This window comes from Cannabis sativa, chromosome 1, assembly GCF_029168945.1.
Source record: "Cannabis sativa cultivar Pink pepper isolate KNU-18-1 chromosome 1, ASM2916894v1, whole genome shotgun sequence".
In the NCBI taxonomy this organism is placed as follows: Eukaryota; Viridiplantae; Streptophyta; class Magnoliopsida; order Rosales; family Cannabaceae; genus Cannabis; species Cannabis sativa.
The window spans coordinates 64,786,252-64,858,340 of record NC_083601.1 but is presented as its reverse complement, the minus strand read 5'-3'; the positions used below and the strand labels follow the sequence as shown (position 1 = coordinate 64,858,340).

The 72,089-nt window shown below is 34.4% G+C and overlaps 3 protein-coding genes across 6 annotated transcripts; all 3 read left to right on the top strand.

Annotated features, from left to right (window-relative positions):
* Positions 1 to 25,838: 25,838 nt before the first annotated feature.
* LOC115702157 (transcription factor bHLH68) lies at positions 25,839 to 30,086 on the top strand. Of its 2 annotated transcripts, XM_030629613.2 has the most exons (9): positions 25,839 to 26,498; positions 26,580 to 27,063; positions 27,614 to 27,691; positions 28,073 to 28,138; positions 28,547 to 28,612; positions 28,786 to 28,842; positions 29,011 to 29,055; positions 29,342 to 29,389; positions 29,546 to 30,086. In XM_030629613.2, the coding sequence occupies exons 1-9, from the start codon at positions 26,146 to 26,148 to the stop codon at positions 29,690 to 29,692; spliced, it is 1,344 nt and encodes a 447-aa protein (XP_030485473.2). In that variant the 5' UTR covers positions 25,839 to 26,145; the 3' UTR covers positions 29,693 to 30,086. The 2 variants fall into 2 exon arrangements, with proteins under 2 accessions (XP_030485473.2, XP_030485474.2); XM_030629614.2 differs by lacking the exon at positions 29,342 to 29,389 and having other exon boundaries at positions 25,840 to 26,498.
* Positions 30,087 to 38,015: 7,929 nt separating this feature from the next.
* Positions 38,016 to 45,980, top strand: LOC115702144 (putative E3 ubiquitin-protein ligase LIN-1). 3 transcript variants are annotated; one of them, XM_061108659.1, is made up of 15 exons: positions 38,016 to 39,187; positions 40,495 to 40,737; positions 40,869 to 40,954; positions 41,069 to 42,211; positions 42,308 to 42,449; positions 42,540 to 42,797; positions 42,894 to 43,203; positions 43,414 to 43,538; positions 43,629 to 43,745; positions 43,846 to 43,977; positions 44,065 to 44,187; positions 44,323 to 44,433; positions 44,541 to 44,687; positions 45,220 to 45,465; positions 45,692 to 45,980. In XM_061108659.1, exons 1-15 carry the CDS (start codon positions 38,306 to 38,308, stop codon positions 45,707 to 45,709), a joined length of 4,083 nt encoding a protein of 1,360 aa, XP_060964642.1. In that variant the 5' UTR covers positions 38,016 to 38,305; the 3' UTR covers positions 45,710 to 45,980. The 3 variants fall into 3 exon arrangements, with proteins under 3 accessions (XP_060964642.1, XP_030485462.2, XP_030485461.2); XM_030629602.2 differs by having other exon boundaries at positions 38,017 to 39,187; positions 40,495 to 40,734; positions 42,305 to 42,449; XM_030629601.2 differs by having other exon boundaries at positions 38,017 to 39,187; positions 42,305 to 42,449.
* A 1,008-nt stretch (positions 45,981 to 46,988) lies between these two features.
* Positions 46,989 to 51,985, top strand: LOC115702147 (protein NRT1/ PTR FAMILY 1.1-like). The gene is made up of 5 exons (XM_061111441.1): positions 46,989 to 47,070; positions 47,153 to 47,239; positions 49,675 to 49,892; positions 49,976 to 50,532; positions 50,642 to 51,985. The coding sequence occupies exons 1-5, from the start codon at positions 46,989 to 46,991 to the stop codon at positions 51,654 to 51,656; spliced, it is 1,959 nt and encodes a 652-aa protein (XP_060967424.1). The 3' UTR covers positions 51,657 to 51,985.
* Positions 51,986 to 72,089: the final 20,104 nt, after the last annotated feature.

Here is a 72,089-nt window from a genome sequence, read left to right as displayed (position 1 = left end):
GTTGCCAAAGATATAGAATCCAGTATCCCAAGAGAGTAGACATATAGAGAGGAATTTCACATTATCAATGATTTTGTGATTAAAGGAAGAGTAATGGTGGAGAAAAGGTTGTGGTTAATTCAACCTTTCAGATCCTATTACGAGGAGTTTACTACTACTACACTTGATTTGTATATCAAGGTGTTGAGATTATTTGAAACGCACTTTTTGTTTTATATTAGTGCAAGTTGGAGTTTGTTGGGTTTTATGCCCTAAATAAAACTCTTTTCAATATAATCAGATTTACTTATTAATATAGATCAGAAATAACATTTAATGTTGCATGGTTCACATAATTTATTTCATGAATGATTATATGTACATAATGTATAAATTCATCTGAAACCCTTTTCACATACTTGATCCTGTTTATTGTGCTGTCAACACATTGGAAAGTAAACATGACTATGTGAATAAAGTTTCCTAGATTTATCAGACATAGGGTTTTACTGATATGATAATCTACAACAGAGTTTACTTGCATTTGGAGAAATGCTATATTCTTTCCAGAGCATTGGTTAAAGTAAAGCTCAGGTTGGATGCATGGAGTATGCATCGGAAGGGACCGATATTGAACTTTGACTTAGATTTATTAAACTTACCGTAATATCTATTCAAGTCAATATCGCCTAGTTGATCCTAGATCAAATGATCTTAATCCTGATATGATTAGGCTCAATCTCGAGAGGCTATTCGTGTTCTTTGATTTGTTAGTTAAGCCTACTTTTAGGTCAGGGTGATACGTACATTTTGGGAACACGGTAGTGCAATTGAGTGGGAGCGCTAGCATAAACATGGAATCTATAGCTTCTATCTGGCGAATAGTAAGCAAAGGATGATCTCCTTCGAGCTTGACCAAACGAACATAAATGGTGGAGTACTCATTTCACATAAGCTGAAATATCATTTATACGGGATCAAGTGTTTTAAGGAATAAATACATTGTAGGGTGTTACGGTAATTTAATCCCTTTACTGTGTAGATCATTCATATAGAGGATCATTGATCAAATTAGGATTATAACAATGGATAACTAATGATGTGTCTATATGGGGGAACATATAGAGCATTCTACATACTGAGAGTGCAATTCTAAGTTCTATGCGTGGATTCAACGAAGAATTAATAAGTTAGTGAATTTTAGTGCTAAATTCTTGATCTACTTATTGGAAGCTCGGTTATAAAGACCCATGGTCCCCCCACTAGTTGAGATAATATTGCTTGTAAGACTCATGTAATTTGTTTTGATTAATCAATTATAATTCTCAAATTAGACTATGTCTATTTGTGAATTTTTCACTAAGTAAGGGCGAAATTGTAAAGAAAAAGTTTATAAGGGCATATTTGTTAATTATGATACTTTGTATGGTTCAATTAATAAATATGATAAATGACAATATTATTTAATAATTATTTATAGTTATTAAATAGTTAGAATTGGCATTTAAATGGTTGAATTAGGAAATTGGCATTTTTGAGAAAATCAGATACAAAAGGTGTTAAAATTGCAAAATTGCAAAACTCAAGGCCCAATCCACTAAGGCATGGCCGGCCACCTATTGTGTGTATTTTAAGTTGATTTTTTCATTATTTTAATGCCATATAATTCAAATCTAACCCTAGTGGAATGCTATAAATAGATAGTGAAGGCTTCAGAAAAATAAGACTTTTTCTTCTGACACTTTCTGAATCAGAAAAACTGAGCCTTCTCTCTCCCTATCTTTAGCTACCACTTTTTCTTTCTTCTTCAATATTTTGAAATCCTTAGTGATTAGAGTAGTGCCCACACACATCAAGTGATACCTCAATCATAGTGAGGAAGATTGTGAAGAAAGATCATCAGCAAAGGAGTTTCAGCATCAAAGATTCAGAGAAAGAGATCTAGGTTCAGATATTGATAATGCTCTGCTACAGAAAGGAATCAAGGGCTAGATATCTGAACGGAAAGAGTCATATTATTCCGCTGCACCCAATGTAAGGTTTCCTAAACTTTATATGTGTTTATTTCATCGTTTTAGAAAGTTCTTATTTAGGATGTTAATAAACATACTTGTGAGTAGATCTAAGATCCTGGTAAAATAATTTCCAACAGACCTCACCGCCCGCATCTAACTAGGTCCCCATCCTCGTTGTATCCCCCAAAATTTAGAGGTGCAGCCTCGTCCTCTTCCTCCACCTCAGAAGGGCTGCCAGGATGCACATCGTACTGTTCCTCAATCTCCTAGACTTCGACGTCCCCCTTATGATTCCCCTCCTCTTGGACAGGTGGATCCTATTCGGAGCTAGGTGAGGTGGAGCGCTGGGCCACGTGGGGATCAGATGCATTAACCTTACGCATCGTCTGCTTTGTTCGAGCCATCATCCTGTGGCTGGACAGAAAGCTTGAATTGGAAAATCCGTCACTTGAAGAGGAAGGACTGGCACAAAGACGAGGGCGATCCTCGTACAAAAGTTGAAGCAAGTCCTGGTCAATTCGGTGTTCGCTTCCCCAAAACTCTCCAGGGTTCATCTACAAAAGACAACACACGAGATGAGTGTTTGGTTAGGATATCAAACAATAAATAAGTAAATATGCCGACCAGGAGTACTCAACAGATTAAAGAATGAAAGCATTCAAAAAATAACTCAAAACCAAGATGTTTGAAATTTTTGGGTTTAGGGCAAAGTTTCATGAAGCTTTGAATAAGCAAGGTGAAAGACAGACAATGTACGATCAAAGACCAACACCATGAACCGTGAAGTTTCACAGATTATTACAAAGGAAATCGTGAAGTTTTAAGCCTAGACTTTCTACCTATCTTCTACAGCAAGGTCAAGAACGCATCCAGAAATTAAACATGCAAAGTAAAAGAGGAAGGATTTGAGAACTTACTCACTGATCGACGTCTGAGTCCAGTCCAAACGAAGCTGCTCAGATGCTTATAGTAGAAATTTTACGACAGACTTGAGGCAAGAACCTCCTTTTTGCTCTGAGTTTACTCAATGGAGAAATTGGTAAAAGTTAATTTGTGAATGATGCTCAGCCCTATTTATAGGCAAAAGAATGAAAAAGGGTAATCATTTTGAATGCCTTAGACGCATCAGTTTCCCCCAAAAGCAAATATTGGGAATCAAATATAATCAAGTGTAACCGTCAAACGTGGTGAGAGAAAATTGGGTTTGAAGCATTAATTGTGTCAGAGCATTAATTAGTTGAAAATTGAAGAGACGCCTGGTCAGCCTCACATCGAATCGCAAACAGACGCGCCTAACACGTGTCACCCATCCAAACGCAAGGACAGCTCGGGTGAAGTCTACATGCAACTTCGAAAGTCCCGTACAGACTCGGGGGGCAAATGTCATCCCAATTTTTGCACTCTGATGTGGCATCACACGATGGTGACATGTGGAATCAACTCGATGTACCTGCTCGCAAGAAATATGCCGAACAGGGCACCACATATATTCGCTCGAACGAAGCCCTATTAGCCGGGCAGTGACCAATCCGCGCAGCACGCTAACACTTTGCATATTCAGCTTTTGCATCGTGAGTCACCGAAGAAATCCCTATAACTTTGAGATCAGATCACAGAGATATGGCAAGCTGTCCGAATCCCTTGATTAGTGTATTCTATATTTAATGTGCAATCTTTCCACTTATATCAATTGTAATCAGAAGGGAAATTCTTCCCTCCTAAGCTTATAGCCCTATAAATAGTGATTCATACTCACTGGGCAAAGGGTCGAAAAACTTATCTAAGAATTCATATTCAGAGATACTATTGTAAGAGCTCTAAGAAAAGGAACCATTTTCGTTATTCTTAAGTCAATACAAACTAAGAGGATTAGGCTATTACCAAACTTCTCGGGGCTGAACCTCTATAAAATTCCCGTGTCTTTATTTGATTTATTATATTATATACTCATTGTACTACTTGTCGCTTACAATTTAGACTCACTGTCGTCGGCTAAAAGCGAGGTCAACAAGGCTCATTAGAATTTTTTCCCCCGAACTTTGACATGTGCCAAATTATGTCCTCTGAACTTTTTTGGCCGTTAAAAATTCCCTTTGAACTATTGAGATTGTTAAATTTAGGGACTTTTGTCTAATTTCATTCAATTTTACTGTTTCACTGATTGTTTATGTACTAAACCATGCTTCCAAGACTTTGATATCTACCAAATCATGCCCCTTGACCTTTGATATGTACTAAATCATGCCTCGTGAACTTTCATCCATGTTAGAATTTTTTTACTAAAATTAGATAAAAGTCTTTAAATTCAACAATCTCAATTCAGGGGGCATTTTTAGCGACCTTAAAAGTTCAGGAGGTATGATTTGGTACATGTCAAAATTTAGGAGAAAAATCCTAATTAGGCTTATTTGTATAGTAACATATGTTTAAAACTCTAACTGATTATTTAAAGTACATCTCAAGCACTAAGTGCAAAATATCTTTGAAAAATAGGTCATTTGCTGAAAAATCATTCAGAATTAAAATTTTATTCTTAAAAGCTAATTTGAGAGAGACATTTCGATGCCAATCCAACTTATTTGTGACAAAAATTATGGGATTTTATCTCGAATGTTCAGAAGAGATATAATTCTGATATACTATAATAAAATTATAAAATTTAATCTTAAAACCAATTAATAATAGGAGAATTTACAATTTTATATACATTATAGTACTTAATTATATTATATGTGCAAAAAAAATTATTTACAATTTATCATTAATTTTATTAACTATGAGAAACATATTCTTAATTTTTATATACAAACTATATATGGTAAACATAAATAATAAACATACATATTTTATTTAAAAATTTGTGTTTGAATTTTAATAAACACATTATATTAACATATCTAAAAAATATATCATCACAAACATTATCATAATAAATATATTCTATTAATAATTAATAAACATTATCAATAATAATATAAACATAGTGTTTATACATAAGGTCACATTTAATTATAATTTCGTTTATTTTTTAAAACATATTTTTAATAACTAAAAAATAGAAGTGTTATTTAAAGCATTCATTTAAATGAATAAATAAATAAACTTAATTGTTCCATTTTTGAAATTATTATGATATTTTAATAAACAAATTATATTAATTGTGGGAGTTGCTGTCCTTTCTGAGGCTGGCCGTACTTTTAGTAGAGACTCTTTACCTTTTGTTTTTGCATCCTTGGTTTTGGATGATTTAGTTTAATGAAATTTAACCATTACTCAAAAAAAAAAAAAAATTGTGGGAGTGGCTGCTATCCTTTGATTAATTCCATAGCTTCTCCACAAAATCAGTTTTTCTCATTCTCACGTTAACGTCTTCTTCTATGAGGGGTTCAAGAGTGGTCATCTGAGAGTGGTTCGGTTCGGCTCAACGACGTCCTCCGTTTCAGATTTTTGTTTTCATTTATTAATTTACTATTATTAGTTTAACTCCAATTAATGTTTTTGTGGGGTTAGAATTATAAGGAGTTCATTTTTTAATTAATTTTAATGTTGTGATCGTGTTTATGTGTTGAAACTAATTTAGTTTTTCCCATTAGTCTTAATTTTGACATGGTTCTTTACTCTTTTATTTTTCGTTTTTTCCATTAGTCTTGTCTTTTGCCATGGTTTTTTAGTCTTTCTTTTTAGTTTTTTCTGGTTCGAGTCTTGTCTTTTGGCATGGGTTGTGTAGCACAGAATCATCATGGTGCTATGGTAGAAGCATTCAAGAAGGAGAAGATTAGATGTGTTCAACCCGAAATTGCTGAGATAATAGGCATTAAAGAAGCATTGAGTTGGATTACAACTCATTCGTGGGATAGAGTCATGTTAAAAACAGATAGCTTGGTGTGTGTCCAAGCGATTCAAAGCGGTATTTTTATGCCTTCACAGTTTAGTCTTATTGTTCAGGATGTTCGAAATTTACTTTTGGCTTTTTGTTGATTTGTGTTTTGTAAAACGATCTGCAAATAAGTTGGCTCATTGCTTGGCAAGAGACTCTTGTTTCTCTACAGGTCGTGTGCTTCAGTTGGAAGATTGTTCCTCTGAAGTGCATTCTATTATTTTGAACGAATTTATTAATTAATAGATCTTATGATTTTTATTCAAATGTTAATAAAACATTATAAACATTAATAATACTAATCAATTGTTTAATAAACATATGTATATGCATTGTTTATAAAATATAAATAAAATTTATAAATGTGTTTGTATATTTTTTTTTTAGTTTTATATTGAATTTTTGTAAACATATTATTTTAGTAATATATTAAAATATAAATATTAACTTTTATATTTACATATTTAGTTTTATGCATTTTTTTAAAAAAAAAATTAATTGAAAGTAATCAACAAGTTAAAATTGTAAACATATATGTTTATTTGTATATATTTATAAAATTGTATAGAATTTTATAATTATATATTTTGCATATTTTTGTAATATTGTACATTTACTTGTATATAAATATAAATTGTCCTCAGTAATAAGTAAATTAGTTTACGTTCTTATTCAACAATTTTATCTTTAATTCATTGGGAACAATGTCCCTCAATAATTTGTTAGATTTAGCAACAAAGTGTATACACGTACACAAATACATTCTTTTTTGACAACTTAGTTAACAACAAAAAGAAATCATTATTTGTGCATGATATAACAATGATATTGAGTTGCTTTTTTTTAAAAAAAAAAAAATAAATTAATATTGAGTCACAAATATTATTGTTAATATATTTTTAGTCCCCATTTTTAGATCCTATAATTGAATTTATTATCAGTTTAAATTCCATATTTTTTTTAAAAGTTTATTTCTTTATTAAGTAAGATCGAAACTTGTAAATGATTAAAATATACATGATTCAAAATAATATTAATTATGTTTCTAAAATAATATTAATATGTATTATATAATTTAAACTTTTATATAATTAATATATTTAGCTACGAAAATTGAGTGATAGATGACATAAGTGATAAAAATTTCATTTGAATGATCTCGAATTTGGTTGTGACTAAAACTACTTCATTTTTGGTAATTAATTAATTAATTAATTGGAGAAATTCTTTTATTTATTTATTTATTTATTTATAATCATCAAGAGATAATAGTTATGTGCACGTAAGTGTGAATGATAATGAAAGGACTACGTAAAATTGATGTTTACTTAAATATACTTAGGTCTATTAATATTCAAGAATTTAAAATTAAGAAAAATGGGGAAACCTAGAGCTACTTAATTACTAGTTAGTCAATATGTATTGAGGAGTTCCACATTTTTGTAAAGCAAAATTAATTACATACATAAAAAAATAAAGTGAGTGTGAATTTCATCTTAGAACCATTTTCTAACTATATCCTTATGATATTTTTTAAGCTATTGTATTAATTTGTTCGGATAGATGCATCTATATCTAGCTGGGGTTATACGCTACATTATATAATTTTGTTTATTATACTTAATTTTAATTAATAATATTGTATATATATATGTTGTAAAATAATTAATAGAAAGAAAAATTTTGTATAAAAAAGCTTACATTTAGTCACAGCAAAATTTGTGACTAAAAGTAAAATTATTGTAACTAATTATGAATTATTATTTTTATGTGTTAAGCCGATTGGCCATTGAAGAACCAGAGAAACGAAAGAGAAGGAAAGAAGAAGGAGAAAAAAGAGTCTCAGTATATTATTACAATAGAACAGTATTTATACATTGAGCCAAAACTAGAAAAGAGAGAAGAGCTAACTAACACTTATGACAGCTAACAATTATAACAAAATTAGTTACAACTAACTCAACTAACTATCTGTTCTAACACCTTCCTTCAAACTCAGAATTGAATGGTCTTCAATTTTGAGTTTGGTTCTAAAATCAATGAATCTCTAGCTGGATAATGCTTTAGTTAGCTCATCTGCAAGTTGATCATAGGCAGCGACATGTTTGATCCGAATGGTCTTGTTTAACACCTTTTCAAGCACAAAATACAAATCAAGCTCAATGTGTTTCATCCTAGCATGTAACACAGGATTTTGAGTGAGCATAATGGTGCTTAGGTTGTCACACCAAACTGTAGGAGGCTGAGGTAAGTGAATATTTAATTCTGAGAACAAATGGTACAGCCATGTTAATTCAGTTGTTACATTTGCAACACTTCTGTACTCAGCCTCCGTGCTAGAACGGGAAATTGTCTGTTGCTTCTTACTCTTCTAGGAAACTAAATTTGGTCCAAAAAAGATGGCAAACCCCGAAGTGGACTTCCTGTCATCTGGATCCGATGCCCAATCGGCATCACAGTAGGCTGTCAGCTCATAGGACATAGGTTTGGTGAGATGAAGCCCGAATTCAGTTATACCACTTATATACCTGAGAATTTTCTTTATAACTTGCAGTGAGTTTGCAAAGGATTTTGCATAAACTGGCACACTTTATTTACACTGAAGGACAGTTCGGGTCGAGTGATAGTAAGGTACTGAAGAGCACCAACAATAGACTCTAAAGTTAAACATCAAGCATAGGATCCCCTTGGTGAGCTGACAATCTAAGACCACTGGTCATTGGTGTAGGAAGAGATTTAGCACATGTCATTTGAGCCTTGGCAAGAAGGTCTTTAGCATACTTAGCTTGGCACAATGGAAGTATATTTTACTTCAATTCCAAGAAAATAGCTTAATGTGCCTACATTTTTTAGGGAGAACCGATCACCCAAGGCAGTAATGAGAGAATTATCAGCAAGAGGGTCACTCCCTGTCACAAGAATAGGCACAAGAAAATAGCTTAATGTGCCTAGATTTGTGTGTTTGTGTGATGAATAAAGAGTGAGTGGTCAGATTTAGGATTCAAATGGTATGAAATATAGTTGTTACAATAAAAAATAGGTACTTTCATATTGATAATCAACACATGAGTTACAAGTGATAACAAATTATAACTCCTCTCCAAGTTACAACATGCAGGTTACAAAAGTGTAGGTTAAAATCATAGGTTACACATTTATTTACCGTACTCTTAATATATATTATTCACATAATAATATATTTATCACATTCTAATCTATACTTATTATATTATAAAATAATACAACACTTTAGTCACACAAGATTGTGTTATGACTAAAAAATTATCACTAAAAGTACCTATTTGTTGTAGTAATTGTTTTCTTAGAACAAAATAGAAATATTTATTTATATATAAATTAGACAAGGTCCATTAAAAGACGATATCACTCAAATATCATACTCAACATTAATTGGTCAACCAAGTCATTTACATTAATTAGAAAAGAAAGTTCTAACAACACCTTTAATTAACCTATAAGTCGTCAGCTGTGAAGCATCAATAAAAGTTTAGAGAGAACTAGATTTCCTATACCTAATGTATAAGTTCCCATTAAAACTAATCAATGATTATCAGCTAAAGATTTTTCTATAAAAATTGAATAATTATAACCTGATTATTCAATAGTAGGATTTATTTTGTTTATGATAAGGTCTTTTAACTATGTCTCCCATTGGGTTGCTTGTGTGCTCGATCTCGAATGACTCAACTTTTGTGTAGGTGATATGGGTATACTTTCTATATTTAGATATAGAGAATTATTATATTAGTATTGACCACATGTCTTGTGGATCAATCCTTCATAAGGATGGTCATAGGCATTTTTTTTGTATTCTAGTTTCAATATCAACAGTATAATGGTATTGCAATACCATTATTGAAAATAAAATAACACATGGAGCATAAACAAACGATAGCATAACTTGAAAACAGAGCAAAAGAGCCATAGCCATCCCGATGCTACCATTGCTCCCAAATTGTCATCACCACCTTAAAACTAGAATGTTTTGCCCCATCACTGTATCCAACAAACCCTTGAACCCCAGGTCTGCCTCCATATCCAAAAGACAAGCAAATTCTTGTGATGTCTTTTTAAAAAAAAACGTAAAATTCAACTGGGAGGATCAGATCAGCAATGGACCCCTTTGCGGTGCTAAGCTACGCAGAAGGGGGAGAACAATATAATTAACTAATAAATTAAGGCAAACATATGTCATCATAGAAAAGGAAATCACCAATTTTATTTTATTATTTAATTTCCATTAGTCTCTTTGCGCTCTCAAGTTATGTAATTTTTTATTTTCTTGTAATATTATTAAATCAATGTACTAAAATTTAGGTCTTTAGTGCCCCACTTTACTGTAGAATGAGAGAGAGAAAGACAGAAAGAGAGAAAGAACATAAATCATTTTGTTTTTGTAAAAATGAGAATAGCAAAAACTTATTCTTCACTTGATCTAATATTTATTTATAAGCCATTGATTACAAAGAAAACAAGAAGATGAAGTTGTTAAGCTAACTAATTCATAATTGCCAACAAAATTAACTAACTCTCTTAAATGACTTTTAAAACTAATACCAAACCTTGATTTAACAATACTAACATCTCCCTTAAACGAAAAAGGGGTTGAGGCCATTTGAAGTTTGGACTTGAGATAGTTGAACCGATCAGTGGAGAAGGACATCCGTAACTTGATCAAGGGATGGAACATATCGAACAGAGAAAGCTTCTCAGCTATTTGATCTCTGACTGTTGGGACAAATCCCCTTATATACCCTAAGCTTCAGAGTACTATTCATTGGGTCCCAAAAATTACAACTTTACCCATTACAACGAAAACAAGATCAAAATCAAGACTAAAGATAAAACAGTTACAAAAAAATACAGTTACTCACTAGGGCTCTGTCCTAGATCAGTAGTCATAGATCTAGTTTATAAAAAGGATATTTTTTCTCTCATTTAAAAAAAAAACACTAGAGAGCCATTTTGAGAGAGTGCTTTAGTTTGAGAGAGTTCCTCTAAGAGAGCTTTGCATAGCTCATTTGTGTGTTCATGTAAAGAAAAATAAAACAGAGAGATTTGCTAGTTTCAAAAAGAAAAAAAAAGAGAGAAATCAAAGTTGTAAAATGAAAAAGATCAAACTTTTGTAACCTGTTGTTGATGAATGGATTCAAGCTCTAAGGTAGCTTGACGGAGAAGTAGCCGATAATATTGGGTGAACTCTGAGATCAAAGTTTCGGTGTTTTCTTTTCACTTTCATCACTCTTTGTATTCTCTCATCTCACTCTATATTTCTGATATTTGTATGTGTGTGTATTTTGTGTTCTTGTTATTTTCAGTTTGGTGTGGAGAGTTTCTTGGCCGAGATTAAAAGGAAAGTTTTTTGGGTTCAGTTCTAAGGTTTTAAATGTGATTATTTTTGGGCTTATTATTTCGGGTAGAAGAAGATAAGAGCAAGAAAATTTTATTTTGGGCTGTTCTTGTTTCGGGTAGAACAAGAGTGAAGAAGCTATAAAAATAATTTAAGAAAACCCTAACCATTTTTATTACTGCCATTAGAAGAAGCTTTAAAAGATTAGAACCATAAGAATCCTAATCCTACCGTGACTGTAAGAAGAAGAAGAGAAAGAAAAACCTTAACCCTAGTTTTTATTTATGCGGCTATTTTTGTGAAGAAGAAGAAATATTTTTGAAAAGATTTAAATTTTTAGAGAGGGAAATAGAAGAGGTTGTCGAAGTAGTAGTGCTTTAGGGTTTGAGATCAATTACCTGATAATGAACCTTTTATATTAGGGTTTCTTGGATCTTTAGGGTTTCATTTAATTGGGCTGCTTTTTCTCTTGTGTAGGCCAAACCACTATTGTGACAAGATGAGTCGTGTTTGACTCATTCTTCTACTTGACCGAACATATATTAAAGGAAAATGAGAGACTTGAGTGGAGAGAGAGTAAGAGTCTTTGACTCTTGTGAGATTTACATTGATACTTGATTTGTTGTTGGGCTCTTTATTTTTGGGCCTGAAATAAATATTGAAAATTGCGAGTTAATATAATATTATCTTTCTAGTATGGACGCATGTTAGAAAGCAAATTTAAAAAAAAATACCAATTTTCAATTCTTGTATTAATTTGTGTCTTTGAAGTTGTGTTGGGATAAAAAGCTGTAGATTTTTGTAAAAATCCAACACTGACAAAGTGCATGTCTATTTTACCATGCTTTCATCTAGCATGGAAGACAGGGTTTGTTGCAAGAGTTATTGCACTCTGATTATCCACTCAAGTGACAGGGCAATGAGACATTTCGACATGGAGTTCATTAAGTAGTGAGGAGATTGATGAGAGAAGATTGCCCTGGTTGTATTAGTTTGAGTCTGTTCCAAATTGTTAGTAACAGGATGAGGATTAATATTGGATGTAGAAAGAAGAGGATGGTGTAATGTTGGAGTTAAATTTGAGTGAGGTAGAGGTACATTTAGGTAGGCTATTTTTGGGTCAATAGGGTTAGTATTTGGGTGTAGTGTTTGGTTTGGGAGCTGATTGATGTTTGGATTAGGAATATCAGGAGGATTTATGGATAAGCAACATCAATTTGTATGGATATATAATGAGTGTGGAGGAGCTGGAACATTTTGAGAAATAACACGATCAGTAGTAACATTGATATACACAGGAGAAGCAATAGTGTTAGAACCTGAACAAGTTAAAAAACTTGCAGTAGGAAAATAACTAGTGGAAGAAACAAATTGTACCTGAGGTGTTGATGATTGAGGACAGACATCTGGGTAATTATATTCATTGAACACTACATTCCTGGCAATGTAAACTCTCCCTTCAGCATTCTCACATAGGTATCCTTTGTGAAATGGAGAATACCCTAGAAATAGACATTGTTGTGATTTGAAATCAATTTAATGAGAATTATAGGGTCTCAAGTGTGAAAAACAAGCACAGTCAAAGGGCTTTAAGATTGGGTAATCAGGTTTTGTACCAAATAAACATTCACATGGGCTCATATTATTCAAAACAGGTGTAGGCAACCGATTTGTAGTGAAAGTAGCATAGTGAAAAGAACGCCACACGTACTTAAGATCTAACCCTACTTTAGCCAAAAGAGTTAGATCGGTTTTAGTTACATGTCTATGTTTCCTTTCAGACCTTCCATTTTGCTCATGTGTATGAGGACAATGATGAATGCCTTGATTAGTTTAAAACCTAGCAAAAGGTTTGTACTCACCTCTACCATCAACTTGTACACATTTAATGGGTAAGATAAACTGATATTCAACCGTGCTTTTAAAATGGACAAACATTTCAAATTCTTGAGACTTCACATATAAAGGGTAAATCCATGTAAACCTACTATAATCATCCATGAATAAAATGTAATACTTATAGCCATCTCTCGATTGAACATGTGAAGGACCCCATAGGGATGTATGAATGAGTACAAGAGGTTGGTTAGCTCTATAAATAAATACTAAAAAAGGTACTCTATGACTTTTATCTTATTGACAAGTATTGAAAAATAATAGTATTTTCAGAGAACCTGAGTGTGGTAGAGTGGGAAGAAATTTTCTAAGTGTAGAGTGAGAATGATGACCAAGTTTGCAATGCCAAGTATTAACATCATAAGACTTTTTTGTATAGTAAACGTAAGGGAAACAATAAGTTTATTGATTGATGAATCAAAATAAGAATCATTATGATCTTCACTTTTATGTTCAGATGTAAATGAAGAATTACAAGAATATTGATTTTAACATTTATAGCAGTAGCAAGGTGACACTGAAGAGACAACTTGGGGCTGACCAAGTTCATCACCACGTAGGTAAAGACTATCCTTAAGCTTCTCCTTGACCAAAAAAACTCATGTTTCCTTGTCCTTAATAAAACACCAGTGTTTATGAAATTCCAAGAAAATATTATTATCATTGGTTTGTTAAGATTTTTAGTGACTGATGGAACTGGTAAAACTGATTCAATATGCAAGGGACAAGAATTTAAAGAAGATGATATAGTAGCAGAACCTATGTGAGAGATTAAGAGCTTCTTACCATCCCCAACAACAAAGGTTTCTTGACCTAGGTAAGGAGAAAAAGTGTCAAGATTGGAATTGTCAATGTGATGTGATTTGTAGCACTAGTATCAACATACCAAGAATGATCATCACCAAATATTGAACCAGAGTAGAGGAGTAGCCATGTGCATCATAATCGAACTCCAATTCTATGAGATATGCATGATTATGTGAACCACCTAGTTTTGGAGTGATCCAATTTTTATCAAATCTATAGTGACACACTGGAGTTGTGTGATCTGTTCTCATACAGACTTGCACACAACTCTGGTGTTCTTAAATTGAAAAAAATCCTCTAACGACCACTAAACTGTTGAGAATTGTTTGTTTGACATGTTTGATTGTTGGGGAATGGTCGAGAGACTCCAGATCTACCATTTCTAAAGGCAAGATTTGCCTACATTTCGACAGAGTGATCATACATGCCATGATTATGTTGAAGGGGACTTTTCATGAGAGAGAAGTGATGCCTAAACTTCCTCTATTGGAAGAGCATCACTTCTTGATGTTATCCCTAAATCATTAGAATTAAATTCGGGACCAAGACCATTAAGAAGCTACGTCATAATGTCTTGACCAGTAACAAGAGAACCAGCAACTGTAAGAGCATCAAAGATGGCCTGAACTTTATCAACATACTCTAAGATGGAAAGACCTCATTTTTGAATATGGGAAAATCAACCCTTGAGTTGAAGGCGATGAGCCTTGGTCTGAGAGACAAACTTCTATTCAAGGACCCTTCAAACAGTAAAGGAAGTGTTGAAATTGGCTACAGAGCCAAGAATTACGTTGACATGGATGATCACAGCCCATATAGAAGTAGTTAATCCTTACGACACCATTGATGATACTAGGGTTTGGGAGCTCCCCTAACCAGAAGTTGGGGAGGAGGAACCCTTGTGAACAAGATGTCATCAAAGTCATGGCCGATTAACGTCGACACCACCTGAGATTTCCATGAGAGGAAATTAACATGATCTAACTTTGTAGTGAGCAAGGAATTAAGAGAATGAGAAAACAGATTACAAGGAGTTGCGGGAGTAGGGGCAAGAGCCATTGTAGCATGAGCTTGAGTAGGATCGGAGGTAGACGAGGACATTGACGCTACTCAAGAACTTTTGATACCACGTAGAATGAGAGAGAGAAAGAGAGAAAGAATATAGTTCAATTTATGTTTTTGAAAATGAGAATAGAAAAAGCTTTATAACTGCCAAGAATTAACTAACTCTCTTAACTGACTTTTACAACTAATACACAACCTTTATTTATCAATACTAACAACCTGCATTGTTGTATAATAAAAATTTAGCATTTGTATCCTACAAGGCACATCACTAAAAATATGAAGGGTCACTAAATACTTATTTATTTATAATTTTTCTTATTTTTTATTAATTAGTATTAACTATCACGTCCCTCTATGCGTGATTAAATCCCCAATCACGCATGAAGCGTCACTATTATACCTAAATTTTGGCTAACAACCAGAAGCTGAAACGTGTACCAGAGAAACAATATGAATCAGCTTAATAATTGTTTTATTAAATATAATTTAAATAACTCGCCTCAAGAATTACGGTTGATAGAAATATTTAAGCTCGTTGCCACATAGGCAGATGCAAGATGAGAATAGTAACTATTAACAGGTGAGACTAGTGAGACAATAAGTCCATCTCGGGATAAACAGAATACATAATAAAAGTTGTTCAAGATGAGTAAACAAAGAGCTTACAGCTCATTAACCCACATACTCAAGAATAAGAGCTCACAACTCATTGACCCACATATGTGTATGTAAAAAGAATAACTACATTTATCCATCTCGTTCTTTCTACGTTGAAGTAACCACCTTGTTAATACCTTCCAAAATGGTAAAAGATAACTGTGAGAAGCATTGTATCTTTATACTTAGCCTTTTTTTTCTACAAAGACGGTAAAGAAGGACAACTCATACTTAGCGAGAAACATCCAGTATAATCAGGATAACTATTTAATGATAATAATAAAAGAGCAGTTAAACAGTTATTTAATATTACCCCATATGTACAATAATAAAACATGAAAAATGTTCACGTTTGATGAACGATTATGAATGAATAGATCTCAAGGAAATAATTATCACTCTATACCCCTATAAATAGGGACAGGGTCACAGGTAAAAGGGACGACCAATCTAAAGAGGAAAAGTAAGATATTATTATTCTTGATATTATTGTATTCTGTTAACCAAAGATTATTCCTAATAAAATGGATTCATAAACTTTGAAGAATTTACTTTAAAACCACGTTAAAAACTTTTTGGTGTTTATTTATCGCTGTAATTAATTTTATAGTATATTCATTATAAAAAAAAAAAAAAGCTAATATTTTTGGTTAACGAAAATCTACATTAATAGTATGGTGCTTTCATTGAGAGCCTTTGTAATAAAATCTTAAAAAATAACCTCCTCATAGACACGCAACTAAAAATCTATATTTATGGCGGATAATACCCAGCGTAATGAAGAAATTCATCTAGAGGAGACAACCCATCGCCCTGGAAAGGAACCTCAAAGATCACAAAGAACCAACGCAACCGAGACTCCCTGTTCTGAAAGGAACAATGGAGATTTCAACCCAACTGGTGAACAAATCCCAAAAAGGCAAAGTGAAGACGCCTATGATCCAACCAGATATGTCCCACTGGTGGAACTAGAAAATAGGCAACTTCGACAATGCCTGGTTGAGTCAAACTGGAGAAATATCGAGTTAGAACAAGAAACAGCAACAACTAGGGTTGCCCAAGGAATAAATCCTTAAAATTAACCTGGTGCATCTGCAAGGTAACCATGGGGAAGGCCCCAAGGTTCCAGGGTGAGTAGATAAGAAAATAATCAAGGAAATCCCATAAATAATCAGGAAGAACAACATGGGAATGCAAGGGATATCCCAATGGTTAAAGAAAATCCACCAAATATTGGAAATACAAGAAAGTAAGAGCATCGACGTGACATTCTAAACAAACTAAGGGAATGATTAGCCTGATATATCGGAATCATCTTGCATGAATACAAATGCACGACAATCGCGACCAGAAAACCAAAAAATTCCATAGCATGAGGGAAAATATGTTGGAAATCAACTTGGGATAGGTCGCCCCTAAGGCATCCACAAAGGCCTTCTCCAACGGCAGAGGAAATACACACACATACTTGAGTAGAGGTTGTGTGTCAAATCTCTTTTGAAAAAGAAGGTCGAAGCGAGATGAGTCCTGTGAAAATGGCTCAAGTACGATCGAATTTTGGAGAATCAAGTTCAAGGACTGACAGGCACAGTAGGTCAATCGGAGCTCATAGGCAAACACAAGACAGGGATAGATCACAACATTATTTTATTAATCAAGAAAGTATGAGTAACTTGCGTAGTTACCAATCTAAAAGTTACTCAAGGACTAGATCCGTGAGTAATTACGACCAAAGACATCGCGAACCTGATCTCTATGAGTAATTAAATCAAAGGCAGCCAAACCTACATGCGCATTTAAACCGTAATGTACCAGATTTACGTAACCAACTAAATCAAAATACAGATCAGCAGCTTATGGATCCAATACAGTTGGGAGTAATACAATTAGAAGATAAGTTCAGGAAATACCAGGATGGAGAATATAGAAAATTACTAGGGTATTACTCAGACAAAGAGTCAAAACTATTCCACCCTGATATTTTGAATTCACAATTTCCTCAAGAATTTTAAAACCCTCATGTAGTGCAATATGATGGTACAACTGATCATGTTGCCCACCTAAATAATTTCAATACAATAATGCGAGCAAGTAACATTTCAAAAAGCTTGCGATGCATATTATTACCAACTTCATTAACAGGAGCAACAAGTAGTTGGTTCGACAAATTCACCAACCATTCTATAACTTCTTGGGAGCAATTGTCAAAAGATTTCAAAAAGTAGTTCTAAGCTGCAAGAGATCGGTGACCAGAAGCATCTTCATTAACCAATATCAAGCAGCAACCAGGAGAATTCCTCAAGGCAAACTTAAGTCATTTTAGCACGACTGCAGCCAAAGTCAAGAATTTGAATGACAACATTCAATTAATAGCCCTTCAAGCTGGAATTACAACTGACTTGTCAACTGGAGGGGGAGAATTATAGGATGACTTGTAAGGACGCCCTGTTAGAAACACCAACGAGTTCAATGAAAGAACACATATTTTGAGCGAAAAGAAAAGGCGTGAAATGAAATTAAGTTGTTAAAGTCTGACTTAGGAGATGAACCTAGCACAAGTACAGCAACAGCGAGCACCATGACCACTAAAGTAGAAAATCCAAATAGTTCGAATACCAAGAGGAAGGATGAGTCGAGAGACTCATCCAAAGACAAAAAGAAGCAAAAGAAACATGAAAAGTATGTCCCTATTTATTCGGTGTATACTAAATTAAATGAGACTGGCAAAAATATCTACCTCGCCAACAAAAATTGGGTCGCATTTCGCACACCAGATCCAATGAGACATGCAAGAAATAAACGAGATCCTAATAAGTATTGTCATTTCCATAGAGATGTTGGACATACAATCAAAGAGTGTCATCAGTTGAAAGATGAAATCGAGAACCTAATCTCGTGAGGATATTTTAGGCAATATGTGAGGACACAAGAAAACGAACATAATCAGCCTAACAACCCGAATAATCTAAGATGACAACCTCAACTTGTAGAGGGTGAGGATATCCTAGTTATTTCTAGAGGGCCACACCTCGCAAGTAATAGCAATAGTGCACAGAAAAGGTACATTAAGTAGGTGAAAAACGAGACATCAGCGTTTGCTCCAAAACTTCTAAAAAGAGCAAAATCAGATGAACCGCCCATTGTCTTTACAGATGAAGACGGATTACATGTACGATACCCTCATGCAGATCCTCTTGTGATAATAGTGCAACTCGTTAATAAGAGAGTAAAAGTAGTTCTCGTAGATAACGGGAGTTCCATCAATATTTTTTACAAGAAAACTTTAAAGAAGATGGGATTAAAGAAAAGAAAATTGAGACTCAGCATGGTAAACTTATGTGGAATTACAGGCTACAATATTGCGGGATTTTATAAATTAAAATTAATTACATACATAAGAAAATATAGTACGTATGAATTTCATCTTACAACAAAATTAATGGTCAGCTTGCTGTCCCAAAATAAAAGGATTATGACAAAAACCCTCACAATATAAAACTGAATAACAGATAAAAATCTTATTATTGTTATAAAATATTAGTATTATATAATATTATAATTTAGAGAAAGAAAATAGAGAAGAGATGAGAATTTTCTGAGTGTTTTATTCCAATAGGTGATCTCCTATTTATACACATACAAAAGTCAAATATTAAGAAACTAAGAGAAAGGGAAACTAAGAAAAAGGGAATGCTGATTACATTAATGGTAACAAAGAAAAGATTTGGACATCCACATAATTAATACTATTTATAACACTCCCCCTTGGATGTCCATAATAACTGTCTCATTAAAAACCTCGCCGAGAAAACCCAGTGGGACAAAACTCGGTCAAGGAAAAAAGAGTGCAGTATGAAATTACTCCCCCTCATTTTGGCATTCGTGGAGATCCTTTAATCGACGCATTCCAATCTTGTGAACCATCTTCTCAAAAGTTGATGTTGGTAATGACTTCGTGAATAAGTCTGCAAGATTATCGCTTGATCGAATTTGTTGAACATCGATATCACCATTTTCTTGAAGATTGTGTGTAAAGAAGAATTTTGGTGAAATATGTTTAGTTCTGTCTCCTTTAATGTACCCTCCTTTAAGTTGAGCGATGCAAGCAGCATTATCTTCATAGAGAATTGTTGGTACTTCTTTATTAGATGTTAATCCACATGTTCCTCGAATATGTTGTGTCATTGATCTTAACCAAACACATTCTCGACTTGCCTCGTGAATTGCAAGTATCTCAGCATGATTTGAGGAAGTAGCCACCAGAGTTTGCTTTGTTGATCGCCAGGATATAGCAGTGTCACCGCAAGTGAACAAATAGCCAGTTTGAGATCTGGCTTTATGTGGATCAGATAAATATCCCGCATCTGCGTAGCCAATAAGTTGTGACCCACAATTATTAGAATAGAATAATCCTTTATCAATAGTACCCTGGAGATAGCGGAGTATGTGCTTAATCCCTTTCCAATGTCTATATGTTGGAGCAGAACTAAACCTTGCTAATAAATTGACAGAGAAAGATATATCAGGTCTTGTACAATTAGCAAGATACATCAATGCTCCTATTACACTAAGATATGGTACTTTTGGACCAAGGAGCTCTTCATGTTCTTCTCTAGGTCGAAAAGGATCTTTTTCTACATCAAGTGACCTGACTACCATTGGGCTACTCAATGGGTGTGATTTATCCATATAAAACCGTCTCAAAATTTTTTCAGTATAAGTTGACTGATGAATGAAAATTCCACATTTTAAATGCTCAATTTGTAGACCAAGACAAAATTTTGTTTTTCCTAAATCTTTCATTTCGAACTCTTTCTTTAGATATTCCACAGCTTCTGAAAGTTTTTCAGGAGTTCCAATAATATTCAAATCATCAACATATACAGCAATGATAACAAACTCAGGACTTGAACTTTTTATAAAAACACATGGGCAAATAGGATCATTTTTATATCCTTCTTTTAATAAATATTCACTAAGTCGATTGTACCACATGCGTCCTGATTGTTTTAATCCATACAATGATCTTTGTAATTTAATTGAGCACATTTCTCGATTGCTTGAATTATATGCATCAGGCATCTTAAATCCTTCAGGGATCTTCATGTAAATATCACTATCTAGTGATCCATATAAATAAGCTGTGACTACATCCATTAATCGCATATCGAGTTTTTCACTCACACTGTGCTAACCAAATATCTTAATGTTATTGCATCCACCACAGGAGAATATGTCTCCTCATAATCAATACCTGGCCTTTGAGAAAAACCTTGAGCTGCAAGTCTTGCTTTGTATCTCACAACTTCATTTTTCTCATTTCTTTTACGTAAACATACCCATTTGTATCCAACGGGTTTCACACCTTCAGGTGTTTGGACTATAGGTCCAAATACTTTGCGTTTAGCAAGTGAATTCAATTCTGCTTGAATTGCTTCTTTCCATTTTGGCCAATCTTTTCTATTTTGACATTCTTTGATAGATTTAGGTTCAAGATCCTCGTTTTCATTCATAATTTCTAGCGCTACATTATAAGCAAAAATATTGTCGACAATTACTTCGAGTTGGTTCCATTCTTTTCCTGTATTGACATAATTTATTGAGATCTCATTATTGCTAATATTTTCAGGTACCGGAATCTCTTCAAGAGATTTGTTTATGTCAACATCTTCCTCGAAATTTTCAGCCTCTTCATTAGGGCCATCTTGATTATTTGCTCCCTTTCTTTTTCGAGGATTTTTATCTTTGGAACCGACTGGTCTACCACGTTTCAAACGTGCTTTAGAATCATTAATTAATTGTCCTTCTGGGACTTCAATTCGAATTGGAGCATTTTCAGCTAGAATATGTGATTTTTAATTTTCTTTGGGTCAGTGAATGCATTTGGTAATTGATTTGCAATATTTTGCAAATGAATTATTCTTTGAACTTCAAGTTCACATTGATTTGTACGAGGATCAAATTGAGATAATGATTGTGCATTCCATATAATTTCTTTTTCCAGCTGTTTCTTTTCCCCTCCCCCTAAAGCTGGGAAACTTGTCTCATCAAAATGACAATCAGCAAAACGTGCTGTAAATATATCTCTAGTTGTGGGTTCGAGATATTTAATGATAGATGGAGATTCATACCCAACATATATTCCCAGCCTCCTTTGAGGACCCATCTTTGTTCGTTGTGGTGGAGCAATCGGAACATATATTGTACAACCAAAGATTCTTAGATGGGAAATATTTGGCTCCTGACCAAAAGCCAATTGTAGTGGGGAGAATTTGTGATATGATGTTGGCCTAATGCGTACAAGTGCCGCAGCATGTAAAATAGCATGTCCCCAAGCTATAATTGGGAGTTTTGTTCTCATAAGTAATGGTCTTGCGATTAACTGGAGGTGCTTAATAAATGATTCCGGTAGACCATTTTGTGTATGTACAGGATGTTCTACATTTATCCATATTGACATACAATAATCATTAAAAGCTTGTGATGTAAATTCACCAGCATTATCAAGGCGGATTGTCTTGATTGCATAGTCTGGGAATTGTGCTCGTAATCGGATTATTTGAGCAAGCAATCTTGCAAATGCTACATTACGAGTAGATAATAAGCAAACATGTGACCATCTAGTTGATGCATCTATCAATACCATAAAATATCTGAATGGTCCACATGGTGGGCAAATAGGCCCACATATGTCGCCCTGAATTCGTTCAAGAAATCCAGGGGATTCAATTCCAACCTTTACCGGTGAGGGCTTAATAATTAACTTTCCTTGAGAACAAGCAGCACATGAGAACTCACTGGATAAAAGAATCTTTTGGTTCTCCAATGGATGACCATGTGAGTTCTCTATTATTCTACGCATCATAATTGAACCGGGATGGCCTAACCGGTCATGCCAAATAACAAATAAATTTTTCTGGTTTGCGAACTTCTCGTTCACAATAACATGAGTTTCTAATGTACTTATACGTGTAACGTACAAACCTGAAGACAAACCAGGTAATTTTTCTATCATGCATTTTTTTCTTGAAACAATAGATGTAATGCAAAGATATTCAAAATTATTTTCATCTATTGTCTCAATATGATATCCATTACGACGTATATCTTTGAAACTCAACAGATTCCTTTTTGATTTGGTGGATAATAAGGCATCATCTATAATAATTTTTGTTCCTCTAGGCATCAATATAATGGCTCTTCCGGAGCCTTCAATTAAATTTGCAGTGCCTGATATTGTATTAACATTTGCCTTCATTCTTGATAAATTTGAAAAATATTTATCACTTCTGAGTATTGTATGAGTGGTTGCGCTATCCACCAAACACATATCATCACCATTATTTGTAGAATCATGTATAGAACAAATGTCCATTACTTCATTAACAAAAAAAAACATAATAAGTTCAAAATATAAATGCTTAAATAATAAAAGTTCATTACATAAACATGCCAAATAAAATAAACACCTTAAAGTAAATAAATGATAATAATAAAAAAAACATAACAAAGAAAAGTGACTAATTGTGGACATTCACATCTCCATTATCGATATTCATGTTGTTATTAATGAGATCTTCATTAAAAAAATCTGCAACATCTAAGTGCGTAATATCCAAAGGCTCTTTGAGAAAACCATCATCTTGATAGGCAAAATTTGCATCTATTTTCTCCTTTCCTTTCACAGATGCTTGATAAAGATCAGCAAGGTGTTTTGCCGTACGACAGGCACGTGCCCAGTGTCCTTTTATTCCACATCTGGAACATAAATTTTCAGAATTTCTATGATTATTATTTTGAGGACCTTTTCCCTTGTTCTCAGTAGTTGTGCTTTTCATTTGAGTATATGAATTTTTATTTTGACCATTACGATGCCAAACATTGCTTCGACCGCGATCGCGACCACGACCGCGACTTTGATTATGGTCACGACCACGTCTATTACTTCGATTATGATCACGACTACGACTATGATTATGATTGTCAGCAATTGTAGCATTCACTTCAGGGAATGGAGCAGACCCAGTTGGGCGAGATTCATGATTTTTCATCAAAAGTTCATTATTCTGCTCAGCTACTAGAAGACATGAAATCAATTCTGAATATTTTTTAAAATTTCGCTCTCTATATTGCTGCTGCAGGAGCACATTAGAGGCATGAAAAGTAGTATATGTTTTTTCTAACATTTCATAGTCAGTAACTTTTTCTCCACACAACATTAATTTAGAAGTGATATTAAACATTGCAGAGTTATAATCACTTACTGATTTAAAATCTTGCAACCTCAGGTGCAACCAATCATTCTTAGCCTTTGGCAATATGACAGTTTTTTGATGGTCATATCTTTCTTTCAAATTTTGCCAAAGCACAAGAGGATCTTTTACGGTTAAATATTCAGATTTTAACCCCTCATGGAGATGATGGCGAAGGAAAATCATAGCCTTGGCCTTATTTTGTTTTGTTTCAGTATTTTGATCTTTGATGGTGTCTCCAAGACCCATAGCATCTAAATGGATTTCAGCATCAAGAATCCATGACAAATAGTTTTTTCCAGAAATATCAAGTGCCACAAAATCAAGTTTTGCAAGGTTTGTCATGGAGAAAACTATATCAATATAAAGTGTAAATTATTAGACATATACGTAAACTTTGAAAAAAAAAATAAAACAAAATATAGTACAATATAGAATAAGATAATAAGATTAAACAATATAATATGATAAACAAATCAACACACATATATAATATATAAGCATCTATATAGATATATATAAGCATAGACATATATTGTATAAATATTAATTCATTAAAAAAAATGGCTAACTCGAATGTGTTTCAGTCAGATGAGTATATATATATACATATATATATTTAGTGTATCATGACTTTGAAGCAATTCGAGATCACATAACAAAAACATTGTCATACCTTGGTTAGAGGCTCGTGCTGATAACGTGTTATAAAATATTAGTATTATATAATATTATAATTTAGAGAAAGAAAATAGAGAAGAGATGAGAATTTTCTGAGTGTTTTATTCCAATAGGTGATCTCTTATTTATACACATACAAGAGTCAAATATTAAGAAACTAAGAGAAAGGGAAACTAAGAAAAAGGGAATGCTGATTATATTAATGGTAACAAAGAAAAAATTTGGACATCCACATAATTAATACTATTTATAACAATTATAAATATATATATTTTTTGAATGCATTAATTAATCATCTATAATAATAATAAAAAAAAATGTTACTAAAAAGGATCCAATTATAAATAATATTATAATCCCAATATATATAATATATTCTTGTAATAATTTTGCTGTGTACATTTCATAATTTATATATACGTTAATTGATTTTTACAAAGACTTCCCTTTAAAGCAAGACAATGTTGACGGTGCACGATGAATGATCTGATGATGAAAATATGCATTTCTTAGCCCTCCTCACAAAAGTAGCTAGAAAAATTATTTATATAATATTTATTTATATAGGTCCCTCTCATGATTTTAACAAATATATATACGGCTAATTATAATCTCACTTAGTTTCACATAATAATATTAATTAGCACATTAATTTGGTTGAAACAGCAATGTAGAAACATTTATGATATTATAACAAAGAGTGAAAACGAAGATACTATTCTTATTAAAAAAAACCTTATGGCTAGCTAGTTTATTTATTACCTTTATAGCTGAATAGAGCATGCACACAACTTATTTTGAGTTATTTTTGTAAATTTCTTTTTTCAATAAAATTAAGAGAAATTTATTTCTATTGATCATGAAAAAGTTTATACATATATGCATATACGCATTTTGTAGTTTGAGAGATTTATAATTTTGTCATATATTATTTATTTGTATAAGGAGATTTACTCAACGTCATCAACACCAACATGACACATGCCTTGTAAATATGAAGAATTTCGTACACTCAGCTGTCATTCTAGCAACACCCATATATAATTTTTGTTTTCTTAATTAATGGGAACTGCTACACCTTTTCTGTCCCACTTTGAGATAAAGTAAAAGTTTATTCACAGAAAAAAAAAATGAAAATAAATAAATAAATAAAAAGGAGGAGAGAGAAGAAGATAAAAAATAAATAAAAAAAAAAAAGAAAGAAAGAAGAAGAACAAAAGCAAAACCAATAAAGAAAGAAAGAAAGAAAGAGAAAGAGAAAGGAAACCCAAAGAGACAAAGGTTCTCAAAACTCCATGATTAATTCAAAATTCTCTCAAAAACAGGACCTAGTTTTTTTTTTTTTTTTTTTTCATCCTCACCCCACATCTCTCTTACTACTTAATCTAGAGTAAGAAGACCTCTTAAAGGTTCTACAAAGAGTTGTTTTGTTAACAACTTACAAAGCCAAGAAAAAAAAATAGTGAAGAAAGAAAAGCTAAAGGAAAGGATATAGGCATAGTTAGAAGATCATTTTCAGTTGAAATTTATATATAATATATTATGAATAGAGCTGGTGTGTTGCAACAAAGCTCGCCGGTGCAACAAATGATGGCGGCCGGAAACCCTAACTGGTGGAACTACAACACTATGAGGCCACCAACTCAGCCAGTAGTATTACCTTCTCCTAATAATTTCTTGTACCCTCAATTTATTCCCACTTCTACAACTACTACCACTACTACCACTACTTCTAATAATTCTTCCTCATCTAATAATTCTTCTTCTAATTCTTCTCATCATCATCATCATCAACATCTTGATCATCAGCTTCCTAATAATAATAATATGCCTTCTTGGCAAGATCATAATAACCAACAAGACCAGCTTCCCGAGTCTTGGAGCCAACTCCTCCTGTAAATATCTCTCTTTCTCTCTTTCTTCATCTCTTTTATTAATTAATAACTTAATTAGTTTTTATATTTGTTATTTAATAGGGGAGGATTGGTTGGTGAAGAGGAAAAGGCTATTAATATGATGAACCATTTTCAAGTGAAGAAGTTGGAGAATTGGGAAGATCATAATCATCATCAGATGCAGCTGAGTACTAATAACAGTAATCATCAGCAGGGTTCTAATAATATAGAAGTGAAACAAGAGAGCAACACAGCAGCAGCAGCTTATATGTACGGACATGAAACTCAAGAGTATCATCATCATCTTCTTCATGAACAGGTCAATAAGCTTGGTAGTTGTAGTACTACTACTACTCCTTGGTTGTTATCTTCTCAACACCCATTAGTAATGGCAAATAATAATAATAACAACAACAACAGTAATTCCTCTCCCAAATCATCATCCTGTGTAACAAGTTTCAGTAGTAACATGTTGGATTTCTCTAACATCAAACCTCATCATGATCCTGCTAATACTACTACTACTACTACCCATACACCATTTCTTCAGGATCGATCCTCTGAGGTAATTAATTAATTAATTAATATCATTATATTATAAAAGAAAATGTGTATTTTCAACATTATTATGTCTTCTATTATATATATATATATATTATCTAGGGTTTCTAAAACTTGATTACTTTTTGAAGGGCACTAATGTAGTTTCTGAGTAACAAAAAAGCTTTTAAGTTCTTGTAAAAATATAAATATATGATCGGGTTGAAGTCAACTAATTAGATTAAAGGCAATATATATTTTAAGTGAAAAAAGCTAAGTTTTTATATATAATATATACACACTCACACATACACATTAGCTTTTTCACTATAGTAGTGGGATTGAATTATAAAGCTGGTTTTTGCTAGCACCTTAATATGTCTCTGGATATATATACATTTGAAAGTAATGATCATTAATATAAAAATAGTACTATATATGTATAGCTAGCTTCAATCTCCATCTTTTTATATTTTTACCCTTTTCTAGCTAAAAAAGATATCTAGAACAAAATTAAGAATCTATTCTCTCCCATAAATTAATTATAAATTTATCTTTTTTCTTCATCTTGAAAGTGTAACAGCACTGCTACTGGAGGAGCGCCACTCAAGAAAGCTAGGGTTCAACCTTCTTCAACCCAAACTACTTTTAAGGTAATTAATATTGAACAGAAAACCCATTAAAAAGCCTCATAGATAGATCATCTTTTTCTCCAACCCCAATTGATTCTCTTTTTCTTTCTTTAATCTCCTACTTTCCTTTCTCTCTTTCTCACGCGCACACGCGCCTGCAAATTTAAACATTATATATATATATATATATGTATATGTACATACATACATACATATAGATACATATGTTGTGGAAATTGTGTTGTCTTTCTATGTTTGTCCATTTTTCAATTGGAATAATTCTTTTTAGCTATAGCTCTCTCTTTCTAGATCTCTATCTCTAGATATGCATGAATTTAATTAATTAATCTCAGATATTTTCACACCTCTTATTTCATATCTTCTGGGTGATATTATTTTTAGGTGAGGAAGGAAAAATTAGGTGACAGAATTACTGCTCTTCACCAATTAGTTTCTCCATTTGGAAAGGTAAGAAGTTTTGGAAAGCCTTATATTTTATAGATTAGATTTACAAGTTTAAAAAGAATACAACAAAATATTGAAACTAACTATAGCTAGATTTACAGCTACTTTACTATACTCTTCTATGTGTGTATATATATATATGAGATATAGTAGCATACTAGTAACCTATTATATATATTAAAAGGAACTTTTTTTTCACATTAACATAGATTCCATTCCAACATTTCTTTAATCATGATCTCAAATTTAACTTTTTTGTTATTATTTTATTTTTTATTTTCAAAATAATAAAAGAAAAGAAAAATTAAAATGTTAAAGAGGGTTTGTGGGTTTTCCCTTTAGGCATTAAAGAGAGACATATAAATGTGAGTTTGGTGTTTTGTGACTTTTTATTTTCTGGTCTTTTTGCAGACTGACACAGCCTCTGTCTTGTTAGAAGCTATTGGGTACATCAGATTCCTTCAGAGTCAAATTGAGGTGATGTTTGTTAATTTCTCTTTCTCTTTTTTTTATTTTTCTCACTAACAACTATGCTTACAATAAACTAGTTTCCAGTTATAATTCTCAGACTTATTCATTCCCACAATATATTCCTTTTTAACTTATTGAAAATTTCTCATTTTTCTTTCCCAATAATATTAATATTTCAGGCTCTCAGCTTACCTTACTTGGGCAGTGGATCTGGAAACATGCGACAACAACAGTCTGTAAGAAAATTAACTTATTTATTTTAATTCTCTCTCTTCCCAAAGCCAAAGCAAAGAATCTCTTTCTCTTTCTCTCTTTTTATAAAAGAAGATTAAAAAAAAAATTAACTATTATGGTTAATTATTAGGCATTAATTAATAAATGATTGCAAAATTTTGTTGTGTTAGGTTCATGGGGAGAGGAATTGCATGTTCCCTGAAGATCCTGGTCAGGTATATATGCTTTTTATTGGATCCATTACTTATAGCGGTGTTTATGTATATATATGTTATATCAAAAAGTGTTTACGGCTGAGTAATTCTCATCCTAATTAATTATTAAAAAAAATCAATTACCAAATTGTTTTATTATAATTGCTAGAAGCTTTAAGTAGGATTCGTTAATCTTTAAAGCTCACTAATGTAGAGAAAATAAGTTGTAATAATAATAAAAAGAAAAATGTACAACACATATTCTAATTAATGTGCTCAAATAACATTATTGTTATTAAATTTACAGCTATTGAATGATAATTGCATGAAAAGGAAAGGGGCTCCTGATCAACAGGTTTGTAAAAATATTTCATAATATATGATCACATGATAATAATTAATTATTTTCTTTTCTATTTTCTAGGGCTTGTATATATATAGGTTAATTGTACAATTACAACTTTTTTTAAAAAAATAAAAATTATACCTTTATGTGTGTCACCCTTTGCAGGATTGTGTTGAGGAGCCAAAGAAAGATCTGAAGAGTAGGGGGCTGTGTTTGGTGCCTGTTTCATGCACATTGCAAGTTGGGAGTGACAACGGAGCAGATTATTGGGCTCCGGCTCTCGGTGGAGGAGGCGGCTGCGGTTTCCGGTAAACAATAAAGAAGTTGGTCTGAAAATGGTGGCAGCACACAAAGAGAGTTTTGTTGGAGAACGATATAACATCATGAGCAGTCACTCTGCTAAAAAATCTAAGGCTGATTGCTCATGATGCTATACAATCTTCAACCCTGTTTGTGTTGTTTGCATTAAGCTACTTATTAATTAATTAGCTAGTTTTCAATTTGGGGGGATTTGCAAGTATCCTTAAGAAAAAAAAAAAACTCCCTCAGCTCATATCTAAGTCTTTTTAATTAAATTTGTGTATCTTTCTTGATATTTCTTTAATTAGCTGCTATGTACTATATATGTACGTACGTACGTACAATATTGCTGTTATTGTACATGCATGCATGCAGTTTTAGAAATGTGCTAATTATCATTTCATAATGTGATCGATCATCATCATCAACCGCTAGCTATATTTTTAACTACAAATTTATCCAATATTGATAATTCTCTCTCAACATTCTGAGATTTATTAATTTCCAATACGATTTAACTACTCAGTTATTTTTAAAGTCAATGGTTAAAGGTGCTTAGAGGAAAATTATAACATTGACTACTTATATCGTAAAAAATTATTATATTTATACTGTTTGTAAACTCAAAATTTTAACTACTTATTCTACTAATAAATTTCTTTCATTTATAATATTATTGTGAATGAATAATAAAGTGACTTTATTATTATTATTATTGTAGTAATTGTAGTATTGTATTAAGGAATTTAAAAGAAACAGATAATAAAGTTGTGATAAGTCATCTGGGAAGTTATATATACTAATTCTTTGTCGTCACGAAATTGTCACCTCCACTAATACATGACTCCATATCAAAAATAGGAAGGAAAAAAGAAAAAAGAGAAAAAGAAGTGTACATTAATGTGAGTACGTGTACGGCCTAAGAATACTAATGGTACAATTCGAACGACACTACTTTGTACGGTCCATTAATTTGATCGATCGATTTCTTTTTTCTACTAATTAATTAGTGCTATATGTGTGTAGTATATATTCCTAGGTAGCTAGCTCTCTAGATTTACGTGGTTTCGACATCAAATTAACCTTTCTTTTGGGGTTAGGCTATGTGTCCAATCAGAAGCTATAACTTTTTACGCATGAGGAACATAGGACTTTAACAATTATTTAAAAATTGAAATTTAGTTATTTAAAGAAGAATAAATATAATTAATGACTAGGTTTTTATTTTGCAACTTGCAATAATATAAGTTGGGCTTTACCTAGCTTATATATTGGCTGCTGCCTTTTATAACCTACTGCCGAATTTGACCCACTAATTAAATAATAAAATTATTAACCTACCAATACAAAATTTGCTTGGCCATCTTTAATTTATGCTCCTCTCTCTCTACTCTCCATTATATAACTATCCTTAAGTTCAGGCCAAGAGTTTCGCATATTAATTATAATTTCAAAAAAAATATATATTATATATAATGTTTTTTAATTTATGTGTGTATATTGCAGATATATAATATCTGAACTCCAATAATGCACTTATTAGTGTTACATCAAAATCAAATATATATGGTCAATTAGCTAGCTTAAATAAAACACGACAACACAAAATGATAGATATATATAATGTCGAATTGAAACAATATATGTACAAAGTACTATTTAAGTAGTATTGGACAAAGAAATAAAAAGAAAAAAGGTTTAGCTTGACCACTAAGGTGTCGTATTGATGAAGAAGCAAAGGTGATTGCACGCTTTGGCTCAAAAAAGATTACTGTTTTCTGAGATTTATCTTCCCGTAACTTCTTTTTTCATGTGTTCCTTTTTCTTTTTCTTTTTCTTCACAAAAAGTTGTATACTGTAGAATATATATTGATTGGACCATGAGTTTATTGCATTTCATGGTAAGATTCTCGAAAGAAAGTTTGATAAGAACTACCATTATTATTTTATTTATATATTTTCATGTTTTTGAGTAGGCATTTCAATATAGATACAATATAATTAATCACCCAAAGTACATTTTGTATATATATTGTAACAACCAAGCTTAAATATCTTATCGATCTCACAATTATTCTATAAATTAAACCTTTGCATCTTCATTGATGTGACACGTGTCTAGGTTGGGGGTACCATGGAATACCACACTAATTGACATGATGATATGAAGTTTTGTACACTGGTCGTGTGCATGTAATTGGTCCATATATATGATTAACAACATACTAATATACACAGTTATATTCATTTCTTTCTATAAATAATTCCTTTTAAGAAAATTATTGAAATTTTAATTGCACCAAGAAAAATATATAATAAAAAAGAAAACAACTACTCCATATATTCCTCTTTAAAAAAACTCAGAATATATAAATAATAAAATTATATATTATTTTAATCAAACTTTAAATAATTTCTAATATTATATATTGTTATCTAGACATATTACATAATTAATTTAGATAATCTATGAATGTGAAGAATGCACTTTACTCAAAATCATGGATGAAATAACCAAAATATGTATTGTTATTCATCACTTTATTATTATTATAATAAAAACAGTTGATTGTTCAAAAAAGAAATTGTAGAAAAGGAGAAAATAGAAAGTGGTATTTTTCATAGACGTGCATATGTTTTATATTCCTTTAAAAAAAATACTCACAAGAGTAATTTCTGATAAGATTACAGGCCTATCTACCCTTTCATTTCACTTTGGGCCTTTAAAATAGGTCTCAGTTGTTAGATATGTTCCTTTACACTGGACTGATCGAGTTGGGCCCATTCGTTTATAGATATCTTCTTTGTTTGAGAAGGTTTTATGGACTTTTGAAATGGGCAAGTTACATAAGTAAAAGGGATATTATGATGGGCTATTTACAAAAATATGGGAAAATAAAGATAAGTTTTGATATATATGGTATAAAAACTTAATTACACTAAATATGGTATTTTTTTAAAAAACTTACAAATATGGGAAAAAGTCTTGAGTAATGCCATAAAAAACTTAAAATTTGTGTTTCTTTTTATTTATTTTTTCTTTTTTTTTTTTTTTTTTTTTTTGAATAAATTTATTTTTTCTTTTTTAAAAAAATAAAATACTAAAATAAATAAAAAATGATCTCAACTATAGATATTATTTTTTTTTTACAGAAATTAAACTTGTTTTTTTTTATTTAAACTACTATTTTTTTTTCTTTGTTTTTTTGTTAAAAACTAATTATTTCATTAAAAGCAACGAAAAAGAAAAAAAAAAACAGTTTCATCAACATCATCCTGAAGAAAAAACAATACAAAAAATTATAATCTAAAGATAATATAAACTTTAAAAATCAGTTTCATCAACATTGAAAGAAACTATTAATTTCATTAAAAGAATAAAAAAAATAGTTTCATTATGTTATTAGAATTTTTTTTCAAGTTACTTTTTTATTATTTTGTTTCTAGGTTGGAACTTACACTTATATTTTGTTATTAAATTATTGGTAGGCATTATGTGTTGTTTTGATTATATTTGTGATTAGTATTTTTTTTTTTTTTTGTATATTTGTGTGTGTGTATGTTTTTATTTGATTGTACGATGAAGGCTTGGTTTCAATTAACTTTATTATTAACATTTGTATTTTGTTATGATTTTTTATAACGTCAAAACTGGTTTCACATGTCGAAACTGGTTTCACATGTTTTAACTATTCTGTAATGGGGTTGCTCAATTTTTATGATATTATTATATATTTTTTCGTTTGTATAAAACCAGTTTTATTATTGTATGATATTTGAACAACAATTTTTATTTTATTTTAATTAATCAGTTTCTGACATACATATTATTTTATTATTTTCATAACTGGTTTTTTTAAGTAATTATTTTTTTTTTATTGTTGTTCATAATTGAGTTTTATTCAATTTTTTATTAATTTATCTCAAGAAACTGGTTTTTATTTGTTTGTTTTTATTTTGGTTGTTTTACTAACTGGTTTCTCACATTCCACTGTTTTTTTTTTTTGTTATTCTTTTATGGTTTTTATTGCACTTTTGTCTCTTTAATTTTCTTTGTTTCTTTTTTTTCTCTTTGATTTTAATTTGTGATTCTCTTTGTTATATTTGCTGCATATTGTATGTTTAAATTAACTCTAATTTTTGAGCAAGCAAATAAAAAATTAAATGCCAAAATAAAGAATGAAGTTAGAAGTTTGATTATTAGGTATTGATATAAATTTTATATGTTCGAAACTGGTTTTTAAATTTAGTATCGTTAATTTGTAAAAGTTTAGTTATTAGGCATTGTGTATTTTTTATTATGTTATTGTTGAAACTATTTTTTTTTTGCCTCTTTTAATGAAATAATTCGTTTATTTTAATATTGATGAAACTGGTTTTTAAAGTTAGTATCGTCTTTAGATTGTAATTTTTTTCATTATCTTGTTGATGAAACTATTTTTTGTATTCTTTAAATGAAATTATTAGTTTCTTTCAATGTTGATGAAACTAGTTTTTAAAGTTTGGATTCTTTTTAGATTATGATTTTTTATATTGTTTTTTTTTTCAGGATGATATTGATGAAACTGGTTTTTTTTTTCTGCTGTTTTTAATGGAATAATTAGTTTTTAACAAAAAAAACGAATAGTAGTTTAAATAAAAAAAACAAGTTTAATTTTTGTAAAAAAAAATGAAATATAAAAATGTACACTTATTATATATATTAAGAGAAAAAAATTAGGTTGAGAAAAAAATTGAAAAAAAAAGAGAGACACAAAGAGAAATTAGAAAAAAAAAATAGAGAGAGATAAGCGAAAGAAAGAAAAAAAAAAGTAGCAACTGACTTAAAAGTTGAAAAGAAAAAAGAGAGCCAAAATTGACTAAAAAATATATAAAAAAGACAAAAAAAAAACTTTTTGAAGTTTCAATAAGTAAAAAAGAAAAAAAAATTAATAAAAGTATAAAAGTAAAATGTTCTTGTCAAATTAAAAATGTAATGTTTGAAAAAAAAATGTAGTATTTGGTGTAAATTTTTCAAATAAAAAGAAACCTTAAAATGTAAGTGTAAAATAAATTAAAAAAATAAATAAAACTAATTAAGCTAAAAACAAAAACATAAAATATGGGATTGGATAATAAGTTTATAAAAATATGGCATATCAAATACCATAAAAAACTTAAATGTGAAAAAATGCCATAGAAAAGTGGCAAACCTAAAAATGCCATATTTTTCTAACTTTGTTATGAAATTCCATATTTCATGTAATTTTCACTATTATGATGGTATACTAATTTCTGCTATTTTTTTAATAAAATACTGCCAAGTAGTATTTTTTACTTTTTTACTGTGTTTTTTTATAAGTTTCATATTGCAGTATACTGTGTTAAGTTTTCACTGGTGTTTTGTAGTTGTTCTACTGTTGTTTTAAGTTGTTCTGTGTTTTACTGGTGTTTTATAAAAATATAGTATTTTTGAAAATATTTCTGTGTAACAGTATTTTTGTAAAAGTTAATCCAAATTTCATAAGTTTCTCTAAGTAAAATTATTTGGGGTTTTACACAAATTTTCAATTTTTTTACTTTTTTATTATGGGCAGAATTTTTTTAAAAAATAGTATTTTTTTGAAAAAATACTGTATAAGTTTTATACTGTGTACTGTTTTAAATTTTCACGGTTTGCACGGTTGTTTTTAAGTTGTTTTAATTGTTCTGTTTTGTTGTTTTAAGATTGTTTTATAAAAAGATAGTATTTTTATAAAAAATTCCACCTACAGTAAAATTAAAAACTTTTACCCAAAATCCAATATTTTATAAAAACTCCAAATTATTTTGCAGATTACTGTTAAGCACATACTAATTTTGGTTCTTCTACACACACCTCTATTGCTTCAGCTTTGCTGCTGTTAATATCATAGAAAATAACTTGTTTATTGCTGTTGTTTCCCTCGCCTTTATTATAGTTTATGTGTGCATAGCGAAACATGCCCTAGGCTCTAAAACAATATATAATTTGCTATAATTAAGGATTTCAGTGGTTGAGCAGTTGTATAATAAATATATTTTAGAGTAATTTTATTTTATTTTTTTGCTAAGATATGAATTTTTTTTATTTGTTTTTTGAAAGGGATATGAAATATTTTTGAAATGATATATTTTCATAATTTTTCTTTTTTATGGAAAAAACACTACTTAATTTAAAAGAAAAAAAAACGAAACTTCCATCACTACCCACTTGTTAGAAGATGTTAGGGTTAATTAGGGTATAGTTTATAATTTAATTTAGGTTAAAAATTTTGGGACATTTATTTTAGATTCTATTATATTGAAAAAAAAAAAAAAAATTAAACTTCTCATATTAATATAATACAAGAAAATATACTGTAATGGAATCAACCACGACAGTGGAGGCTACACAAAAGGGAAAATTTATTATCCAAACATTAAAAAGTTTACTATATAAAGCCAACTTAGCTAATCATTGAATGCCTAAAAACGTTGAAGCATATATTTGTGTGTTCTATCTATAATATTAATATTTAATGAAAAAAATTTGAAAAATCCTAAATATATATATATAAAAAATAGTTTGATTTATTGGTTTGAACCACAAGTAAAGAATTTAAAATAGTGACCGAACCACAAAGTTATAAACGGTTCGGATCGACTAAACTATTGACAGTACCAGATTCACTTGTTCTGATCTCGAATCATTTAGTCTGAATTGATTGAGGTTTGAAACTACAATTTATAAATTATATGAACAACGGTAGAAGAAAGAGACTTTTATTATAAGATCAATAACATAATGATGAAATAAGCTATAATTATGCATTATATTTAATTATATAATATCGTATGTATTGTCATGTGCCATACACATATATTTAAGCATGTTAGTTTTGGAATCTTTAAAACTTTGTCCATATATATAAAATTTTCTTAAAATTAACTAACAAATTAATAAAATAAAGCTAATATATTTGTTTATTTGCATTATGTGACAAGACAATCAACATGATGAAACAATAGATAGCTGAATTGAGATGGATATATTATTGGAGGAGAGTGCAATAATAATGAATAATCGCCTTTTTTAACGGTCTACTTAGTTGGGCTGGTGTGGTGGGGAACTGTCTCCGAATGAAGCTCTTCCTGTTTGGCAACCCATATTAACTTACTCCAACCCTACTCTACTTTGGAAAACTACGTACACTACAATATTTTGTTGCTTTGTTGTCTTAACAGACAGGCTTCTATTCATGGACCGTATATATATGCATATAAACTATTGTTTTATTTTTTTTTTGTAAATAAGAATCAATTTATTGCTTCAAAGAATCCCATTACATCAATCTCTATATCTATACAGTAACAAAAGCCTTTAATTCCCAAACCCATCTCTATCTATACTCTTTACCTTCCTCGGCATTGTATAAAAAATTTTAATATAACATCATTCTGAATCCTCTGTACAGAATGAGTAGTAACATTTTAAACTTTGTAAGACCAAAGAATGTTATTGCTAAGAGGCTAAGAGCATTTGTTATTGAATATTAATGTGCAGTAATTAATTACACTGATACTAATAATTAATGATATTCTTTAAAAAAGCTATTTTCTTAAGTTAAATGATACTAATAATTAATTACACTGATTACCGAATGACAGTAGGATGCTAGATACACCAATAATACCTTTTAATAATTCACCTGCAAAGATTTCTTTTCTCACTTTACTAATTAATGTTCTTTGCTTTATCAATCGAGAGTAGCAATCGACCCATATTGTCTGTCTAATTAGCTCGCCATCCAAGCCAAGGCGGCCCTAAGTATTCGGCTGTATTATTATTATTATTATTATTATTATCACTTGATCATTATTAATAATATTTATATATTCATATGAACAGTTTCTTCAAGAAAAGCTCCACGTATTTATCTAATATTGATCTTATGCTGTACTCGTCTATTGTTACGCTTAACTAAAAACAACCAACAAAACGATTCCGAATTTTCGATAATTAAGACCCTTGTCATACTAGTTAGTACCAGTATTACTACTAATTACATTTTTTTATAAATAGATTTTATAATTTGGTGCATGACACAATACAAGGAATTCTATCAATCATTCCATTCCAAACACGTTTTCCTGATTTGGATCTGAGTGGGAAATTCTAGGGACAAAAGGAAGAATACTAAGAAAAATTGGACTAATTTGGAAAAACTTGGGATTGTTTCAAATTTAATATTTCAGAAATTGGAAATCGACAGCTCCTATTAAATCAACTCTGGATTCGAAGCCGGCCTCGCCTGCCAATTGGGTAATCGTAACCTTTGAATGTTTAAACACACTCTACGGGGGTTTTCAAAACATCACTTGCCTTATAAATTTCAAAGGTATCGAAAATTACTATCTTAACCCTTTCCCTGAGAATACTAACAAGTTATATTTGATTCATTTTATGAGGTTAGAGTAGTCATTTCAGAACGGCCGTCCCATTTGATTCCCGCCAGCTTTTTATGAAACAGGTATTTCAGTTAATAACATCACCCCTGAATCTGATGACAATTAACCAACATAATTAATTCCACTCTTTATTATTTCCATCTAAAACCTCATCTCAATCTCCTACCATTGATCACCATGACAACCACCTCCACCTCCGCCACGTCATCACAAATCTTACACCACACCGCCACTTTCGTCTCCGAAGCCCTCTCGCAATCCGAAATTCGCCGCCGTCTCTTCTCGATTCTCCGCCGCAAACTGACCCTTTCCCCACCCCCTTCCCACGACCCAACCGCCCTAATCAAACCCCTAAACCTCGCCGCCGAAACACTCGACAACGCAATAACCTCCACAAGCTCCACCGTCAGATCATCATCCCTCCGCCTCATCGAAAACCTCCTCCTCTCTCACCCCGAAAACTCCGTCTCCTCCCTCCTCCTTTCCCTCACCTACGGCCTCTGGCGCCGCCCGGTGGACGCCGCTCTCAGCCTCCTAGACGTTTTCCGGTTGGATCCTTCGTCGGCTCGCTCAGAAATCGCTCCCTCGCTTTTCGAAGAGCTCTTTCTAATTCACCTTCTCCCCGTTCTCCGCGAATTGAATGATCGGAGATCGAAGATCTTGTCGATTAGCACTACTTCTCCTCCGCCGAATAATAACAATCTCTTTACCAATACATTTTACGACGACGACGACGATTACTCGATTAACGATGAAATGGGTGCCGTGCCGAGCACGAAATCTTTGTCGAAGATGAGCGACGAACAGGCTTCTGAGCTGAAAATATTGGAGACGGAATATGAGGAGGTTGTTGATGAGAATTGCCGGGTTTTGGCTAAGTACTTGAAAGAGGTTTTGGAAAATGAAGATAAGGGTGATAATATTAATAGGTTGACTTTTCATCCACCTTTGACTATAATGCAAACAAGCCAAGCTCTTGATGATCATCGTGGATTTAATGAGGACCGTCCGATGAGGACTGAGCAGCTTAGTAGGATTTCCGTAAACGGACGGTATAATGTAATAATGTTTTTTTTTCTCCTTAATTAATTTATTAATTATAGACTGGGGAATAATATAATCAATATTGACTAAATTACTATGAGGTAAAGGTAAAAAAAAAATTTATATACAAAAATGTTAAAGAAAGTGAATATATAATTTAGGCTTAGTTAAATTTTAGTAAGGTGTTTTTTTTTTTTTTAAAAAAAAAAAAAACATGGTTTTGTTGACAGTTTTTTATTTTTCAGTAAAGTAATTGAGATTAGAAATTATGGTTATTTTATTACATTTTAAACTATTGTATAATAGTGTTATTAATTTAGCTGTTTCCTAAGGTGACTTTATGATGCTACTGTACTATATTCAAACTAAACTAAATTATTATTTTAATATTGTAATAATTTTCATCTTGTGCCCTCGGTTATGAGAATTGGTCTATTTTTCATATATTATGATTTTTCTTTGCAGGAGTATGGATTTAGAATTGGAATTTTATACCTTGTTTTGTCCGTTTGCCGTTAGATCTGGCTTAATTGCTTAAAAACTCTTTACCCTTTTAAATTATTGATTTAATTTTTATCAGTTTTGTAAATTTAATATATATTTTTCTGTCCTGATCCTCAATTTGCTAATTCTTACTTCCTTGTCCTTATTTTCAGCCGACCACGTCACGTTGTAACAAAATGCTTTTTAAGTTTTGTTTTATTTTCTTTTCCTCCAACAAGTTAGTACCCAGATAAGATTGAAATAATGTTTTAAGCAGTACATTTATAAATATACATATATAATATTATATCCTTCTTCGTCAAATTGTATGGTCCGGACCAGCTAGCAAATTAGTATTTTTTTTTTCTGACAGTTTCACAATATTGATACTACCTAAACAAGAATAAAATTATACCATGCCATATGCTGAAACAGTATTATATAATATATATATTGTTAACCAATCAATTTCTAAGTCCTTCAATTGAAGAATTTTTTTAGTCGTCCATATTTGCAAAAGTAAGCTACATGTTTAGATTTGTAATTCATGATTATCACATCTGAAATTTATGTATATTACTTATTTCAACTTCCACTAATAAAAATGCTTTACCCTATTTAATATGTTGCTTGCTTGGCTTGACTTGATTTGACTAGGAGATCCTCAATGAACTTCAAATGATTCAATTTGACACGTGTTTTCCATATTATTACAAATTTCATTAATTATGCAAAAATCTCAATTTCTTTTATTTCTAAAAGTTGAATTTTAACAGTTCCTTGTTCAAGTTCGGCAGAAATGTAATATTGTCTTTTCTTTTTTGCTTAAACAATTGCAGCCAATATGGACCGAAGGGGAAAGGTCTACTGAACTATTCAACCAAACTAGTAGCAGCAAGTCCAAGTCCAAGACTTTACCATTTTACCCTCAAAGAGTCTCTCCTCAAATATTTTCAGATCAAAAATCTTCTTGGAAATTTTCAACGTCACCCAAAACAAACTCCTACTCCGAACTTGAGTCTTCATTGGACGATATTCGGGTAGAATCTTCTTCCGAAGAATCTGAAGCAGAGACTGAGGTGGTAATAATAATAATAATAATAATGGATACCAACGAAAAAAAAGCTTTCAACTTTGGTCTGATTTACCTATGTTAATTACTTCTTGTAATATAATAATAATAGTTTTTCTTGTGTTTGTTGCGCCTTTTTAGGAAAGAAACAGAAACATGGCCTTGTTTGAGTCCAGACAGAGTCAAACCCAGAAACCAGAGCAACCCGGTTTGGCAGAATCAAGTTGGTACGCAATAACATATATTTATATGTATATATTAAATAATTAAACACCAGACAAGACAAATATGTAACATTGTAATAACACTTGGACTTTTTTAATTGTCCTTTTTACGATCAGTTCTCCAGATAATGTTATAGGAAAACAAACACCTCCAAAGGACTTTGTGTGTCCCATAACTAGCAATGTCTTCAATGATCCGGTGACCCTTGAGACTGGTCAGACTTACGAGCGCCGAGCTATCCAAGAATGGCTCGATAGAGGAAACGACACCTGCCCAATTACGCGCCAGGAGCTGCAAAACACACAGTTGCCTAAAACAAACTATGTCTTAAAAAGGCTCATTGGGAGCTGGCAAGAGCTCAATCCTGATTTAGTGGCTGCAGTAAACCATTCTGAAAATTTATGCATAGGAATTGACCAAGTTGTGAATTCCAACTCAGATATGATGCCTTCCAATTCACCCAACAGTGTCATAAGCCAAGCCACCATTGAAGGGACTGTTAGTGAGCTGAGACATGCCATTTCCAATCTCTGCACCTCTGAGATTCTCAAGGAGTCTGAGACTGCAGTGCTTCGAATCGAGCGGTTCTGGCAGGAAGCAAATATGGAACATGATATTCAGATTATGCTATCAAAGCCTCCTGTTGTAAATGGATTTGTTGAGATACTTTTCAATTCTGTTGATTCTAAGGTACTTAGAGCAACAATTTTTCTTCTGTCTGAGTTGGGATCAAGAGACAAAGCTGTGATCCAGACGCTTACTCAGGTTGATTCTGATGTGGAATGCATTGCTGCTCTGCTTAGAAAGGGGTTGACTGAAGCTATTGTGTTAATATATTTGCTAAGAACATCAATTCTTGACTTGACAAAGTTGGACTTGGTGGACTCACTCTTAATGGCCATAAATAATAAAGAGAGGGATTTGTTTAATATGTGTGTGAAGCCAAAAACAGCTGCAGTGATTTTGTTGGGACAGGTTTTTGAGAGCTGTGATGAGACCACAGCTGCTTCTGTTGTTAATTCCATGGTTTCTGGAAAGGAGATTGAAAGTGTTGTTGATTGTTTGGGGGCCGAATCCTCGGAAGAGAGGATTGCTACTGTTGGAATTCTTGTCAAGTGTATGCAGGTAGATGGGAAGTGCAGGAACATTATTGCTGATAAGGCTGAGTTGGCTCCTGTTTTGGAAAGCTTAATGGGTCCAAATGATGGAGAACGGTTCGAGATGATTAACTTTTTATCAGAATTAGTCAAATTAAACAGGTAACATCTCTTAAATCTTAAAGATCTCTTCCATGAATCTTTTGGAGTTGAGTTGAGCATGCCTGGTAAACTTTTGATTTTTCTTTGATTCAGAAGAACATTCAATGACCAAATCCTTCACATTATAAAGGATGAAGGGCCTCTCAGTACAATGCATGCCCTTCTTGTTTATCTTCAGACAGCTCCTGATGATCAATGTCCAACAGTTGCTGGTCTCCTTCTCCAGCTAGACCTTCTGGTTTGAAATTCTTCTACTTTCTGCTTTACTATTAATCTGTGTTATCCTACTGGTGATCCTCAATTGACATTGTTGTCTTTTTGTCTGTAGACGGAGCCAAGAAAGATGAGCATTTACCGCGAAGAGGCGATAGATACTCTCATATCTTGCCTCAGAAATACAGAATTCCCTGGTGTCCAATTAGCTGCTGCTGAAACAATTATGTCACTACAAGGGAGTTTCACCACTTCAGGGAAGTCTCTTACAAGAGCTACCCTTCTCAAACGCGCTGGCCTAGACAAAAGCTATAATAATCTTGTGAGAATTGACCAACTAAGCAGTTTCTCAGCAGAAGCTGAAGAGAGCCTTGTGAGCATCCTAAAATACTGTGTTTTGCATTATTCGTCCTTTTCTTAATTTTCATTTCATCCTTTTTCTTATCTAATTTCATTGTTTCAATTATAGAAGGAAGAAGAAAAGGCAGCTGAAAATTGGGAAAGGAAAATGGCTTCTGTTCTGGTGAGCCATGAGTTTGGTCTACTCTTTGAGGCTTTATCTGAAGGCTTAAGAAGCACAGATTCAGAACTATGTTCAACATGCTTCATATCAGCTACATGGCTTGTAGACATGCTCAAAACTCTTCCAGATACAGGAGTACGAGGAGCAGCACGAGTCTGCTTGCTGAAACGGTTCGCTTCCATATTCAAGTCCTCCAGAAATACTGAAGAGAAAATCCTTTCTTTGCTTGCACTCAGCAGCTTCATCCAGGAACCTGGTGAGTGAAAATCATTAGAAGAAGTAGTCTTAGAATTATCTAGACAGATTCAGAAAGTGTCAGCCAGATTGAGTTTGTCTTTCTCTGTGAGGATCATTTTAGGTGGCGGATTTGGACATCTTTTACTCATTTTATATCTTCTTGGGGCATTAAAGTAAGACTTAATTCTGAGATTCCAGTTACTTAGCTACTGTTTATTGTGAATTTCAGAGGGGCTACATGAGTTAACTTCCTATTTAAAAGACATATTTAAAGGTCTGAGAGTGCTGAGGAAATCCACTCCCTTAGCACTTGAAATGCTGAAAATGGTGTTTGAAGGCCAAGACTCAAGTGCTGTAAGTTCTGTTCTGTTATATGTTTCTTCTGTATCTTGCATGGAAAAGATGATAGTGCTTTGACTAAACACTGTTTGTGCATGACCACAGGACTTGTGGAGTCATAAACAATTAGTTCAAGTAGATTGCAGCGAGAATGGAGAGGTTCTATCTTTAGTTTCTTTCAAAGACAAAATCTTTTCAGGCCATTCAGATGGCACAATAAAGGTATCTTATATGTTTCATTATCTTAATCTTAATTGTAAAGCTCTAATTAGATGTGTATTGTATGGAGTCTGATGATATTACCTGTTACTCAATTCTGAAGGTGTGGACCGGTAAAGGTAGCATTCTTCATCTGATCCAGGAAATTCGAGAACATACAAAGGCGGTTACAAGCCTAACTATTTTGCCAGCAGCAGAGAAACTGTACAGTGGTTCACTTGATAGGACTTCAAGGGTATGATTTCTAATACTTTCTCCAATACCATGTAAAGCCATACCTCCTTTTTCATACTGAATCATTCCCTTCTTTTCTGGAGAACAGGTCTGGTCTATTTCCGACAAAGCAATACATTGTATACAAGTACATGATATGAAGGATCAAGTTCTCAGTTTAGTCATTTCCAATACAGTTTATTGCTTTATTCCACATGGTTCTGGTGTCAAGGTACTTAACAACACAGGGTTCAGTTTTGAAACAATACATATAAGCTGAATCAAGTTTGTTTATGATTTGACAAACTCAATAATCCAATGTATGGGAAATGAACTTATATACTTTGCTTGTGTTTGTTTAACTTAGGTTCATTCCGGGAATGGATCATCCAAATTGTTGAATGGAAGCAAACATGTGAAGTGCTTGGCTTTAGTGCAGGGAAAATTATACTGTGGATGCCAAGATAATAGCATTCAAGTATGCCTCTTTTGTGTTTTTAATTATTAGTTTGAGCTTGGTTCCAATCCAACTAGACTTGTTTCTTTCCCATTCTGATAACCAAAAAATTTTGCAAACTTTTTCAGGAGATTGATTTGGCCACAGAAACAGTCGGTACCATTCAAATTGGTTCTAGGAAATTGCTTGGCAAAGCAAGCCCTGTTCATGCCTTGCAAATATATGGTGAACATATATATGCTGCTTCTACTTCCTTGGATGGAACAGTTGTCAAGGTACCTTATAATATTATTACATTTAATTAGGATTTTTTTTCTCCGAACTTTCACATATACCAAATCGTATATCCTAACTTTTCAAGCCATAAAAATTCTCCAAAACTATTAAAATTGTTAGATTTATGGACTTTCATCCAATTTCGTCAATTTTACTAACAAGTCACTAATGTGACAATTGTCTATGTACCAAATTGTGTCTCCTAAAGTTTGATACATACTAAATCGTGTCTTTGAACTTTGATATGTATCTAATCGTGTGTCTCGAATTTCTGTCCACGTTAAGCATCCATTAGTAAAATTGAACAAAAGTTCTTTATCGAAAGATTTCAATTGGTCGAGAAAAACTTTTAACGACCGAAAAATTTGGGGACATTACTTGATAGTTATCAAATTTTAGGGAGAACAAATTTGCGTATTATTATTATTATTATGAACTTTTTTTTTTCTTTGATGAGACTATAAATCCAAATTTTCGTATGAGGATTACTAATAATTTGTATCTGAATTAATGTATTTTTGATGAGGGAAGATCTTAAGCACATCAGACTACAATATAGTTGGATCATTGGTTACTACATTGGAAGTAAGAGTGATGGCCATAAGCTCAGAACTAATTTATTTGGGATGCAAAAAAGGAAGTGTGGAAATTTGGAATAGGGAGAAGTTGAACAGAATAGACACACTACAAACTGGTTCAAATTGCAGAGTTCTTTGCATGGCTCTTGATTCTACTGAAGAAGTCTTGGTGTTTGGTACTTCCGACGGTCAAATTCAGGTAAATTTTATGAATCATATCCTCAACACTACATGTTATGATGATGATGATTGCTTTTCCACTTGTACAGATTTTCAAAAAAGAAATAAAAAAAATACTAATTTGCCTCTCTTCAAAATTAAATAAAGAACAAATGATTGAAGAGACTCCATATTATTGTTTCTTTCTTTGGAAATAAAAATCAATTTTTATATTTTATATTTTCTTTACTTTTGTTGGTTTGCAGGCATGGGGATTAAGCTAGCTAAAAATAGAGGATGTTGCAAATTTTGGATAAAAAGTCATCATTTTTTCTTGTAGAGTTGATAAAGATATGATATTCATTTGATTATTTATTTGTTTGAGAACAACTAGTGAAAATGTAAATAGCATATACAAATTACAAAGTACCAAAGAATAACGTACTTTATGCATCGTATATACCAAGTACAACTTAAGTACAACATAAGCCTATAGAAAACACATCACAGATCAATTATCATTCCTATTTTTCTGTCTTCTCCTTCCTTAAATAAGGGTCAGTGCAGTTAGATTTTTCAATATTAATAAAATAAATTAATGTCTTAAAATTATTGTATCTTTCAGATTTGCTTGATTAGTCAAGAGGTACATAACATTGATTCTGAAATGGTAACCATTTTAATTAGAACAATGCAAAAGTGGTACAAAAGTGTTTTTAATTTCATACTAAATTTTCAAATTTTCTCCTATGCGCACATGATGTCAAATGTACTAAATGCCATTACTATTGTTTTTTATCGTCAAATATTATTAGCACTAATCTTTACAATAATTAGGTGATGTTTGGTTCATTGTAATAATAATGAATAGATCCATTACATAGTTTGATTTTCTTTCTTAACTTTTCTAATCCATTACGATATAATGCTTATTGTATTGAATATTATAATGATGATTACATACCAAAATCAATGTAATCTCCATTACAAAGAAAAAAAAAATTAATAACAATATAATAAAAAAAGTCAAAGTCTATAATACCCTTTTTTTAAAAAAAAATATTTTATAATTTTATAATAAAAGCAACAAGGTTATTTTAGTCAATACACAGTTTATTTTATTACATTCTCATACCAAACCAAGCATTGTAATCAATTCATATTAACATTCTTATTTTATTACCATTACTATTACTATTACCATTACTATTACATTACATTACATCAAACCAAACACCACCTTATGGGGTTCTATCTTAAAACTAATTGGTGATAAGTAGAGTAGTTTATGTTCTTATACATGATTCAATATTTTTACATTTAATTCATATGGGATAAGTTTTCCAATAAATCTTACGAAATTATAGGTACAACTAAATTATTAATGTTATGTTTATAAAAATCAAAACGTACATATACATAAAATATGAGTGTGTGTTATGTAAGATATTTCTGGTATTTATATGCTATCAAATCTTTTTATAATAGAGTTTTAGTAATGGAATAAATGTTATATTTGGTGTGATTTATTAATACAATAAAATTTTTATCTAAGGATCAACAATGGAACCAAGTTATTTGGAGACAGATTGTCTTTGTGTATTGCAAGCTTTAAGAAGTTCCATTAGTATGATTTCCTTGTTCGGTATGGTCATTCAAGTGTAGACAATTGCTTGCTGATTTGGGTTCTGTTTCTTTATGTTTTGTTAAATGGTTTGTCACTGCAGTGGCTCATAACTTTACTAAGGCTGGTATAGTATTCCCTGATATTGTTTCAGTTTGGAGTCTGTTCCAATTGAGTTACTATCTTGTCGGTAACTGATTTTGAAGCTTAATAAAAATGAATTTTTCATTCAAAAAAAAAACAATAAACAATTATTAATACTATATATTATAATAAAATTATTTTAAGTAAATATAATATTTATATATGTATTACAATTTAGAATAAAATTATTAATTTTACATAAAAAAAAATTTATAAACTATATGTATATTTTATATTAAGATATAATTATTTTTATATAGAACGAGATTTAAAAAATGTAAAACTAATTACGATTTAGAGTTTATTCTTATTTATAAATGACCTAAATTAGGATTTGATTTTTTTATAATAAAGTAGAGATTATTATTGAATAGAGTATTTTTATATAGAAATTTTAATTTATATATTTATATATAGTTTACATTGAAATTAATTTTAACAATACAATAAAAAGTATATATATATAATTATTATTCAAAACTGACTAAATTAAATACACATTATTGATTGTAATTTAAATATGTGTCCATTGTTTATTATTACTCTATTTTAATTTAAAAAGATGATTGCTAATTTAGTGTAATTAAATCTAGACTAATTAGGATTTTCATTCCCAAATTTTGATATGTATCAAATTATGTCCCTTGAAATTTTCAAGTCGTTACAAATTCTTCGTGAATTGAGATTGTTGGATTTAAGGATATTTGTCCAATTTTACTAAGGAAAGTTGCATTGGATAAAAATTCAGTGGGCATAATTTGTTACATATCAAAGTTCGGAGGCATGATTAATTGGTATATATTAAAGTTTTGGGAGCACTATTTAGTATATGAACAATCACCGAATTAGTAAAATTGAATAAAATTTTACAATTCTAACAATCACAATAATTCAGAAAAAAAAATTAACAGTAAAAAAGTTCAAGAATATGATTTGGCGTGTCAAAATTAAGGGAACAAAAATCCTAATTAGTCTTATATCTATTAAAAAAATAAAAAAAAAATGATAATAAAGTGCTAAACTACATTTGGTACAAGAAATGAACTAAGCTTTTGATGTATTTCTTTCCCTATCATCTCTTCTTTGTACACTCCCCTACTTAAGGCCATTCTTTAATCTATGTTTTGGATTAACTTAAAATACAAAAATAATGTGCTGTTTTAATTCATTTGTTATCATATTATTGTAGTGTGAACATGCATAAATTAATTAATCTTAATATGTAATAATATAACAAATTTGAATGTTTAATTAAATTTTTTATTTTTGTTTTAATAATTAATTTTTAATAACTATAGTAATATTTAATTATTTAATTAAAAAATATTATTTTCTTAATCAAATAAATCATCTACCTAACTGTCATTCATAAACACAAATATAGATTTCATAATAAGGATAATTTTTAGCCTTGTAGGAGCGAATTTAAAGACTATTAGAATATCAACAATGAGAGTTTCACACAAATCACTTGTTAGATGTGAAGCCAAAAATAGATGGTGTAAATGTGAGAAAATTTAATGAAATGACAATGGCAACCTTTTTCCTTTAAGAAAAAAAAAAAATTGGTCGGTAATCTCCCGAAGCAATATCATAAGTTGCTTCTATTGTTGATGATATTAAGTCAAATCATTTGACTTTTTAGGGGCGAATTTGAAGTTTTGTTGTAGTGATTTGATTGAGTTAGATGATATTTACTTTAGCATAGTCCTTTGTAAAGTATCCACAATGTTAGTGGATTATTAACTAGTCCTTTGCCTTTGTGTTTGACTATGAACACATTTAGAAGTTGTTGGTTTTACTAATTGGTTTTAAAACGGAATCTCATTCACTTTATTTATTTTATTACCTTTTCAATATTAACAATGACACTCTCTAACGTAATCAACTTTCATTCTAAATTGAAGTAACTTATTTTCTTCAAGAACCAATAACTAAATATATTTTCATGGAGAAATTTAATTTGTCTTTTTCCACACATTTGGATTTCACATGTAAATTCTAATAATATGAGGTTAAATTGCACTTGTTCGCTTTTGACATGAAAATGACAGACACAAATTATATATGTTAGTCTTGGAATATTCTGATGATAATCTCAAAGTGACCTATTAGATTATCATATGTTAGTCTTGGTAGATTGTAATTAACTCCCTTTCTCTCGTGACTCTTGTCTCTACTTATATATAAGTACTTTTTACATACCAATCTCTCTCACCCAAAATAATGAGGTCAGTAATCTGAGAAAACATAGTGAGCTCTAAATTCATTGCATGAAGAAAAGCATGGAGATCTCTCCTGAAAAAGTTAAAAGCAAAAAGGGTGGCCTTAGAACCATGCCATTTATCATTTGTACTAATCTCTCTTAATTACAACACCATGAAATTGTGTTTATTTACTTGTGTTGAATATATACATATATATATTTCTGAGCCAATAATAGCATAACATTTTGATTTTGCTCCTCTCTCTCCAATGCAGCAAACGAAACATTTGAAAAGCTTGCCAGTATTGGACTCCATGCAAATATGATAAATTACCTAAGGAATGAGTACCACTTGGATGTTGCCACCGGAGCCACTATTCTGCTATTGTGGGGAGCCATGTCCAACTTTACACCCATCATAGGGGCTTTTCTTTCTGATTCTCATTTGGGTCGTTTTCGAATGATTGCTCTAGGAACCATCACTACCCTATTGGTAAGTACATATTAAACCATTCAAAAAAGAATGAATGGAATGAAAGTTATTATTAATTCGTTTGGATTTTATATTTTTCTCAGGGAATGATAGTACTATGGTTAACAGCTATAATCCCAACAGCAAGGCCTGCTCACTGTGACATTGGTAAACCAGGACAGAGTTGTTCCAAAGCAACCGGTCCTCAACTTGTGTTGCTTCTTTACTCTTTTATTCTTATGAGTGTTGGAGCTGGTGGGATTAGACCTTGTTCTTTGGCTTTCGGAGCTGACCAACTTGACAAGCCTGAAAATCCCAATAATAAGAGGATCTTACAAAGCTTTTTCAACTGGTATTACGCTTCGGTTGGAATCTCAGTGATGGTTTCAGTAACTGCCATAGTTTATCTACAAGAGAAATGTGGCTGGATTGTGGGGTTTGGAGTTCCTGCAGGGCTAATGCTAGTCTCAACATTTCTATTTTTCATAGGCTCTTCTCTTTATGTAAGGGTGGGCGCTAATAAGAACATGTTTTCAGGTTTTACTCATGTGATTGCAGCAGCTTGGAAGAACAGACACTTGGTTTTGCCTCAAGATGACAAATTCCATGGCTGGTATCATCTCAAAGGTTCCAAACTTGTCAGACCAACAGATAAGCTAAGGTAGAACTAGAAGCCACCACAATCAATTTTACTAAACCATAACAAAAATGCTATCTTTGCATAATATCACTAATTTAATCAAAGTAAAAACACTACCCATTATTCTCAGGTTCTTGAACAAGGCTTGTATGATTAGAAACCCAGATAAGGAGATAACCCCAGATGGTTTAGCAATAAATCCATGGAGTTTATGCACAGTAAAGCAAGTTGAAGAACTGAAAGCCATTCTCAAAGTCCTCCCAATTTGGTCAACCGGCATTTTCGTCGCAGTAGCAATGAACCAACACGCACTCTACCTAATCCAAGCAAAGACCACAGAACGACACCTCACCACCCATTTCGAGATCCCAGAAGGCTCATTCGTCGTCTTCTCAATCCTCACTCTGTTCCTCTGGGTCGCCATCTACGACAGAGCACTAATCCCACTCCTCTCCAGCTTCACCGAACGACATCGTCAAGGCCTCAGCTTCAAACAAAGGATGGGAATTGGGGTCGCCATCTCCTGCATCGCCACGGCCACGGCCGCCGCCGTGGAGTTGAAACGACGAAGATTGGGCGTCGTTTATGGCGAAACAATGTCGTGGGTTTGGCTTGTTCCGCAGTACTGTTTGACTGGTTTGGCTGAAGCGTTTAATGCCATTGGACAGATTGAATTCTACTACTCTCAGTTTCCCAAGAACATGACCAGCTTTGCCGTGGGATTGTTCGCTCTGGGAATGGGGTTTGGGAATCTGATTGCGGCTTTGATTCTACGAATAGCCAACGAAGCAAGTGGGAAAGGCGGGAATGTGAGTTGGGTTGCTAATGATCCAAACAAGGGTCACTACGATTACTACTTTTGGGTTTTGACTTTCTTGGGTTTGGTCAATTTGGTCTACTTTTTGGTGTGTAGTTGGGCTTATGGGCGTTGTGAGGAGAAAAATATTTGGGATTTCGGAGAAGGGGAGGAAGAAGAAGGACAATGTTTGGAGCTTGAGTTAGGTTTCGATCAAAAATTCAATAAGGTAGAAGAAGAAGAAGAAGAAGATCATGGTTTGACCGAATCTAATAAAGAATATTCTTCATTAAATGTTTCCAATGTTGATCCATTTGGGCAAATTGACACTTTGAAACATAATGGTTAAACAGTTTATTGTGTTGGTGGTGATATACTACTCGGGATGAGTTTATTCATATTCATATGCAAATCATATCAATAATTAAACAATTAACACGTTACATTAGTATGCATTTATGCAACCCCACTACTTAATTGGATTATACATGGAATAAAATTCGGTTTGGAAATCGTTTAGGAAAAATATTGGTAGGGATAGGAGACAGCTGGTGGAGCCAGAAATTAAATGTTGGGATAAGTTGAAAAATACCACTTTTATTAATCAATATTTAATCAAATTTACTTATAATTTTATCTTTAATTGAAACATACTTCTTATTGTACCTAAAATACCCTGACATAGAAGAATCACATGAAAAGTATCTTGAAGTGACAAGGACAAAATTAGTACAATGTTTAAAAAAAAAAAAAAAGGTAAAAATGATAGACTCTAAAAAAGAAGATAAAAATAAAAGATGACAATATAAAAATGATATAAAATGTAATTTCCTCTTAAATATTAAGGGGAATTTGGTATGGAGGTTTCATTTCATTTTATAGAATTAAAATTGTAATTTCTATAAAAAGGTATATTATTTAAGATTGAGATACAAAATAACTCTAAATTTAGAAACAAAATTAGTAAAATGTCTCCTTTTAAAAAAAAATCTATATATATTAATCTATATCTATCTATCTATCTATCTATATATATATATAAAGGAGAGACATGAGGCGGTGATGTAGCACTCTACATTTATTCTAAATGCTCATATCTATTCTCCCCTTAATTGTCTCATAGTTTAATTTTTAATTAGATTTATAAACATTAATTAATCCATATATTTTATACCGTCACTTAATTATTAGTTTTATATAATACTTCTATCTATATATATAAAGGAGAGACATGAGGCGGTGATGTGGCACTCTACAATTATTCTAAATGCTCATATCTATTCTCCCCTTAATTGTCTCATAGTTTAATTTTTAATTAGATTTATAAACATTAATTAATCCATCTATTTTATACTGTCACTTAATTATTAGTTTTTTTTTTTTTGAAATTAAACTCTTATTATTAGTTTTATATAATTAAGAATGGCAATCGGGCCGGGCCCGGCCCAGCCCGCCATAAACCCGGCCCGGCCCGATAGTGTTTTGGCCCGGCCCGGCCCGACCCGACTTTTTTATTCAGCATTGCGGGCCAAGCCCGACCCGATATAATCGGGCCGGGTTGAGCCCGACCCGTATTCCTTTTTTTTTTTAATCAGTTTATTTTACTACTTACTCTCTATACATATATAAGCATATGAATGGTAACATATTCTCATCACTAAATAGTCTTATCTTCACTGATGTTTTGTAACTAAAAATAATAGTGAACAGAATAATTCTACATTTTCTTTAATAAAAGAGAAGTTCCTTTAGTCGGAGATCGTAATTAAAGATCTCTACACTCTGTAGTACATTTTTTATACTCAGCAAAAAATATATATATTTATTTATTTATATAAAAACAGAGCAATAGAAGTAATCCTTTTAAGATCTTGCTCTGCAAAAGTATCTACCATAATCGGATCATTGAAATCAGTTGATCTATTAATTTTATAAGGATCTGTTTCTGTAACAATGTCAAAGTATCGACCATAATCGGATCATTACTTTTTATCTATTTATTTTGTAAGGATCGGTTTCTGTAACAAGTATAATAAAAAAGGGAATAAATAATAGGAAGAAAGATATATATATACCTGGATTTCTGTGGTGACAGGGTACTCATCCATGTCGACGTAGTTCTTGTTAATATACACGGAACACTCCAAATTTTAATTACCTTGAAATTAAATTCTAAGATTAATTTGTGATTGTGTATTTATATAAGCCCTAAACACTTAAGTTCACAAGGTGGGAAGTGGAAACACATGCACACCAGAGCACCGACTTATACACAGACAGACAGTAATGAAATGACTGATTAGAAAAGAGAATAAAAGCAGAAGAAAACAAACAAGCAGAAAAAAAAAAAAAAGGGGGTCGGATCGGGCCCGACCCGAAATAATATGTACCGGGCCGGGCCGGAAGCCCGATAACAACCCGATGTAATCGGGCCAAAGTCGCCCCGTCGGGCCGGGGGCCCGGCCCGGCCCGCGAAAATAGCCCAAATTGCCATTCCTATATATAATACTAATAATATATAAATGAGAGACATGAGGCGGTGATGTGACACTCTACAATTATTCTAAATGCTCATATCTATTCTCCCCTTAATTGTCTCATAGTTTAATTTTTAATTAGATTTATAAACATTAATTTCTTTTTTTTTTTTTTTTGAGAACCAAATATTTCATTAAACAACTAGACGATTACAAGAAAATGACAAGTCACGCTCAATCACATGACGAGCACAAGCAGGCGAAACCCCAATCCACATAGCACTAACTTTGTTTGTCAAAGCATAATTGGCTAATACCGTCACTTAATTAATCCATCTATAAACATTAATTAATCCATCTATTTTATACCGTCACTTAATTATTAGTTTTATATAATACTAATAATAATAAAAATAAAAATATCAACCGTATAAATCTTTATCATTAATTAATGATTAAACAACATATCTAAAATATCTATTACAAAATGATCCCTAATAAATAACTTTGTGTACTATTAATACTAAATCACAATATAACAAGCCTTAACCCTAAATTTAAAAGCACAACCATATCCTCCTAATCATTCCTCTCTTAATTGCTCTCTCTCTCTCTCCCTCGACGTCTCTCTATGTTGCTATTCATGCATGATTTGTATATTTTGTAGTATAATTCTGTTACTATTGAATTAATTCTGCAATGTCTTTGATGGTACGACGTAGTACATCTAAAGTAATACTACCAATTTCATATATATGTGACATAATATATATTTTGTTCTTTTCCCAATACAGAATAATCATCATCTACTACACTTGATTCAACACAAACATTGAGGATTTTTGAAGCCAATTGTCAACACAAACATTTTGAAGATTTCTGAAGCTAATTGATCAAATTATTAATAATTATAATTATATGGTAAGGAATGTTTTATATTATTTTTAAACATTAATTATCTCACTCTCCTTATTTTAATATACTTGTCTTCATATCGTTTTTTAGTTTTGTACTAATTTTGATAATTTTATATGATATATTTAGCCAATAATTGTATTTTTTTTTTTTTTTTTTTTTTGTGATGATAGAGCACTGGATTTTTTAGATTGGATCATTCTTGTAAGTAATACAATTATGTGTTGAAAGCATTAATCATTAAAGCATTAAAGTAAGATTTATATTCATGGTCAATATGCTGATAATTAAGATGTGTTGTTGTAGTTTATCTAAACTATAATTATTAAATTACATTTTTGTAGTTTGTAGTTCTGTTTAATTTTTTTTACTTATGTATTTTGGTTAATTATTCACAATATTATCAAAGAGAAAAATCTATACCACACTCATAGTTGTTTCAAAGTATGTTTTACATAGTTAAGAAAATTGAAACTATTAATTTTTTTTTATTATTTTATCAAGAGTAAGAAATAAAATTATAAATAAGGAAAAAAACCAAAATTTTTGGTAGAATAATTTTTGATATTATTTTAAAACCAAATTATAGAGAATATATTTATTCAAAAAAATTATATAAAATACATTAAATTTAAATTTTAAAATTTGATATGTTATATATATAGGGCAAGACTATGATAGGACCTAACAAAAGTTCCCTACCGATAGGGAACTTTTTTTAACTATTGATTTTAGATCGTGTGGTTATTATGATGTAAGGTGTATATTCTTACGATAGGACTGCTTGTATATAATTAAAACTTTATACATATTATAATAATATTTAATAATATTTAATTTTTTAAAAAATAAAATAATATTAATAATTAAAAAATTTATTAATTTTTATTTTGAATTATTATTATTTTTTTATAAAATTAATTTAAATTATTTTTATATTGGTATTTATTTTTAAAAAATAATTTTACTACTATAGTCTTGCTCATATATATATAACTTTAATAGCTAGGTAATAATACTTTAAAAACTAGATCCCCTACTCGTTAAGCCAACATATATTAAGGGAAAGAACTCTCAATTTTTTTAGTTATTTAAATTTTTTATCGAGAAAAAATTATTGTAACATTCTTTAATTAAAACAAGTTATGACTATAATAATTGTAGCACCTTCAATGAAAATATATTAGTTATGTCTCTAGTCCCTGCACTACCTTATATAAATAGATATAACTATTAATATATATATAGAAAATTTTTATAGTACATACTCTACTTTTGTCCTTATACTATAGGGACATCTTTTTAACCATAGATATTGGTGACTTTTGAAGGCATAAATTTAGTTATCATGTAGTGTGATGTATTTAAGTAAAATGCACAATAATTACTAATGTTAAAGAAACTTTGAAAGTAACGAAAATCAGAAGAATAAGAAAAACTTCCACACGCCTCATATGACAAGTGGCTTAAGTATATATAAATATACAAATTTATAATTTGAAAGAAATGCTGGATTTTATATTAACATTGTGTATAATTTTTATTTTGTAATAAAATTAAAATTAATGTTAAGTAATCATGTAGAAAGATTATAGACTTTTACAATTATAGACTTTTATTTTTATTTTTACATTTTTTTTATTTATTCTTTTCAATTTACGACATGTTTTTGAATGTTTTTTCAATTGAATATTTAACCTATAGTTATATCTATTAAGCCTTTGCTACTCACTCAGTGAAAAAAATTAAAAATAACCATAAAATCTTTCAAAATAATTTTTATAATATTATGAACAACTACAAAATTCTTCAAAATTAAGGCAAATAGTATTGTCAACTAAATTCTGTAATATTTATACAATTTTTGCGACCTTTTACTAATTTAAAAAGATATTTATAGCTTATTATCATCGATGCGCATAAATCCTGCAATTGAATGATTGGGTAATTTATTAAAAAGAAAAAAAAAAGCATAGATATCAAGTATAGTATATGTTGCTCCTAAATTCGCCCAATATACGTGGACCAGTCAAGAGGGGACACGTGGATCAAATTACTTGAGAAGAACTGCTAAGTCTTTGTATGACACCAGGAAGCATTATTCGCATGGGTCCCGGAAGATGTACCCGGAGTACAAGGTACTCCCGGAAGCGAGCATAGCTTAAAGGCACTCCGGGATGTGTCAGGTCTCTCCCGAGAAATCAAGTCGCATTTAATGCTGCATGGGAGGAAGCGTGTTGGGACTGTAACACGCAATAAAGTCTGACGGCACAACCCCCAAACAGCAGCGCTACAGTAATGATCATTTAAGTCTAGCGACGGCTACTCTGCGAAGAGTCACGTCAATCATAAGGCAAAAAGGACATTCTCCATAAAAACCCTACAGCACCTAGGGATTTGACCATGCATCACCCATGGTATATTCATCGGAAATGCCCAACTTTATGGATACTTACAGACGCATATGTAAGAACAATTCTAGGGATTACCCCACCAAAACACTATAAATACCCCCTCAAAGCTCATTTAATGGGGTCGGAGAATCTTGGTTGCTAAAGAGCAAAGAGAGAAAAAACTCACCAAGAACATTCTTTGTATTAAAGAGAGAAACATTCTCCCAAGTGTAAAATCTGTATTAAAGATATCCATTAATAGCAGTGGCTCGTGGACTAAGGCTCATTAACGCCCCAACCACGTAAAAAGTCTTCATCTCGCTTTCTTACAGCTCATTATTATATTCATATTTTATTAGTTGCCGAAAACCTCGGTCAACATTTTGGTGCTTTCATTGAGAGCTGAGGAAAGCTGCTTCACAACAAGCATTTAACTTCACGACAATGGTGGAGACGAGAGCTACACGTCACCCTCGCCCTCTAGAAGACGCTCAAGATCCCAATGAAGAGGATGTAGCCTCAAGGGCAGCAGAGGAATCCGAGGAAGAAGTTCCAGATGAAAACCACGAGGAACACCTCGACGAGTACGCTTACGATGATGGAAGCTACCAAGAGCTGGTGCTCCTCAGACAAAAAGCTATCGATCACGAAGCTGAGATCGAAGCTCAGAAAGTGCAAAATCAAAAGATGCATGAGGTGATGCTAGCCATGCCGAAAGCCATGGAGGCAGCTGGCATTCACGTGCATCCCAAGGCAATGGCCGCTGGACTCGACGGAGAGCCAGCTACGTCTTCGCCTAATTCCCAGCAGCAAAGGCCTAGGGAACCTAGCCCTGTAAGGCACCCTGCTGAGGAAAACCAAGCAAAAAACCCTACTTCTGCCCCTGGTCGAAAGAAAAAGGCGCAGGATCCGCGAAAGGTCCGCTCAGATTTCCCTAAAGGGAAAGGTCCGCAGAGGGGCAAGCCCCAAAGAGGGAGTCTTGGCCCTCAGGATCGAGGGGACCGGAAAAGCGTTTCCGTGCACCAGGAACCGGGGGGTAGAGGAAGAGGAGGACAGAGATGTCCACCCATTGATCTGAGAAATCAAATCAATGGGAATCAAGGTGACCTCCGGGATCACCTTGATCAAAAAGATACGGACCCGAAGTCTCCGGGTGCGTAAACGAAGGGATTATGGCGAGCTTGCCATCCTTCGAAAAGATATTGCCCGAGTCTCCGGAGGCGAAGGGAGATGACTCCGACTCGGACAGTGAGGACCGGGAGCCCTGTGCCAAGCATATCCTGGAGGCGGAGCTCCCTAAAAACTTCAAAATGCCCGAAATGGCGGCATATACTGGGAACTCCGACCCCAGTGATCACTTGTCACGATTCAACCGAGTCATGACAGTCATGCGGGTCAGCAATGACGCCAAATGCCTATGCTTGCCCCTCACTCTGAGCGGCTCGGCGGAGGAATGGTTCAAGAAACTAGAACCAGGATCGGTGGGATGTTGGAACAAACTCCAAACCAACTTCCGGAGACAGTTTGTCGCCGCCAGGAAGGTCAATTTGGAGGTGAGTGCCTTGACTAACATCAAGCAACTACCCACCGAGACCTTGAAGAATTACATCAAGAGGTTCCGAGAGGAAGCCTCGAAGACCAAGAAGGTCGACGACGGACAACAGCTTGCGCTTCTCCAAGCGAGGAATCCGCGGGACTCCCTTCGGAACGAATTACGACAAGAAGGCGGCGGCTAGCCTTCGGGACTTCCGAGCGAGTCCAAAAATATATTAACCTCGAGGAAGCCCAAATCGTGGCTTACGGAGGCTATTATCCCACCGGGATAGCAGGATACATGCCAGGAGTATCGCCCTCGGGTACTGTCCCGACCGCGATCCCTCCGGTTAGTGGCATACAGTTTTCTGCTACTCCCGGATACAGCCAGGGCCAAGCTCTGCCCCCGGCATCTTCCCATTACGGCAATCCGTCCGGGGTGAATGGACGGGCTCCTTCACAGGCTGCCCCAACCGCTAGCTTAACAGGCCCTACCCAAGGGTCTAGAAGCAAGAGATCTTCCAAGGGCAGCACCCGAACGGGAGAAAAGCGCCAAAAGAAGGGGTACACACCCCAATACACCCAGTACACAGAGCTCACGGACTCTCAGGAACGTGTCTATTTTGCCACAAGGCAGAATACGCATTACCGGAGGCCCCAGCCATTGTACAGGGACAGCTCCCGGAGAGATCCGAGTAAAAGGTGCGAATATCACAACGATATTGGCCACAGCACCAACGAGTGTAAAAATATCAAAGATGAGATTGAGAATCTGATCCGGTTGGGCCACCTCTATGAGTGGATCCAAAATAGGTTGCCCCACCTTAACCCGGGGCAGGTGGCAGGGGGCATGCCTTCGGGAACACCAGGGGGTACAGCAGGAGCATTGCCTCCAGCTGCTCCCGCAGGTGACGCCCAGCATATACCCGGACTACCGCCCCGGCTTAATGGACGGGTAGCCATGATCTCCGGAGGTCCCCATATCGGAGGAAACACTCGAAAGGAGCGGAAGAGATATGCCGAGGCCGCAAGGCACAGTGAGGTGTGGGAGGTCACTCAACTCCCAGCTCAAAGGCCTCGGCTAATGGACCAGCCCATAACGTTCACGGAAGAAGACGCCAAGACGGTGCGTTTTCCTCATCACGACCCGCTGGTCATAGAGACCCCCATTGCAAATAAAGTAGTGGCCAGGGTCTTGATTGATAATGGAAGTTCCGTGAACTTGCTCTTCAAAGAGGCCTTCACTGCGATAGGGTTGACCGACCGGGATCTCTCTCCTAGCGGATCGCAGCTCACAGGGTTTAACGGGACAACTCTAATCCCGATGGGGAAAGTCAGGCTCCCAGTTACCCTGTGCCCGGATACTCCCCAGAGCACGTTCAAGTATTGCACCTTCGTGGTAGTAGACTGTCCAACAGCCTACAACGCAATCTTGGGCCGATCGGCCCTCGTCGACTTTGGTGCAATAACTTCTATCCGACACCTATGCCTAAAATTTCCTACCCAGGAAGCCGGAGTCGGAACGGTGAGGGGAAATCAAGGAGAGGCCAGGCAATGTTACAACGTTGCCACCCACTTGCCGGTGCTCATGGTCCGAGGGCCTCCTGAAGTAGAAAAGGCTGAAGAAGACGAGTTGGATCCTCGTATAGGATCCGAAAGGGTCGTAGAACCAATGGAGGACGTCGAAGAGATACCAGTGTGCGACGACGACTCCACCAAAGTACTCCGGATAGGGAGAGGCCTAGATCTGGAGGAAAAGGATAAAATAATAAAAACACTGAAGGGCGCCATTGACATTTTTGCATGGCGCCAAGAGGACATGACCGGCATCAGCCCTCATGTCATCACCCATGTCCTCAACGTCAACCCGGACATGCCTCCTATGCAGCAAAAGAGACGCCCGCTCGACCCGGCGAAAGCCGAGGCCTTAGAGAAAGAGGTGGATAAACTTTTGTCCAATTGCATGATCCGCGACGTATACTATCCGGAATGGCTGGCCAATCCGGTCCTGGTACCCAAGCCAAACGGGACTTGGCGGGTTTGCATAGATTTCACAGATCTAAACAAAGCCTGCCCAAAGGACTGCTTTCCGCTGCCCAGGATCGACCAGATGGTGGACGCCACCTCCGGATTTAAACTACTATCTTTCATGGATGCCTATGCTGGGTACAATCAAATAAAAATGCATACGGCAGACCAGGAGTGCACTAGCTTCAGGACCGATAAGGGGGTATACTGTTACCTAGTCGATAAGGGAGCAACCTACCAAAGAATGGTTAACCGGATGTTTAAAAGCCTCCTGGGACGAAATATGGAAGTATATGTAGACGACATGCTCGTCAAATCCAAAGCATGCAATAGCCATGCAAACGACTTAGAAGAATGTTTTGAAGTCGTCCGGAGGTACGGCATGAAGCTTAATCCGAAAAAGTGTACCTTCGGGGTCAAGTCGGGAAAATTCCTGGGCTTCATAGTCAGCCAAAGGGGGATCGAGGCAAACCCGGAGAAAATCCAAGCTCTCTTGGACATGCCATCCCCCAAGAAACACAAGGACGTGCAAAGTTTGACCAGAAAGGTGGCCGCATTAAGCCGCTTTATCTCGCGATCCACGGACAAGTGCATACCCTTCTTCAACATACTGAAGAAATGCCAAAAGTTCGAATGGACGGACGAATGCGAAGAGGCATTCAAAAGGTTAAAAGACCATATGGCCAAACCTCCTATCCTATCAAAGCCCGTCCTGGGAGAAGACTTGTTCCTTTACTTGGCCGTCTCCGAGCATGCGGTCAGTGCTGCATTGGTCCGGGAGGAAGAAAAGATTCAGCACCCCGTGTACTATGCTAGTAAACGCATGATAGGGGCCGAGACAAGGTATCCGGTCATTGAAAAGCTGGTATTCTGCCTCCTGATGGCATCGCGGAAGTTGAGACCATACTTCCAAGCCCATCCGATCAGAATTTTGACCAATCATCCACTCCGGCAAGTTCTCCAGAAACCTGAAGCCTCCGGAAGACTCCTCAAATGGGCAATGGAACTAAGTCAGTTCGACTTGCATTACGTGCCCCGGATTTCCGTAAAAGGCCAAGCCTTGGCGGACTTCATCACCGAATGTAATGAAGCCAAGGCAACAGCCAATACACCGGAGCCATCCATCCCCACTTGGAGGGTATTTGTGGATGGGGCTTCTAATGAAAACGGTTCAGGAGCCGGAGTGGCTATGATATCACCTACTGGGTTGCGGCTCCAGGCAGCACTCCGATTCAACTTCACAGCTTCGAATAATGAAGCCGAATATGAGGCCCTGATAGCAGGGCTAAAGTTGGCTAAAGCTGTAGGAGCCAAGAGGGTGGAAGTCTACAGCGATTCTCAGCTAGTCGTAAACCAAGTATCCGGAGAATACCAAACCCGCGGTGAAAGGATGGCCGCGTACGTAACAATAGTCCGAGAACTGCTCCACGAGTTCACAGACTATAAAATAGAAAGAATCCCCCGAGAAAAGAATGCTCACGCGGACTGTCTGGCTAAGTTAGCCTCGGACAGTGAGATCGAAGAGCTGGGGGTAGTACCAGTGGAACGTTTGGCAGAGCCAAGCATCAAAATAAAAGAGACCACACAAACGGTTGGGCAAGAACCCAGCTGGATGGTCCCCATCATAAAATACATAACCACAGGTGAGTTGCCCCAAGAGAGGGAGCCTTTGTCTCGAAAGATTCAGTATCAGGCTCATCGTTATGTAATGATGGACCAAATTCTCTACCGAAGAGGACTCAGCATGCCTTATTTAAGGTGTGTATCGGACCCTGAAGCTAGACAAATCATGCTGGAGGTCCATGAAGGGTTCTGTGGAGATCATACAGGAGGACCCAGCCTCTCAAAGAAAATATTGAGGCAGGGATACTTCTGGCCAACAATGAAAAAAGATTGTATAGACTATGTCCAAAAGTGTGACTCGTGCCAAAGGTACGCGAACATACCGAGAGCTCCTCCAAATGAGATCACGCTGATGACAAGCCCCTGGCCCTTCGCGGTCTGGGGCATAGATCTCATCGGGTCTCTACCTACGGGAAAAGGAGGAGTAAAGTATGCAATAGTAGCAGTAGACTACTTCACCAAGTGGACAGAGGCTGAGCCTATGAAGACAATAACCGCTAAGAAGGCGTTGGACTTTGTTATCAAAAACATAGTGTGTCGATACGGCTTACCTCACAAAATAGTCTCGGACAATGGAAAGCAATTTGATTGCGAGGAATTTACTGACTTCTGCAACCAACACGGAGTAGTGAAAAGCTTCTCCGCGGTAGCCCGGCCTCAAACAAACGGCCAGGCGGAGGCAGTCAATAAAATCCTAAAGGTCACCCTGAAAAAGAAGTTGCTGGCTTGTAAAAATAGCGGCACGAAGAATTGCCAAGGGTATTGTGGGCCTACCGGACGACCCCCAGAACCACAACCGGTCACTCGCCGTTCTCAATGGCATACGGTTGTGAAGCAATGGTCCCGGTGGAAACATTATTCCTATCCCACAGGAGAACGACCTACGATCCGGCCACTAATCAGGCCCTGCTCCAAGAAGCTCTGGATCAAGTCGAAGAACTCCAGGATGAGTCCCAAATACGGATGGCCGCTTATCAAAAGAAGGTGACCAAGTATTTTAACTCCAAGGTTAAAAACAGAAAATTCGCTATTGGTGACATGGTCCTAAGAAGGGTCTTCCCAGCCACCCAAGAACCCGGAGTGGGGGTACTTGGACCAAATTGGGAAGGACCATATGAAATCGAGGAGGAAATCGGTTCTGGCACTTACAAACTAAAAAGAATGGACGGAACTACTGTCCCAAGAGCCTGGAATGCCGATCACCTCAGAAAATACTACCAGTAGCGAATTAAAAACTTAGCTTTTGTTCAAAGGGTTTGTACCGTCCAAATGTATGCCTCCTCTATATTAAATAAAACTGAGTGCCTTAAAAACAAAGTTTCTATGCCACTCAGGGGGGTACTAGGGTATACCGCACGGACAAACAAAAACAAGCTAAGTAAAATATCCTGACCCAAAGGGCAGGTCAAGCTAAGTAAAATATCCTGACCCAAAGGGCAGGTCAAGCTAAGTAAAATATCCTGACCCAAAGGGCAGGTCAAGCTAAGTAAAATATCCTGACCCAAAGGGCAGGTCAAAAACATGCGCAAAAATAAAGAGCGTAAGCATGAAACCCTGAGCCAAAGGACATGTTGAAATATATAAAGTGTGAAGAACGATCGCACATATATATAAATAAATAAAAAAAAAAGAATAAAATATCCTAGCCCGAAGGGTAGGTCATACACATATAAATGGCCCGGGGACAGGCCTTAAACTGTCTCCCCTTCAAATAAAAGCTGCCGCCTATATGTAAATTGTTCTGAGGCAGTAGCAAGTATGTACAAAAAAAAGAGTTATAAAGAGAACGGGTATAATCTGGGTCAATAATATGGCAGCTCAGTCAGCCCGCGGCGGAAGACGAGGTCCGATCCGTGCCTCAAGCTCAGCATCGAGTCTCTTCTTCTTTTCCCGAAATTTGGCAATCATGTCCTCGGGTTTGGGATAAAAAGAAAGCTTGATACTCTGATCATTGGTGGCCCAAGCCATGTAGACACCATCATCAAAGCGCTTCGGGCACCGGGCGCAGGAGACGGGAGAAAGGAGCTCGGCCCTCTTGGCCTTCCTGATAGACTGATCTTTGAAGTCCCGGAGCTCCTTCAACTCCGCAGCTAGAGCGGCCTTGGATTCGATATCCGACTGGTGAGTCTCCTCTAGAGACCTCACCTTGGCGGCCATTTCATCCAAAGCCTCCCTGGCCTCCCGAAGGTCTCGCCTAGCCTTCTCGGCAGCCTCGGTTTGAGCCCTTAGCTCCTCCTGATGGTGGGCCTCCATCCTGCCTCTCCGCTGGGCCTCGGCCTGGATCATGTCCTCCGCCTGAGCCTCCCTCCGGATGGCCTCCTCTTCCCTGGCCTTGGCCTTCTCTTCCTTGGCCTTGGCCGCTGCTTCCTGGCGCTCGGCAGCCTCACAGTAGATCTGCCTCTCCGCTGTAAGGTCTTGGAGGACCTTCTTGACGTCGTTCATGTCCCCAAAATCGGACAGAGCGAAGCCGTGGCTTATGATGTTCTTGGAGAGGCGACCAGCCTCAGCTGCAAGCTGAACCATGACGGAGTGTAAGGAAAAATTCCTCAAAGGAAGAAAACAAAATACAAACACCAAAAAAGGAAACGCAAGAAATTGCAAAGTACTTACCACTGTGAGGGAATGGCTGAGGTCCTGGACCTGGAAGATGGAGTTCAGGGAAGCGCAAGTGGCAAACCGCTTGGGCGCACAGCGTGTAAGCTGAGAAGCGAACTCACCGGTCATTTCCGCGGCAAAGGGAGCCAAAGTGGGCCCTAGGAGGGGACGGAACCAGTCCGCCAAAGGATCCAGGTTGAGGTTCCACGGATCATGATAGTCCGGATGGCTAATGCTCGCCTCAACCTCCGCTCGCAGAATCCTCCTAAGGGCCTCCACATCGGCATGTCCCCGGGAGTACTCGTCCATAGCGTAGTTGTGTTTGGCTATGCGAAGCTCCTGCCTTGCCACATCCCCCGGAATCGGGGTAAGCTCAATGTGAGGAGGAGCAGGATTATCCTCCATCGGAGAAACCCCGCCGTCTAGGCCATGAGCGGGAGTGTCGGCCCTCCGAGGCCTCTTCGGCTCATCCCGGGCAACCATCTTGCCCTTGCGCTTGCGAATCAGAGCCACTTCAGGCTCCTCCTCGTCCTCCTCTGCTACCACTGGAAGGGCTTGAGGCTCTCCAGCACCCTCGGCGGCTTCCTCCGAGAAGTCCCACCCTTTCCCCTGGCCTTCTCCCGGAAGCACCTCCTCGTCATCCACTAAGTCAATGGTTTCGGGAGGGGCGCCGGAAGAAACCTTCAAGGAAGGGGCCGGGGGAGAGGGAATGAAAGCCGGAGGAGCCACCGGAGTATGGACCCCAGCAAGCTGTTCCAGGATGGCATCCATGGAGGTACCTGTTCCAATAAAATAAGCAAGTGTTAGAAGTCCGTGAGAAACTGCTTATAAAAAGGTACAGCAAATAAACTACTCCTACCCGGACTCCCTAATTCGGCCCTAGGAAAGTCCCGAACTTTAATGCTGGCAGCATCATCTCCAAGATAACTGTCCGAGGGCCGAAACCAGCTGGACGCTATGTAAGCCGACGGACCTAAGGGAATAGGTTCCGGAGGGCCGGGACCCATCCGGGACCGACCTAGGTAATCTCCTAAGTTTGTAAAATAAAATTCCTTCAAATGATCCCCCCACCGGGTCGACGGCATCTTAAACCTACGGAGACGCTCGTCGAACCCTATGGGCCTACGACTGGTATATTCATCAACGGAAGGGACATACTGAATTATCAAAGGAGACTTACCACCAGCTCCAGAAGTGCTAGCACCGGGAGCGCCCGAATTTGGTTCGGGGACTGAAGGCTGAGGCCGGGAAGTCTGGTTCTCAGAAGAACCTTCAAGACGAAGGGGTCCCCCGGCGGAAGGACCTCCAATCTCTTCTTGAAGAATCTTGTCAAAAAATTTTGCCTCGGACTTCCCGCCGATGGCTTGGCTCCTCCGCACCACCGGGCTCCCCACGCGAAGCCCTCTCCCAGAGGCAGCCTGGGCACTAGAGTACGCCTTCTCCTGGGCCTTCCGGTAGAGATAATCTTGGTACTTCTTCTCTGCCGTAGCAATAAGCTCATCCCGGAAGGCCTTCTCCGCAACCGGCGCCCTCACGTTAGGGCAAATAACCTTGGAAAGGTTGGAGTCATCCACGGATTGGTGAGAAAGGATAAGTTTAGCCTTTCTGCAATTCTCCGTGGTGACCAGGCCCCCGACGTCAAGATCGGCCTGGTCGTAGGAGGCGAAGGCTTGGGCCCTTCGAAGGAAAGCCTGAGTGGTGAGCGTCCGCTGGTAAGGTGGGATTCGCACCCACTCCGTGAGAAGCTCCGGATGGTCCACGGCCCTAAAACCGGAGGAGAAGAAAAATCGGTGGCGGTACTCCTTAACATGAGTCTGCCTATTATACGGAACCTTCCCTTCGTTAGCAGGGTGGATCCGGAACCCATAAAAACCGTCCTTAAGTTTGTCCCCTTTCTTGGGGACGGATACGAGTTCATAAAAATACAAAATCTCCGCCAGGCTGGGAGACCCCCAGCCGCGCGCGGAGTAAAAAATAAATAAGCCTGAGAGCAGGCGGTAAGCTTGAGGAATAAGTTGGTATGGCGCAAGGCCGACAAATACAAGAAAATTAACAAAATAATCCTGGAGCGGGAGCATAGCACCGGCTATCAGATGGGTCTGACTCCAAGCCCCGAAGCCATCATAATTAAGGTTGGGCGTCTCCGAGTCACGGGGAGGCCGGTGGAAGGTCCCCGAGGTAGAGGGTTTGATTCCAGCTACATTGATGATGTTCTCCAGCTGGTGAGGGCAGGCCAGGGTCGATCGAAGCTCGGCCGCTTCCCAACCAGTAGCGCGGGACTTGTACCCTTCCTGGGTAACAGGTCCCAGAGAAACCTCCTCCAGGGTGACAATATTCTTCCCCTTCTTCTTTGAAGACTTCGAGCCAGAAGCAGACATGTTATGCTCTGAAAAAGAAAAAACCCAGCAGTTAGGCCCCATATCAAACCCTAAATCAGAGAAAAAAGGGAATGGGGGGTCCCCTAACCGCTGGAAAGAGGCCCCCTCCGGACACGTGTCACCTGGGAAACTCAAAAGAGAACCCCTGAACAAGTGTCGGGTGCGGTAAAATCACAGTAAAAGTGGTTTTGCAAAAAGGGGAAGAAAAGGGAAAAGTTTTCCTATGCCCTAAGCGATGGCTAAACGAAGGATACATGGCCTTCTTCAAACAAAACTGTACGCCTACGACAGAGGCATGACAATGGCGACTCTACAGCTAATACAGTAAAACGTAAAGCAGGACTCGAAGAACTCAAACCCTCGTACTCCAGAAATCTCTAAGTACGAACCCAGAAAACAAACAAAATAAATGTAAGCATGTTATTATCTAAAGATGCAAAAAACTTACAGTTGATTGTTGAACTGAAGTGCGGGTATGATTGAGCGAGAGTTGAGAAGCACTGGCAAAACCAAACACTGGAAAATTACAGGAAGTGTTTAAGTGTTGAGACGGTTTGTGCTACTTTGAGGAATTTTTCTCTCTGAGAAATTCGAGCAAAAATGGTAAGGAATGGAAAGTAACCGAAATGAAGGAAAGGTGGTGGCTTTTATAGGCAAAAATGCATGAGGAACAAGCGTCTTCACCTACCAATCGTACGGCAGGGGAAACGCACGATTCGAATTCCCAAAAGATCAACGGGCTAGATCAATTTACCATTAAGGCGGTGCAAACGTTTGAGTATCCGCCTGACACCATCAATGCGCCGCATCAATCATAGGGCGTGAAACGAATCGACCTCTGCAAAAGTGAATCACTGCATTTAATGCCATTATTAGACACACCTTCACGCGCCCCCGAGTCGTATCATAAGACCGAGGAGGCGGCTGGAAACATTCCTGCGAACAAACGTATTGTCGCACTAAATAACATCATTTAATGTTCCCCCACGCGCTCGAAGCTCGAGCTGGGGAAATGAGGAGTCAACTGGAGACACTTGAACAAGCCTTGGTTTATTTTTACTAAGTAAACAAGGCTTGGGGGGTAAATGTTGCTCCTAAATTCGCCCAATATACGTGGACCAGTCAAGAGGGGACACGTGGATCAAATTACTTGAGAAGAACTGCTAAGTCTTTGTATGACACCAGGAAGCATTATTCGCATGGGTCCCGGAAGATGTACCCGGAGTACAAGGTACTCCCGGAAGCGAGCATAGCTTAAAGGCACTCCGGGATGTGTCAGGTCTCTCCCGAGAAATCAAGTCGCATTTAATGCTGCATGGGAGGAAGCGTGTTGGGACTGTAACACGCAATAAAGTCTGACGGCACAACCCCCAAACAGCAGCGCTACAGTAATGATCATTTAAGTCTAGCGACGGCTACTCTGCGAAGAGTCACGTCAATCATAAGGCAAAAAGGACATTCTCCATAAAAACCCTACAACACCTAGGGATTTGACCATGCATCACCCATGGTATATTCATCGGAAATGCCCAACTTTATGGATACTTACAGACGCATATGTAAGAACAATTCTAGGGATTACCCCACCAAAACACTATAATGTGAGTGAACAAGAATAAATGAAATATACTTTTGGTTAGAAATGAGTTTAATGTGAGTGAACAAGAATAAATGAAATATACTTTTATTTTTTTAAAAAAAATATAGACTTGTAGTACAATTAATAAACCTTTCTTGTTTGCCTAATTACTATAATTTCTCTTCTCTTTTTCAATGTAATATTCAGATTTAAGTTTTATTCTTGTTAATAGAAGAATAATAAAGCATAAATATGGAGAGAGAGATGAGAATTTTTTATAAAAAGTTATTATGTAAAAAAATCTGAAAAAAAGAAGTTGTGTAAATTAAGTAAAAATAATATTATTTATTAAAAATAAAATAATATAATAATTATTAAAATACTAGGGAGATATGTTAGCATGTACTAAACTCTATCTTTACTATCATATTCTCCAAACTCTTATCACCATTGGATCAATAATCAAGGTACAATAAAATGTCACTACCCATAAGGTCAAAACAAGTGTCTCTACCATAGAAGTATCCTATATATCTTTATATATTAAAAGTGTCTATCTAACGGTATTTCTTGGTTTAACATTTTTGGTTTAACAGAATATACTTAAAAATAAAAGAATATTCTGTTAAATTTAACGATTAGGTTTGATCTCCTGTTAAAAAATAAACCCAATAATTAAACCAAAAAATTAAACAATCTTTTAAATAAACAATCTTTTAAATATTAATAATCTCTTTTTAAATTAAAAAAATCATGTTAGCCACATATCTCTCTAACAAACCTATCTTGGGAGAATATTAATAATTTTTTTATTTATTTTTTAAAAAAGAAAAATATAGATAAAATATCTAGAAAAGATAATATAAAAGAGGATTGATTGTGTTGGCTTAGAGGTTTTTGGGCTTGGGCTTAAAAAAATAATAAAAAAAAAGATGAAATGGGCTGTAATTAGTATTTACCTTATATGTTTGTGCTTATTTTTAGTTTTATTTTTAATTTTACCACCAAGAGGAGAAGGTTGAAAAATATTAGAATATGAAAATATTATTGGTGCTTATTAGTAATTTGCAAAGAATGTGAAAGTCTATAAATATATAGTTGTGTAGCTATTATTAGATATGAAATGAGATAATAGAACTTTTTTCAATTAGAAGATTAATGTACATTTTACTATTAATAACATACATTATTATAACACAATTATGTTTTACTTACTAAATATACTGACACATATTTTATTTTTATAAAACAAATCGTTCAAATAATTATGCTATTTTAATTATTAATTAAAATAAAAAACTAAAATATTAAATAAAACTAACACTACGTGGCTTGGCACGTAACAATCACCTAGTATATATATATATATATATATGGACAAGACTATAATAGGATATAGCATAAATTTTCTATCGGTGGGAAGCTTTTTTAACCATTAATTTTAAATTGATTGGTAATTATTATATAAAGTATACATTCTTATAATAAATTGTCATGTATTGAATTAAAGATTTATATATTATTATAAAAATAAAATTAATTATATATATATTAAAAATAAAATAAAATAATATAAATATTAATTAGTCCAAAATATTAAGCTTACATCTATATCTCTCTTTTTATTGATATTTCTTTCTCTCCCTTCCCAACCGCACTCACTCTCATTCATTCTCTCTGGCTTAATCTTTGCCCAACCAAAACAGTAGTAGAGTTCGATCCTTGTTTAAGTGTGTTCAAATAATAATGACAGTTTTTTAATTTTGTTATTTTCTTTCTCTATGAAGAAATTTGGTAAAATGATTTGAACCTCGAATCTGAAAATGGAGAATTAATATTTTAACTTGGTGGACTGGAGGAATGACCGAGTCCCAAATGATTTATTACTTCCTGCTTTATTACTTCTGAAGGCCATACTGTTGGAAATTACTTTACCAGGATCTAGATTTACTAACAAGTATGTTGGATTAACAACCTAATATGAATTCTAAAACAATGAAAATAAACACATATAAAGTTAGAAAACCTTACAGTGGGTGCAGCGGAATAATATGACTCCTTCCATTCCGATCTCTAGCCCTTGATTCCTTTCTATGGCAGAGCATCACCAAGATCTGAACCTGGATCTTCTTTTCTCCTTCTTTGATGCAGAAATTCCATAGTCTTCCATACTATGATTGAGATACCACTTGATGTGTGTGGGCACTACTCATCTCACAAGGATTTCGAAATTTTCTCTCTTTTTCTCTCTTGAATTTCGTGGCTTTTCATCCATAGAAGAGAAGAGAACAAGGTTGCTTTATATAGGGAAAAGGGAGAGCACAACTTTCTAAATAAACAGTTTCCTCTTTTACTGTGTAATTGATTAACTGCCTTATTTAGTGTGATCCACCACTTTCCTATTATAGCTAGGCTTTGATTAGCAATTACATGGAAATTAAAAAATAAAAATAATAATTGGGAAACACAAAGGAGTGCTCGGCCATAGAGGGAAATGGGCCTCACTTGGATTTTGCAGTTTCCTCAATTTTATTTCTATTTCTCCAAAAATGCCATTTTTCCAATTCTAATCATTTAAATGCCAAAACTAATTATTTAATAACTAAAATAGATTATTAAATAATATTGTCATTTAAAATAATTATTAATTAGACATGCAAAGTCTCTCAATTAATAATTAAACCTAGAAACCCTTTTCTTTACGATTTCATCCTTAAACTGTGAGAATTCATAAAGTAGACATAGTTTAACTTTTAGAATTATAATTGATTAATTAAAATCAATTAACTGAGTCTTACAAGCAGTATGGCCTCAACTAGTATGGGGACCATGGGTCTATATAACCGAGCTTCCAATAAGTCGAACCGAATTTACCAAGTAAATTCTCTAACTTATTAATTCCTCATTGAATCCACACTTAGAACTTGGAATTGCACTCTCAGTCATATAGAAACGCTCTATATATTCCACGATATAGACACGTCATTAGTTATCCATTGTTATAACCCTAATGTGATCAATGATCCTCTATATAGATGATTTACACTGTACAGGGATTAAATTACCGTAACACCCTACAATGTATTTTATCCTTAAAACACTTAACCCTGTATAAATGATATTTCACCTAAGTGAAATGAGATCTCCACCATTTATCTTCGTTTGGTTAAGCTCGAAGGAAATCATCCTTTACTTCTATTTGCCAAATAGAAGCTATAGATTCCATATTTATGTTAGCGCTCCCCCACTCAATTGTATTAC

Bases quoted from the DNA above. Each gene is read 5' to 3' on its own strand.
- LOC115702147 (XM_061111441.1), top strand. From the start codon at position 46,989: ATGGAACCAAGTTATTTGGAGACAGATTGTCTTTGTGTATTGCAAGCT. The intron at 47,071-47,152 runs GTATGGTCATTC...TTGTCACTGCAG, and splicing joins TAGTATGATTTCCTTGTTCG to TGGCTCATAACTTTACTAAG. The intron at 49,893-49,975 runs GTAAGTACATAT...TATTTTTCTCAG, and splicing joins GAACCATCACTACCCTATTG to GGAATGATAGTACTATGGTT.
- LOC115702144 (XM_030629601.2), top strand. From the start codon at position 38,306: ATGACAACCACCTCCACCTCCGCCACGTCATCACAAATCTTACACCAC. The intron at 42,450-42,539 runs GTTTGAAATTCT...TTTTGTCTGTAG, and splicing joins TTCTCCAGCTAGACCTTCTG to ACGGAGCCAAGAAAGATGAG. The intron at 43,204-43,413 runs GTGAGTGAAAAT...TGTGAATTTCAG, and splicing joins CAGCTTCATCCAGGAACCTG to AGGGGCTACATGAGTTAACT.
- LOC115702157 (XM_030629613.2), top strand. From the start codon at position 26,146: ATGAATAGAGCTGGTGTGTTGCAACAAAGCTCGCCGGTGCAACAAATG. The intron at 28,613-28,785 runs GTGATGTTTGTT...TTAATATTTCAG, and splicing joins TCCTTCAGAGTCAAATTGAG to GCTCTCAGCTTACCTTACTT. The intron at 28,843-29,010 runs GTAAGAAAATTA...TTGTTGTGTTAG, and splicing joins ACATGCGACAACAACAGTCT to GTTCATGGGGAGAGGAATTG.